At 40.0% G+C, this 69,005-nt stretch overlaps 7 protein-coding genes across 9 annotated transcripts in view; 1 reads left to right on the forward strand and 6 right to left on the reverse strand.

The window, feature by feature from the left end:
- Positions 1–6,182: 6,182 nt before the first annotated feature.
- nkx3-2 (NK3 homeobox 2) lies at positions 6,183–8,776 on the reverse strand. Its single transcript, XM_080900266.1, has 2 exons — positions 8,138–8,776; positions 6,183–7,440 (listed from the first exon to the last, which is right to left on the reverse strand). The coding sequence occupies exons 1-2, from the start codon at positions 8,508–8,510 to the stop codon at positions 7,016–7,018; spliced, it is 798 nt and encodes a 265-aa protein (XP_080756392.1). The 5' UTR covers positions 8,511–8,776; the 3' UTR covers positions 6,183–7,015.
- Positions 8,777–23,547: 14,771 nt separating this feature from the next.
- On the reverse strand, positions 23,548–38,957 carry bod1l1 (biorientation of chromosomes in cell division 1-like 1). Its single transcript, XM_080901216.1, has 30 exons — positions 38,717–38,957; positions 37,994–38,118; positions 37,727–37,917; positions 37,120–37,614; positions 36,203–36,352; positions 35,924–36,090; positions 35,662–35,758; positions 34,211–34,337; positions 34,052–34,112; positions 31,614–33,957; positions 31,469–31,539; positions 31,243–31,348; positions 30,122–30,232; positions 29,999–30,042; positions 29,833–29,884; positions 29,676–29,740; positions 29,520–29,589; positions 29,274–29,332; positions 29,096–29,171; positions 28,823–28,854; positions 28,551–28,701; positions 27,836–27,924; positions 27,557–27,668; positions 27,159–27,217; positions 26,995–27,073; positions 26,801–26,880; positions 26,578–26,674; positions 26,251–26,398; positions 25,869–25,940; positions 23,548–24,191 (listed from the first exon to the last, which is right to left on the reverse strand). The coding sequence occupies exons 1-30, from the start codon at positions 38,831–38,833 to the stop codon at positions 24,062–24,064; spliced, it is 5,577 nt and encodes a 1,858-aa protein (XP_080757342.1). The 5' UTR covers positions 38,834–38,957; the 3' UTR covers positions 23,548–24,061.
- Positions 38,958–41,823: 2,866 nt separating this feature from the next.
- Positions 41,824–47,044, reverse strand: aurkb (aurora kinase B). Of its 2 annotated transcripts, XM_080901940.1 has the most exons (10): positions 46,924–47,000; positions 45,957–46,060; positions 45,472–45,510; positions 45,139–45,217; positions 44,726–44,771; positions 44,446–44,634; positions 43,734–43,872; positions 43,486–43,634; positions 43,227–43,401; positions 41,824–42,544 (listed from the first exon to the last, which is right to left on the reverse strand). In XM_080901940.1, exons 4-10 carry the CDS (start codon positions 45,155–45,157, stop codon positions 42,371–42,373), a joined length of 891 nt encoding a protein of 296 aa, XP_080758066.1. In that variant the 5' UTR covers positions 45,158–45,217; positions 45,472–45,510; positions 45,957–46,060; positions 46,924–47,000; the 3' UTR covers positions 41,824–42,370. The 2 variants fall into 2 exon arrangements, with proteins under 2 accessions (XP_080758066.1, XP_080758065.1); XM_080901939.1 differs by lacking the exon at positions 45,957–46,060 and having other exon boundaries at positions 46,924–47,044.
- A 2,799-nt stretch (positions 47,045–49,843) lies between these two features.
- On the reverse strand, positions 49,844–53,122 carry LOC308408137 (uncharacterized protein). The gene is made up of 3 exons (XM_080900262.1): positions 52,654–53,122; positions 52,443–52,518; positions 49,844–51,086 (listed from the first exon to the last, which is right to left on the reverse strand). The coding sequence occupies exons 1-3, from the start codon at positions 52,752–52,754 to the stop codon at positions 50,043–50,045; spliced, it is 1,221 nt and encodes a 406-aa protein (XP_080756388.1). The 5' UTR covers positions 52,755–53,122; the 3' UTR covers positions 49,844–50,042.
- A 1,335-nt stretch (positions 53,123–54,457) lies between these two features.
- cops6 (COP9 signalosome subunit 6) lies at positions 54,458–59,196 on the forward strand. Its single transcript, XM_080900264.1, has 9 exons — positions 54,458–54,610; positions 54,718–54,849; positions 55,805–55,893; positions 56,150–56,212; positions 56,300–56,347; positions 56,454–56,568; positions 57,349–57,441; positions 57,658–57,758; positions 58,743–59,196. The coding sequence occupies exons 1-9, from the start codon at positions 54,499–54,501 to the stop codon at positions 58,881–58,883; spliced, it is 894 nt and encodes a 297-aa protein (XP_080756390.1). The 5' UTR covers positions 54,458–54,498; the 3' UTR covers positions 58,884–59,196.
- and4 (actinodin4) lies at positions 58,936–61,998 on the reverse strand. Its single transcript, XM_080900263.1, has 5 exons — positions 61,984–61,998; positions 61,601–61,664; positions 61,461–61,505; positions 61,204–61,364; positions 58,936–60,635 (listed from the first exon to the last, which is right to left on the reverse strand). The coding sequence occupies exons 2-5, from the start codon at positions 61,653–61,655 to the stop codon at positions 59,859–59,861; spliced, it is 1,038 nt and encodes a 345-aa protein (XP_080756389.1). The 5' UTR covers positions 61,656–61,664; positions 61,984–61,998; the 3' UTR covers positions 58,936–59,858.
- A 1,099-nt stretch (positions 61,999–63,097) lies between these two features.
- The window catches only part of mcm7 (minichromosome maintenance complex component 7), an 8,202-nt gene continuing 2,294 nt past the window's right edge, over positions 63,098–69,005 (reverse strand). For both annotated transcript variants that reach the window (XM_080900394.1, XM_080900393.1), the window contains exons 2-15: positions 68,943–69,005; positions 68,299–68,463; positions 68,071–68,195; positions 67,804–67,984; positions 67,319–67,456; positions 67,086–67,235; positions 66,879–66,993; positions 66,660–66,791; positions 66,340–66,423; positions 65,867–66,078; positions 65,483–65,748; positions 65,195–65,363; positions 64,023–64,132; positions 63,098–63,696 (exon numbers count right to left, since the gene is read on the reverse strand). The exon at positions 68,943–69,005 is cut by the window's right edge and continues 17 nt beyond it. In XM_080900394.1, coding sequence (XP_080756520.1) covers positions 63,483–63,696; positions 64,023–64,132; positions 65,195–65,363; positions 65,483–65,748; positions 65,867–66,078; positions 66,340–66,423; positions 66,660–66,791; positions 66,879–66,993; positions 67,086–67,235; positions 67,319–67,456; positions 67,804–67,984; positions 68,071–68,195; positions 68,299–68,463; positions 68,943–69,005 — 2,124 coding nt within the window. In that variant the 3' untranslated portion in view covers positions 63,098–63,482. The remainder of the gene's footprint in view (positions 63,697–64,022; positions 64,133–65,194; positions 65,364–65,482; positions 65,749–65,866; positions 66,079–66,339; positions 66,424–66,659; positions 66,792–66,878; positions 66,994–67,085; positions 67,236–67,318; positions 67,457–67,803; positions 67,985–68,070; positions 68,196–68,298; positions 68,464–68,942) is intronic.

Here is a 69,005-nt window from a genome sequence, read left to right on the forward strand (position 1 = left end):
ATGTATTTTAGGTAAAACAGTATATGATATTGTGTGAAACCTGGTGTTTTTCTCCAAAAATGAGTGCTGTAAAGCCTTAAAAAAATACTTTCTATGAGTAGTATGTAAAGATTAAACAAAGTGGCACAAGGGGAGACAAAGACTAGTCAGGAGGTGAGGGGGATTTGGGAATGCAAAAATTATATCAGTGACTAAAAGAAGCAACCCAACTTAACCTCCTAGGACCTGCGTCCACATATGTGGACATCACATTTTGGGTTATGTAGACCAAAATACTCAATTTTGCTCTGCAAGGGCCTGATATCCACTTATGAGGACCTTATATTGCAACTGTTCTATTGAAATTTTAAATGTATATGCTCATATGTGGCTCTCATTTTTCTTATAAACAAAAATTAGGTAAAAAAATAAATCTGGTAATTCTTTGTTTTTACATTCTTCAGGTCCCAATCAGCCCAAATATCAAAGAGAAATGAAAAATGCATGTCATGGAAGAGTTTGGGTCTTAGGAGGTTAAGTAAAAGTGCAAATGTATTATCTTCCCAAGACACCTAAAGTAAAATATGTTTATTATAAGGAGAGAATTATGCAAGAGTGAATATGGTAGTAGAAGTATATTTTCCAAAGGAAACATGATTTTTAAAACTATATTTTGTTGCTGTATTCATTTTTATCAGATTTTACTGGTGATTCAATTCAATGTTATTTATGTAGTGCCAATTCACAACAATAGTTGCCTCAAGGTGTTGTCTGTGTGTTTCAAGATAGCTGCCAAATGTTAGAATATACATATTATTGTCATTTTACTTCAGTCAAATGGTAAATAAGAAGAAGAAATTCATGCTTTTGAAATAATGTAGCAGAGTACAAAGTACATTATTTCCTTTTAAAAATAGAAAGTGGTACTGCAGTATTTAAATGGGACCTACAATATGAATTTCCAACTAATTTTTTTCTTTTTTTTCTGTGAGAATAGCTTTGCTTGAACCACAGTTCAAAATAAACAACGCATTTCAGCTCTCCCCTGTCCTTTATAGTTAAATTCTTCTGATTTATTGCCTCTCACAAACAGAAGGTTTGAAAACCAGGTGTGTGGAGCTCCTGTGTTTTGTGTCTGAGATGCCTGTATTATACGGATGAAAGATTAGAGTCCAGACATTTAGAGCTCCATATACTCTGCTAAGGTACTGTTTTCATGTACTTTCAGTACTTCCATTGTCAGCTTCTTTGTATGTCACATTGCCTTTCCAAATATTGGGTTATTTGTTCCACTGCTTTAACTCGATCATTAATAATAATGTTGTGCACAAACATATAATTATCTTTTGAAATATGTTACAATGCAATACGACACACCGTCAAAGGGCCTAGGTGCCTAAAAAGCTCCAGCTCAACCACTCATTGAAATGATCATACATTAGCAGTACAGTAACATGAAAGCAGCCATTCTTTGAGTATGCTGACTTTTACAGCTTATTATAGGCTTAAGTCAAGTTTTGAATGAAGACCTTGTATTTATAATGAGTTCTTCTGAAAAGCTTTGTTCTGGATTGCTTCTTTCAGTCAGTCTCAGTACTTCCACCACTAAGCTGAAGCGTCTCTTCATTCATATCTGTGTGTACTTTATGCATTGTCTGGAAATCCCCATTGACTGAGTACTGATAAAGACCTACACTTCAAACAAACAAAATAGCAGAGATTGGTCTATTGAGCACAATAATATTAGTTTTAATGGGGTAAATAAAGTGTTGGCTATAAACCAATATCTATATCATCTCTACCACAAAAGATTTAGAACAGACTTTTCATGAAGTTGCCATTTAATGCCTGATCACATCTCACATTCAGACGGTAAAGGGGATTCTTGGAGTGCAGATTGTGATGACTAATTATAACAGCTGTAACGGTACAAAGGCTCGAAAGAACTATTTAAAGTTATAGAACCACCTTACTCGCTTTTCTTTTCAATATGTATTATTTTGTTTTTGATGATAAACACTTTTGTGCACCACGTGTTAAATATCTGTATTAATAACTACATTTCAGCAGTCTGCTCTTCATAGATAGACAAATATGTCTTTTTTTTAACATTACACTATTTGAATTTTTTACCAGTTAAATATAAATTATATCTTTACTCCAATTGTTGACACTGAAAAAAAAAACAAGAAAATAGTAATTCTGTTAGGCATTAAAAGAAATATGATTCATTCATGTTTTACATGAACGCTTTAGGCTTCATTCCTAACTTTTTTTTTATTCAGTTTACAAATATGCACCATTACTTACTCAACAAAATAAACAGAAATTACAAGAATGTCTTAAACTATTGTCTGGATATTAAAGCTGAATCTGTCAACCATGGGGAGACACACAAAATATTTTATAGCCTACAACTTTACCATTGAAACCTATAATCTACAAACTATGGAATTACAGCTATGTCCCAGATATCTCACTGCATAGTTTTTTGTTTTTTCCCCCACGACTGCTGGAGCTAGATGCGCACAGTGTAACTTAATATAAACGAGCAAGTTCCATTTACTGTATGGAAGAAAAAGAAAACATTTCATGTGATTGGTCTTTGTCACAACTTACATCTTCTATCAACTGTTTTTGTATGTTTTCTTGAAAATGTCACATTGCCTTTTCAGTGCAGGGGAAGGATGGCACTGGGAATAGGGGATAACGAGGAATCTGCACCTGAGCCACTTTGAAGCAAGTGGCAGTGAATGGCAGCTCGGTATATCCCAAAGTCCTTATAAGGGTGTGATTGACAGATTCCTTGGTGAGACAGAAAGCTACAGAGAAAAATATTGTCTAATTGTTTTGTTTTTTTGTTTTGTTTTTTTAAAAAGGGTTTTGTAAGAAGAGAAGCACAATTTGAGGACGGCGAAGAAACAGCAGTTTGAAAAAAAAACATCCAGAGAGCTACTTTGAATTTCACTGTTTATTTTGCATTGCAAGTTCAGTCTGCTGTGTGTTTGATCTGCAAAGAATTTAAAGTTGCAGAGTGAATGTGCTCCAAGAAGGTCTCGGATCTTTTGTATGTCAGGATTAAAGCTCGACTCTTCAAATGCTTAAAAACACGGAAATACAAAGATCAGTATGTCTTTGGAAATTTCCGGTGATTGCTGGCTTGTGATCATTATGTGGTAAAATCATCAATGTCGTGAAAAATCTGGTGTCACAAAACTGGCATGTTGAATATAATGTTGCAGCGTTAGTCCTTAAAACATGGGGATTAAAGTTCATGCAAAAATAATAACTGTTAAAGCACTATTCAACATGCAAATTATAATAATAATCATAATAATAATAATAATGAGAACGCTACTTGGTGTCCCTCGAACCATCGGTGAAAAAAGACAAATGGAAAGAATTGTGACCGGAAAAACAGCTTAAAATATCCAAGTTCGGGCACTCGGGAAAGGTGGTTGTTCAAAGCGCTACGTTGAGTGCCTGGAATTGTGTGGTTTGAGACATTTTTCCAGTTTTTCTTTGTATGAAAAAGAATAAAAAACAAAAAAAAATAGTTGTAATAAAAAGGGGGGGGGGGGGTCCTCTAATTAATTTTTTTTTTTTAATCCAAATCCAATATGAGAGTATATTATTATTTTAAATCACACAGACACACACACATAGGCAGATTAAATATCCCTGCTGATAACCGTTATATAATGTTCTCGTATACGATGGTAAAAATATCTTGAAGTAAATGAAGCCGTGACTGATTGTTCACAGTTTGACTTGTTTCACGGGGGAAATAAGATTTGACAAAGGTGATTGTTGAAATCGCGTGTTATGGTGAGATTTAAACATTCAACGATTCGCTAAGTGACTTTGAGAATACACAGGGGGATTTTATTATCCCGTTTACTTTTTCTTCCTTCTGTACTTCACGCGGAAAAAAACTCAAAAGCAGACTAAAGTTAGATTGGGTAATATGGGATAAGTGTTCATAATCACAAACTTAAATCCACCCTTTGATGATCTTTTACTGATCCTTTATAAGATGGAAACATGTCAGTTTTCTGTCATCGGTACTGTAACTCAGTATATAATAATAGGTGCGGCGTTCCTGTGAAAATCTAATTTATTTTTGCTCTGTACAAAAATCTAGAAAGACGATGGAATTTTCCGTGACTTCCAGATCAATTAAAGCCAGGTTTGGAGAAAAAAAAGGAAATTATTTTTCACAGAACGACCAAAAATAGATTAAATAAAGTGGCTGGTTTGGACTTATCTTGGTCATAATCCGAAGTCCTGCTTTCCCAGAAGAATATTCGATTAAGCATTCGAAACTACATCTCCTTTGTTGTAGTCAAAGATATTACTTTTTCACGATAACCTTTTAAAGAAGAGAAGCTGCTGCTTGTGCGTAAAATCTAAATAAAATTTAAATTCTGATTTTAACATATTAATACATTTGTTTGTTTAGGGGAAACTGTAGAGAATATTTGCTGTAAAAGTCAAATCTTAACTGCAATACTACAAAAACAAAACAATAATATTGCAACGTACGAAGCATCAGCTATGGGGAAATAACGGGGAGTAGTTGGAATGGGTGTAATGTACACCGATGGGGGTGTTTGCATTTCAAGTCGCTGAGGTTAAAAGGAAATAGAGCCGCGATATGTCCCTCTATATCAGATATCTCCACATGCAGGTAGGAAAGGAAGCAATGTGGGACGGTCCACTCCCCAATATCCCTCTCTGTCCTTCAAGCTCCAAAGGAGCCAATGAGCATCATCACTGCTCCTGGCGATGGCCTAGGTGACAAGTATACCTGCATCAAGTAGATTAGATTTGAGGACATACAGGCGCCTTTCGTGAGTGGGCATGTCTTACTATATAGGGTGAAAAAGAATGGTGCATTGATCAACTGAGACACTACATATACCCATTTGTCCGTGCGTAAAACGCATTGCAATTGTAACTTGTGTCCCAATAAACGGAGTCTGCAGGGTTGACGGTCTTGATTCCTTTTCGCGTCCATGTGTCCCACGCGATAACTTGGATGTTCAGTGTATCTTTAATCATTCACGCTGATCTTCCTGTCCAACAGCCAACACCTCATGATACACCCCCTGATGGCTGCGTTAGGGTCCGTAAGTAATGGAAGTATTTTGAAAGGTAAGAGATGGATGTTTAATGTACGACAGCTCCCTGTTGACCCTGACTTAACACTTAGGCCGTTATTGGATACAAAATAACAGCTTGTACGACCCCCTCATATTTCAGTTGCACCATTCAGCCGGAAGTTAGCGAAGCTTCGTGTTTTGTTTCATTTTTTTCTTTTAAGATATTGTCTTCCATCTGCTAAAAGTAGCAAATGAGAACCCCCTTTTTATTCTCTGACAGCAGTGACATCGGCCTCCTTAACCCCAGAATACTCCTCTCCTCGTGCTGACATACGGCCCTAAAGGTAGCTGTCAGTTTGCCCTGTCCGGGAATTACACAGCCATTCATCACTGTCTGACAGGTGTGTTTAGGAAGAAAGCCATAGTGGCCCAGCTGACGGGGTCTCAGTGTCTGACAGTAACACCATAGTAAACAGAAGGAAAGTGAAACGAGACACAAAATTTAAGCACAATAATGTTTACAGTGGTAGGTGTATAAATAATAATTTAATTGAAATTAAATAGACTAGATTTTTTTTTAAACAACTATATTTAATTTTTGGTTTACTGCGTCTGTGTGTGTGTGTTTGTGTGCGTGTGTGTGTCCACTGTTGATTTAGTAGGATATTATCCGAGTTTCAATCGTTCAGATCTCAAAGCACAGAAAAGTCACCTTTTCAATTAATTAATGTAATTATTGGTATAAGTTAAGATCCACGTTAATCCGATTTAACGACAATTTATGATTATTGTTAAGCTTCGAGAGGACTTTTGATGATAAAAAACCAAAACAAAATAAAACACAAAAAGGAGGGGCGCGGTACAGCATTGTACCTGGACCTGTAACTATTCTGAAATTTCTAGAAAAGCTTATAATTAATATCAACAATAATTCAGGGGGGGGGGGGGGGGGGCATTTATTTTCTTTTTGGCCATTAAGTTAAAAAGAGAAAAAGAGAGCCTATTTGTATTTGTCGGACAAAAAGGGGTTAAATTGTTTTAATTATTGGTAAAAAAGTTTGATTGCTTTGTGGATATTTATATTTAATGTTCCAATACTAAACGTAACCCTTAAAAAATAAAATTGCATCCCAAATGAAAGTAATGCCTGATATGTTTTAATGTTTTTCGATCTAAACAGTCACTTAACACAAATAAAACATGTACATTTTAATAGGAGGTCGGCTTGTTTTAGCCTGCTTCCTGCTATAGGCCAGTAACTCAACAAACCGCCTCTTTTCAGTCTAACAGCGAACCACACTATAATGCATTGAAATAAAGTAACGTATATGCTCAAAAGTGCTGAATTATCTTACCTTTACAAACACAGCAAGAGAAAAAAATACACAACCTGCAACAGAGACAGCTGTTTGAGAAGTTAATGGAATATGCCTATTTCCAATCACTGCAGAGGTAGGAAGGCGCATGTAAAATATAAATCGACATTAAGGTGACATTTTCAGTCTGCTCAGGCCTCCGGTTTCCAAAACAGGTTCCGGGGGCTTCGGAAGTCCTTGAGGGAGTCCAAGCAAAGACACAAATACTTTAATATTATTGCTGTGTCACTCCTCAGAGGATAGCATAGTGACATTTTTAGGAGGTCCTGTCTCTCCGCTTATGATTTTAGGGTCTAAACCATGAGAAACTGTTTCTTTAACGGGTCCCTGGAGGGGGGAAACCTTACTACATACATGAAGGAGTCGCTTTAAAGTATTTCAGGATGTGAAAAGCCATGAAAAGTTTTTGCTGTCTTGCCTGGACAACATGGTGAGGAAATTCAATCAGAGACGTTGAGCAGTCCCCTCGGACCTCTTCCTCTTGTCAGAAGTAAAGCTATTTGGGCTTCCTGGGAGCAAAAATAATAAAAATGAATAAATACAGTCACCGAGTTTTCACTGGTTCCCCGCACACGCAGAGAGCGTCCATGCAGGGAGGCAGTAGGCGTAGGGGTAATAGTAGGACGGTTGTAGGGAGAGCAGCGGGGGCCGTAAGATCTCTCCCGGGCTGTACTGTCTCTGGTCGTCCCGCACCAAAACTTTCACTGCCACCTTCTTGGCTGCTGGGGTCGAAGCCATCAGATCGGCGGCCATCTGGCGGCGTTTCGTCTTGTACCGGCGGTTCTGGAACCAGATCTTCACCTGAGTCTCTGTGAGCTTCAGGGAGGCCGCCAGGTCCGCCCGCTCCGGCCCGGAAAGGTACCGCTGGTGGTTGAAACGGCGCTCCAGCTCGAAGACCTGTGCGTGAGAGAAGGCAGCTCTGGAGCGCTTTTTCCGCTGTTTAGGTTGATCCAGACTCTTCTCGTCCAGGTTGCTGGAATCTGGAAGAGGAGGGCACACAGATGGACGATGCATTTGAATCTCTTATTTGTCTCACATTTCGGGGCATTACGTTCATACTTGTCGATTATTTCATGGTTGCTTTGAGTTTTGAATCAGTGAAACGAAAAGGCGAAAAATTAAACTTAGAGAAATGTGCAAACTTATACGAAGGTATGTTTATTTTCACTTTTTATTAAAAACAAACTGCGTTTACCTTTCTTTTTTATTTTAGATTAAACAAAAAAGTTCGATTTTCATTTAGGCCTCATTTAAAATTATTTCATTTAAGATCATTACTCCTGACATTAAACCAGCCGTGTGTTGCTGGTCGATTATACCATCAGTCAAAACATAAACGTGTCAAATCATCAACGTTATCGTGACAAAGTCTAAAATTAAGCCAGGAATGCATATATACTCATGCGTAACGAGAGGACTTTGTGCATAAAAGCTATCAGGATGTGAAGAAGTTTTGAAAATAGGGCCTATGCCCTGCAATAACACCTGGCAGCTCTTCTTGTGATTCCACACAGCTGTAACAGCAGTGTAAACATCTAAATTAAAAGAGCACTTGGCTCTTTCAGACTGAACTCTGTATTAAAGCGAAGAGTTTTGCGGAGTCTTATTGTTGTACTTAAACCAGTCACGCTTTCCCCCCCTGAGTTATAGTTATTCTGATCTTTCTGGCCTACTTACCCGTGCCATTACCGGGCTCCGTGTCACTCTTGGAGTTTTCCGCAGCTGCAGACTCGTGGTCCGTCTCCTCTTGCAGGCTTTCCTCCGGCACATCCGACGCAGGGTCTCCGTCTTTCTCCGATTTACATGGGGCTGGAGTCTTGCTGTCGTTGTCCTCACTGAGTCCCGAATCCGAGTCGTAGCTCTTCTGGTCGGTCGGCTCACAAGCTTCACTCTCGTTTCTCCTGGATCCGCCGTCCATCTCTCCGAATATTTTCCAGCAGGCAGTCTTTGAGAAGCACATGTCCAAATCTGGCAAGTGTCGACTGTCGTCTTTTTTGTTCAGGATGGCTTGGATTGAGAAAGGCATCAGTGAGTTGCCACGAACGGCCATTTTTCAAAGAAGCGAAGATTGCTCTGACTTCAGGTTCAGTAATTACCCGGCCCAGATAGTGGAGTAACTGTCAGTTCATCCACATTTTATTTTACTCCCTCCGTCGATCGCTGCTGGCTCTTAACTTTGCCCCTCCAGTGTTGGTTTCTAGTCGCATCCCTCGGGAGAAGCCGTAAAAAGTTTCTGCTACATCCGCAGAAGCGATGCTGCTCCGCTGCATAGCTCTACCATCAACCCGGGCTCACTACAATCTCCAGCTCTTTTCACCCAATTTTTTCACCATACGCCCTCACCTGTGACTGACAGGCAGCCTTTTCGCGTCCGATTGGCCTAGAGAAGAGGAAAGTCGTTTTATGATTGGCCACTGTAAACGACGTCATGCTGCTTTTAACCAGCTGGGGGAAGAAAAAACTTTCTTTGGTCAGAGCTTGAGAAGCAAATGTCAACCAACGCATTTATTTTAACCGAAACTTCATCCAAAACAAAAGGACAGTCTTTGTGCATGTATGACTCCTGTGTATAGGATTGCTTTTTGGTAATGTTTTATTATGTAAAAAAACGTATGGTTAATTTAGCAAAAGACCAGATTTCCTTGCGTTGCTAAAGTTTTTTTTTTTTTTTAATCCTGCAGTAAGAAAAACGAGGATGGCATGCGCAAATGTCCGAGATCACAAGATAGTAGAATTCACCAGCAACATCATTCAGAACTGTATAGTAGAAAGCATTGTCTCCGGTTTTCCTCAAATCACTTAAATGCACCATCAGGACTGAATTTGTAGGAAATGTAATCATTAAAAAAAACCTTAACCCTTCATCAACCCTCAGATCTGTCTGGGAATCCTGTGCGTCCCGCGCGTTATGTGATGGTTGTTGCCTTCAGGGTTGACCAGCGAGTGACAGGCTATTCGCGCCGTCTACCTTTAATTAAGTTAACACAATGTATCGCCTTCTTTACACCCAGGATGTTGAATCGTTAAAACCTCAGCATATCCGCAAACTTCTTCAACTATATAAATAGACTACGAGTAAAAAATAAAAGGCACCACATTTCTGAAGTCTTATTAGATTCAGTAGAGGCTGTTTTTACAGATTTCAGTTCAACGCCCTTTAAACAATGAATTCCTTTTTCCCTGATGAATAAGAATCAAAACTGATTTTACTTCCATTTAAAATAACACGTGACTCTTTTAAAAATCGCCTTTTTTGCGGATAATTATTTTTTGCGTAAAATGAACGTTTGCCCTTTTTTTAAGCCAAGTTTTGTTGAAACGCTCTAAATATCAGATATACTGAATGTATGACCACTTTTAGGCACTACTATGGTGCTGGGTATAAAGTGTGATAGTCCACCCTGTCCCAAAGTTTAAGTGGACAACCATCTGAGCTGCAGGTCCGGATCTTGACCTTTGTGGCGTTTTACACGTCGCTCGCCTAAAAAACCGGATCTCAGCGCTTTTCTGCTGTTTTTATTTACCACTAACTTGGATTAAATAGTAAACATAATGACCTCGTCGTCGTCTTAACGCACAGGTCAGAGGATAACATGGACATAACATAGTTATTAGGATTAAAAAGAACTTTTTAGATGACCTAGACACCTCACACGATCCTAATGAAAAGGTATTAAAACCTTTGCTTTTAAGACATATTTGTCTATGGAACTGTTTGACGCGTTTAATTCAGTTTATTCTTATCAATGCTGGTAAGAAATCGTGTCAATTAAGATAAACAGGGACAAAACGTATTATTATTATTATTATTATTATTATTATTATTATTATTATTATTATTATTATTATTATTATTATTATAGCACGAATACCTGTTAAACTTTTTTCCTAATTTTACTACATATTTATATTTTGTTTCCTTTGCGCTTTTGAGCCTCATTTCATTTTCTGCGCTTGACTTTCGCTGCCGGCTTTAATCTACAGTTAAACGCAGAATCGATTATTTGAAAAAATACCAGATGAAAAGTTTCGTTCAAATAATCTTGAACTGTGAAATCAAGATCAAGAAAAGCTCAAGTTTCAGTCAGTGTTCTCGATCCAGATGCTTTTTGGACATATTTTCTGTTCTGAAAAATCAGAGGACCTGAATAAATATTAGCTTTAAATGCTGAGCTGGATGATAAATCTAAATATGCCCTTTCTTGCGAGCGCCTTTTTTGTGCATCCTGAAAGCAGCTGGTGCGGCTGTAATACACCCACAACTCTGCTAAACGAACCCAGCATCCTGTGAATAACAGGTAGAAAAAGTGTGAAAATTCGCCCCAGCTGAGTGGAGTTAATCACTGCTGCTGTCATCTGGTCCAAACCCTGTTGCGTGCATATATTATACCATCTAGTGGTCAGTGAAAATACCTCTTAACATTTTGACATCTGGTGTCTTTGGGGTCATCCCAGTCAGTGGAAAAGTTAAAAACACGCTTTGCTTTTTTTCAGTGAACACATCTCCACAAGAAGTTACTCTCCCCAAAAAATTCAACGACATGGGAAGCCGCACGTCTGAAGTTTCTTTTAAAAATCACTCGGTGCAACCGCATGTCCCTGCCCCGTGAAAATGAATTGAATGAAATTAAGTGGCATTGTCTCAGGCCTGGATGTGACCTTGCGGATGAAAGTCTGCATCACCGCAAGCAATGAAAACACAACTGGAAAAAAGGAAAAGCACAAAACCGCCGACACATCTGGATATTTTCACACACTCTGCCCTTGTTCTTTTAGAAACTGCTCATTCCACCCAAGGCCAACAACACACAGAGTGGTATATCACACACTTCAAAAATCTCTTGTATTGTAGAAACTTTCTCTCTCTCCCTCTTTCTCATACCACACGGTTTTCTTTAGTCCTAAACAAGCCTCGTTGACCCGTACACTGCGCTTCATCCTGGGAAAAATGGAAAATAAATAGAAAAGTCTGCCAATTCTCCAGCAGAGTCAGCCAGTGTGCAGCCTATCACTGTGATGTCGAGCAGAGCTCCGCGGGTTACTCTGTGTTTTTGGTAACCACGCTGCGGGAAACAGCAATAAGCGGCACGTAGCTGTAAGTGGCAGGAAATGTAAACAGCTGATTTGACTCACAAAAAAGGGACGATCATTTGAACAACTGGAATCAATACCTCATAACAATTTTAGGTAAATTAGGCCCTTTCCCCAGCATTCAACACCCTTTGCTACATTTAGTCTTGAAAATGTGCCATAAATCATCGAAAGGAACGATCAGAAAATTATTTTCTTATTATCGTTTCTCTTTTCTTTATACCTTTTTCTTTCAAGTGTGATGGACTCCTAAAAACAGCCATTTCAGGCCGTGATGATGAAATGTTACGTTATTACCGGTAAATGCCGATTAGAGCACTTTTTTAATGAATGATATACAGAATAATCCCATTAGCGTCATATTTTCTAATCGATTACAACAATATTTCAGTACAAATCTTTCTCCGTAGTTTATTCTGTAACGTTCTTATGTAACCCTCTTATTTTATGATTAAGTCGTTTTTAGTTTCGTTTTGTTTTTCTAATCTCTTGTTTTGTTAATAAAATAATATGTATCATAAAATACCCAGATAACGTAGTTGTCCCCAATAACTGTATTTAAATACAATACTTGGAAAATGAATTACTTACCTAATTATTTTGCTGGAGATATAACCATATGACACAGTTATAGCATTTTAATAGTTTCTAATATAAATATAATATTTTAATAGACTTGATAGATAATAGATTTTTCCCTAAATGACAACACTCTAAACATCTTCGTCCTCCTAAAATAAAAGACGTTATTGTCTTGTTGTATCCTTAGATATCTTAATAGGACAATATGGTGGTACCCGTCTAAGGTAATACCTTTGTACTCTTCACAGCTTGTGGAGACCAGTCTTTTCTGTGGTTTCTATAATAAAATAAGGTATAAACTTGATTTTAGAGGTACACATTCAATTAATTTATGTACTTTTGATTATTAATTATTCATGCACTTGAATATGGACTGGCATTTGTATGAGCACTTTTCTACTCAGGCTAACCACTTTAATCTTTTTTTGTTCATGCATGTTTCAACACCTGCACCTAAGGCAAACTCATAATCACAGATTAACCTGACAAGCACGCATTCGGGTTGTGGCAGGAAACCAGAGAAACCAAAACGCTCAAGGAGAACAAAGACCCCAGGGAAGTTCAAACCCAGAACCTTCTTACTGTCAGGTGACAATGCTAACTGCTCCACCATTATGCTTCCAATACAAATGACAGAAACTGAGTGAAACATGTCAGATTGGATTAAATTCTTATGTTTAACCCTGAAATTTTAGAGTAAAATAAAAAATGTCACCTAACATTGTTTGTATTTGCACCTTAAAACTGAAAAAGAACTGAAAAACTCCCATCTATAGATACAGAAAATGATTTTTACTGTACTTTTTTTTTTAGCATGAACTGGGGTATTATGTGTAAAACTGTGAACAACGTTAGGCAAAATGTATTTTATTTACCAAAGCATATAGGAGGATTGTGAATTTCATAAGTGAAAAAAACAACAACTTTTGGCCATTTGCACTTAAAAACAGGGGGAATAAGCCAAAAAACGAGGTACATGTACTCTGAGACAAAGATAAGAACAGTATGCTGCTTCTTTTCGTCCAGCCAGCAATTCAAAACTCAAAACTATTTAGTTTAAATCAGAAAGACAACCAATCATCGCATTTGAGAAGCTGAAACTTGTCAATTTTCTTGGTGTTTTGCTTTAATACTTAAATAATTAATAGATTTTTTAAAATTATGTTTTTGGATAACATGTGAAAAAAGATCAAACCAATTAAAAAACAAACAAAAAAAATTCAATTTTGCATTTAAAAGACGTTTCACTCTTTGCCAACACCCCACGCTTTATCTGTTCACGGTCAACATTAACCTTAAAGGGCTGCTTTTGGCACAGGATGGCCCCCTCTGCTGGTGAAAATAAGAAACTGCCTACCTTAGAAAATGCTAACGTTAAAAACATGAGATGACCATGCCTGGAAAAGGTATATTCAGTCTGTTTTTTTCTACATTGACACAGTTAATTAATGCAGCTCCCCTCCAGTGAAATTCCTGCTTTCTTTCCAGTACAGAAATAAACTTTCACAGCATATTAGGCAGTTAATTCACCACCACCATCCTGCCCGTTCTTTGAATTTAATCTCATGTTTTAAACAGAAATCCTGCACCATGCAGTAACATACCAGTTGCTGTGGTAACATCTCTGTTTCCCCTCCTCCGCAGGATGTGTTTATGACAGGTCTTGATTTTTTCTTTTTTTCCTCGTGCCCTGGTATGAAGGAGGAGGCTCGCAGCACGCCATGCCCCCACGCCCCCTCCTTAGAGCTGCCAAATTGTGTTCAGATGGAGCAATACATGAGAGGGCACTGCCAAGAGTCATTTGCAGTAAATGCTCCCAAACACCTTCTAGATTTCCCACCAAATATCAGGTCCACCGTGATAGCATCCTTAATCAACCTCAACATTGGAAAGTGGTAGGAAAGGGACAGAGAGAGGGGGGTTACTGCCAGCTTTAAGTATGCTTTTAGTCCCCTAAGTTACAACTGAACCCACTTTCCCAAAGAAAAATTATCCTTGCATGCGATGGAGCACTAAATGGAAGAGCCCTGGGGACAGAACACAGAATACAGTAAATGGAACCAAGAGACAAGAAAAAAAAGTTCCTCCACCTCTTGGAAGCTGTTCAAAACTTCTAGGCTACAATACTGCAGACACCAGGGCAGAAGTGGGGGGATAGCCCGCTGTTACACTCCAATTAATGTGTGTAGATAGTGCAGACGTGATTTATAGTTTATTTTCGGCTCTGCTGTGCTGACAAACGAGCTCCCATCCACCCCTGGCATGCAACAGATAATGCATGCAGCTCAAGCACATCATGAAAGGCTTCTCAGGTTTGAAGGGCCTTTTCGCTGCCTCCTCAGGGCTCAGTGACCGTCTCTTTTCTCCTCTGCTCACGCCTAAATAAAGATGTCCTTCAAAGCTGTGGACCCCTTTCAGTGGTTTCCTGTCACATGCAAAATACCACTTTTGAACATACAAGTTGATGTAGTTATGAAAACGTCAAGGACCATTTAGAAATTCTTGAGATATTATGGGACTTTTTCTTTTTCAGACTGCAGCTGCACCTACCGGTTCACTTATACTTTGCATTTACCTCCTCTCTGGGTGCTGTTTACAACTTAGAGAACAAAAGCGTGATAGTTATTAACGCATATATGATATATGATATTATATTAAACTGTTCAAATGTCTGAAAAGCAGTTCACAACATAAAGACAATCAGCCACGAGGATGAATAACAGCGAAATGGAGGAACTCAAAACTTTGTGGACAAGATATTGTAGAAAGCATGCCATAGAAACAAAAAAAATGTGCACTGACGCCCCCCCTCTAGAATCAGCTTTTCTTTTATACAAGAACTTGAATGTAAGAAATTTAGCACTTCAATCTTTTTCACAATTTATTTAAAGTCCAGGAGATGGACTTATGAAGGCTTGTGAAATGTTCCTGGCTAAAGAAGACAAAAAACATTAGACCCACTTTACTTGTTACCATGTAAAAGCCAAAATCATGGCATATCTCACAGCAGAAAACTGCGACAGGTTAATGTCTATAATTTAGAGCAGCAGGAACCCTGGTACACTGGATTTTTTTTTCTGTTTTCTCATAATTTGGGGTAACACTATATAAAAGGTCTAGTTTTACTTACCTTTTAGCACAAGTATAATCCAAGGTAGCATTAGTTATTTCCACTAATTTAAGTAACTAAATTGATGCAGTTTTGCTGCTGGAATCATAAAATGTTCTCTGATATTGATGCTTAAATGTGTTTTCTGCCTTGAAAATGTCACATGGTAGCTTCTGAAATAAAAAGGTTATAAGGGGATCACAGGTATAAACAGCCAGAGCCAACCTATATGTACTTAGAGGGTTATTGTACAAAAAGCCGAGCTGATCCTGAGAGAGCAAGGTTGGAGGCACTGACTGATTTTCGCATGACAAAAACTGAATCTATTTTTCTTTAACTTCAGATCCACAGAGGAAATAGTTAATCACACACAGACCTTTAGTGTGGGAAGCAAATAGCACCAACGTGTGAAAGCAAAAAGAAATTTGCTCTATTTGAGATTGAATTTAAACCGATTACAATAGTTTTCTCAATTATATGGTGACTGTGTGCACGTGAACGCATTAGCCTTGTTGCTTTAGAAATTATTGAATCATTAAATCAAACCATTGTTGGTAATTCTTTTTTTATCCACTCATTATGCAGCTTGTCATGATAGTTTTTGGATGACAGCACAAGCACGGTGGTGGTGTGGTTAGCACTGTCGCTTCACAGCAAAAAGGCTCCCTAGTGTAAGCCTGGCCTGGAGCCTTTCTAATCAAATAAGTACAATTTATTTATTATTTTTCACGACAACAACGAACAAATAAAAAGACACAAAAATAATATCTACTAGTTAAAGGCTAAATAAGTCTTGAGCTACAGGTTTTGGTCAGAAGAAATCAGTGACCTGGATGTTATAAAGGGGTGCAAGAGTCCAGTAATGAAACCACTTGTTTCATCACGCGCAGCTCTGAAAGAGATGACCTGAAACTGTCTGAACTGTTGTGTGTGGCCTGTTCTCCCTGGCACTGCATGGGTTTCCAGTCCAAAGGCATGCATGTTAGGTTAACAGGTAATTCCATATTGTCCGTGCAGAAAGGTAAAGTGTGTGTATAACACTGCTAAATTGAGACTTGCAGTCTAAAGGGCTTTGGGGTGATATGAATGCAAATACATTACAGGAATGAGAGGTGCAATGCAAAGTTCTGAATGTGCAGAAAATATGTTGGAATCAAGCTCAGTTAATTGTGTGGCTTTTTTATGAGCTTTCTTGGTGGTCAAACAAATGTAGAATATCAACAAGATCATAGTTTAAAAGTTCTGCTTCGTAGCATCAGCAGAAATGTAATTTCTAATCTGATTAAACCAAACCCACACAGTGAGGGATGGAACTGCAGTAACTGTGGTAGGGGGAAAATAGTCAGAAAAACAGTTTTCACTGGAGGAAATTCCCGTGAATATTAGATAAAATGCTCGTTCAGGACTTGCCAAATTGTTGACGTCAAAGACAAAGCACGGGAGGAGAAGCTAACGTTTTATTAAAGGTGTGAATTCACATACTGATGATTTATTTTTTGCTGACACTTTATTTGTAAGACCGAGATTAGTAGAAACAGTTTGAATAAACAGTGCCCCTGATAAGTCCGGTAAAGCATTTACATACTGGAAACAGGTATCAGCTACAATCTGATAAATAAAGTAGGCTACAACACATCCCCCGTCATTATTAATTAATCTGCTGAATATTCTTTCATACAATGCATAGTGGCTTTTCATGTTGCTTGACATACACTGTATTGCCAAAAGTATTCACTCACCCATCAAAACCATTGAATTCAGGTGTTCCAATCACTTCCATGGCCACCTAGGCATGCCGACTGCCTCTACAAACATTTGTGAAAGAATGGATTGCTGACAGAAGCGCCGTGAATTCCAGCGCAGTACCGTGATAGGTTGATACCTGTGCAACAAGTCCAGTCCTGAAATTTCCTCACTACTACCTCAACCCGACAGAACACCTCTGGGATAAATTAAAGCAGCGACTGCGAGGCCTTCTCGTCCAACATCAGTGTCTGACCTCACAAATGTGCTTCTGGAAGAATGGTCAACAATTCCCATAAACACACTCCTAAAACTTCTGTAAAGCATTACAACCCCAAATAACATAGAACAAGCACATTATAATTTGTTATAAGGATTAGCAGGCAAAGCTGTGCCTCACCTGGACCATGTGCAGAAGTAGTGTGGCGAGGTTACGGAGGGGAGGAATTAAACTAGTTACTATCTGTGTTTATTTTTCCTTGATTTCCAACCTGAGCAGCTGGAATCAGGAAAAATAAACACAAGTTAGTAACTAGTTAATTTCCTCCCATCCGTACTCGCACACCTACTCTGCACATGGTCCAGGTGAGGCACAGCTTTGCCTGCTAACATCTTATAAACAAATATAATGTGCTTGTTCTATGTTATTTGGGGGAATTGTAATGCTTTAACATACACAGTGTAACAATGTAGCATCTTCTCTGAGGTTTTTCAGCTTGTAGCAGAGTTTTTGTTTTCTTCTGCCAGCGCACAGGAGCAGTATGTTTTCAGCTGCCAGCAAGAAGAAAAAAAAAATGCAAGGACTGGATTTCAGGAAACCAAAAAGAGAGATGGAGAATGGGCAAATTAAGAACCTATTAAATTATAGTGTAGATCCAGATACTGATAGGGCATAAACCTCAGAGTAGGACAAGCTCCCGAGTGCCTGAGTGACCTTCTTGTTTTCCTTTCTTAATGTACTCTGGAAGCAAACCCCAGTCATCACAGCACTACAGAAAAAAAGACCTACAATCTATCTACTTGTCACAGTAAAGCTAAGCGTCAGTTAGTTTAGTAAAAACATGTGGTGTTTTTTTAAACTTCACACAGTGCTGACATACTGCAAACAATCCTTTGGACCCCAAAATGTAGGAAAGAAAACAAAATATTAGTAACATTTCTGCACTCCAGTGTGTATTTGTTGCAGCTTCAGATGCCAAAACTGATCCAAATTTCTGCTCAGCCACAGGGGCAATTTAAATACTGCAAAAGCATTTAAAAAAAAAAACCCCATAAAGACTGTAAGCCACCACCCCTCCCTGCTGTCTGTCACAGACTATTTCTATGACTCTTGTATGAAACACTTCTGACATTAAACACCTGTTAACTTTTATGTCTTGTGAGAGGAGTGGCTGAATGGGAGAGCATTATATTCAGTACCAGTCGGCCTGGCCTAATCCCCAGTAGAGGAAAGACCACTCCCAGTGCGGAGAGGCAGCAGTGGGAGTGAGTGAGCCCCCTTACCTCTGCCACAGCCTGAGAGGATCCCCTCTGCTCAAACCCAGTAGTTACTTCTATTCCATTTGACAGCTGTGTGAAACCGCCATCTTTCCACAGCTCTCTGCTCCACAAACTGAACAGCTACCCACCAGCAGGCACGCGTAGGGGGGAACGAAGGGAGACGTGAGGCAGTTTACGTTGTTGTTGTTGTCCTGGATCGAGTTTTCTGTTCTACCTGTCAGATTCAGATGCCAGCGCTGAGGTCAAGGTGGTGCAGCGTGTCCTGCCAGAGCCCAGAGGTCCTGTACCACCCAGTGTGAAAAATCCCAAACTGCTTTAAAGAAAGTCAAAAACACATTGTGCAACCTTTTTCCAGCACACCGAGCTTCATTCACAAAACCAGAAAACTGTTTTGGCTTTTTAACCTTTTGCAGGGTCAGTCTTCTCTGTGCATCACTAAAGTAGGTAAATCCCTTTTTGTTGTACTTCCTCATGCTTTACTCTACATTTTGGAGTAAATCTACACCTTACTCCTCCACCTTTATCCACAGCTTTGGACGCCTCATATACGATTAATATTGGAAACAATAATTGTGTCCACTGCTAATTTTACACACCGTCTCTCATAATTTTTAAATTAAGTTTTAATGCAAGATTTACTACTTGGGATTTCTGCTTTGTTTTTACTGTTATAGTAAAAGATGAGTACAGATCAGCACCAGTTCTAACATCACCCTTTTCAAAAACTATACAGTCATGGCCACTTTATTGGGTACATGTGTTAAGCTTTTTATTGCTGCAAATATCTCATTAGCCAATCATGTGGCAGCGACTCAGTGCATTTAGCCAGGTAGACATGGTCAAGATGACCTGGTGAAGTTAAATGAGAAAGAAAGGCATTTTTTTCCATCACAACCATCTTTAGGGTTTTTAGAGAATGGTCCAAAAAAGAGAATCTGGTGAGCAGCAGTTCTCTGGCTGAAAAAGTCTCACTGATGGCAGAGGTCAGAGGTGAATGGCTAGGCTGTTTTGAGCTGATAGGAAAACAATACTGACTCAAATAACCACTCTTTACAGCCAAGGTGCAGAAGAGCATGAATGCACAGCATGTCAAACCTTAAAGCAGATGGGCTACAGCAGCAGGAAACCACACCAGGTGCTGTCAGCTAAGAACAGGAAACCGAGGCTACAGTTCACACGGGCTCACCAAAATTGGACAACAGTAATTGGAAAAATGTTGATTTTTTTTTTTTTTTTTTTTGTTCAATTTCTGATGGGACATTCAGGTGGTAGAGTCAGAGTTTTCCATGGATCCATCCTGTCCTGTTCAGGCTGCCAGTGTAATGCTGTGGAAGATATTTTATAGTCAGAGTTTTAGAATAGAATAGAATAGAATAGAATAGAATAGAATAGAATAGAATAGAATAGCCTTTATTGTCATTGTACAGAGTACAACGAAATTGGAGTGCCACTCCCTTGGTGCAAGTTTCAATAATAAATATAAATGTAAAATATAAAAAGTACAAAAAAAACAATCGTAAGTACTCAAACAATAGTATGTACAATATATACAGGATAGCAGCATTAATATAATGACAGTATGAATAGCAGCATAATATAATGACAGTGACGGTATGGAATAGGTTCACTTGTTTTTGTCCTTATTTACTACGGTGATAGCTCTGGGAAAGAAGCTATCCCTGAATCTGTTTGTCCTGGTTTTATGTGACCTGTACCGTCGGCCTGACGGTAATAGTTCAAACAGTTGGTTGCTGGGGTGAGAGTGGTCCTTGATGATATTGCCAGCTCTGCTGAGGTACCGAGAGTTTGCAGTGACCTCCAGGCTGGGCAGAGAGCAGCCAGTGATCTTCTGGGCTGTGTTGATGACCCTCTGCAGTACTTTCCTGTCTGCAGCTGAGCACCCTGCATACCATGATGTTATGCCGTACGTTAGGATGCTCTCTATGGTGGCTCTGTAAAATGTCACCAGCAGCCTCTCCTCCAGGTTGTTCCTCCTGAGCACTCTCAGAAAGTGGAGACGCTGCTGGGCCTTTTTAACCACCGCTGTAGTATTTGCAGTCCAGGAGAGGTCATCAGAGATCTGCACGCCCAGAAACCTCATGGAGTGTACCCTCTCCACACAGCTCCCGTGAATGTAAAGTGGGGCCGGGTCTGCTCTGCCCTTCCTGAAGTCCAAGATAAGTTCTTTAGTTTTCGTGGTGTTCAGTTGGAGGTTGTTAACTGAACACCACTCAGTCAGTCTGTTGACCTCATCTCTGTAGTCCGACTCATCCCCCCTTGAGATGAGTCCAACCACTGTGGTGTCATCCGCGAACTTTATGATGGTGTTTGAGAGATGGGTAGGGGAGCAGTCGGATGTGTAGAGCGTAAACAGTGAGACAGTTTCTGGACCAGGATCTCCGGGATGATATGATTGAATGCTGAGCTGAAGTCCAGAAAGAGCATTCTCACATAGCTTCCTCGGTGCTCCAGGTGACTCAGCGCAGTGTGGAGCGCTATGGTGATAGCGTCCTCGGTGGAACGATTTGTCCTGTAGGCAAATTGGTGGGGGTCCAGAGTGGGAGGCAGACCGGCCCTGATGTGCTGACAGACCAGTCTCTCAAAGCACTTCATCACTACAGGCGTAAGTGCAACAGGCCTGTAGTCATTTGGGCTGGCCACAGCTGTCTTCTTGGCGATGGGGATGATGGTGGAGGTTTTGAGGCAGGGCGGGACGGTGTTTGATGACAAGGAAAGGTTGAAGATTTTAGTGAAGACTCCGGTCAGTTCGTCAGCACATGCTCTGAGAACCTTTCCATGTATTCCATCAGGACCTGCCGCCTTCCTGGGATTCACTGACCTTAGAACACAGTTTTAGTACCCAGTGGGCATTGTTTAAAGCCCAAAGACTACCTGAGCATTGTTGCTGACCGTGTCCACATGGTCTGATGTCTGCTTCCAGCAGGACAATGAGTCATGTCACAAAGCTCAAACTAGTTTCTTCACTGGACTTAGTTGGCCTCCCAAGTAACCAGATCTCAATCAAACGGAGCACCTTTGGGATGTGGTGGAACGAGAGATTCACATCACGGATGTGCAGCCGACAAATCTGCACAAACTGTGTGATGCTATCAAGTCAGCATGGATCAAAATCTGAGGAATGGCCAGTGAGTGTATATAGTAGAAATAAAATGGAGATTCACGTTAAATCTTAATTAATACAATACTTTGTTTTTTAACCCTCTGTTATAACTAATTAATATAATTAATTTCTGTTTTTTTAACAGCTGGATGTTAAAAACTGGTTTGTGTGCGTTTGTCTTTTTTATCCAGTGATAAATTTAAGATAAAAAAAAAACTTTTTAAAATAAATTCATTTAACTACCCTCTATAGTAAAGAAAAAAAGAGAACAAATATACATTATTGAACTATTTGTTTTCAGGTTCATTTTTATTTTATGGTTTGTTTAATATTGTGTGTACCTGTCCCAACTAAGTCGCTTAATCTGGTACATATAAAGGGGAGCTTTTCTTCTATGTGATCAATATTTTGTGCATGGTCCTGGACAATAAATGATGAAACTAAAACTGACTAATTATACAATCTTTTGCAAAAGCGACTATTAGAAAAATGGGAATATCCGTTCTTACTTTTGATGTACGGTAACACATCATGTCAGTGGATTGCATATAAGAAAAGTGGAAACATGTCACACTTTCCTGATGACAGCAACATCTTAAATGTTTAATTATTTCAGATATCACACTGGCTGCCACCTCACAGTGGACCCGTAACAGGCGCCAACCATCTGCTGCAGTTATGGATTCATTTTGGAAAACATTACTTGCGATTATGAACTGAGACCCCTGTTCACCCAGGATGTGGAAAAGTACTGCAGGTACAGCACACTGAAAACATCTAAAAGCAGGTCAACATCGGCTCAGATTTATGCAGCAGGAGCTCAGTGAGTAGATCTAGACGATTATTTTCTATAAAAAAAAATAAAATCGAGGTCAGCTGAAAGTATTCCTCCCCTCTCATCCATAAAACCTGATGCTAATAAATCTGCCTCAAATATTTAGCTGATAGTCAGCAACTGCAAAGCAAATGCAAAAATTACTTTGGACTACAATGCAAACGACTATAATAAAATGACATCTCAAGTTGCTCCAGCGGCATCGGAAAGTGAAAGGAGCGCTGTTTGTCTGCCAGACCTGGTGGCTAAATGAAAGCTGATCCAAACCTTTAAAGCAGAGTCGTTGGGCTAATATGTTAATGCTTGGATTGCAGCACCAGGAAATACCTGAGAGAGGTACACCTTTGGCCATCCACAGGAATGGGTGGAAAACTTCAACCTGAGAGCTCCGACTTTCTGTAACCTTCTTCTTCTCTGTGTCTGTGCTTTGTGGATCACAAAGGTTCAGGTGCGGCGAATAGAGCCCCCTAACATGTTAATGATGGTGGAATATTTCACTCCGAGTTTGTCAGTTTTATCCCCCATTAGCAGGCAGGAATGTCCTCTCCTCTTCTCCGCTCTGAGGCGATTGGTTCTCGTCTTCGGCTATTTACACATCACAGACAGCACATCTATTTAGGAAACAGCAGAGATAACGTCCGAGACATAATATGGGTGAATCAATAAAAATCTGTATATTCTGCCGTGTGTAATCTTTTCATAAACACAGACTGCAGCGGCGTGGTTGAGTTTCCTTTTGCGGATATTTCTTCACTAAGCTTCAGTGAAACAATCAGGTGAGCATTTTTGGTTTTAATCAGCTCCGGTGTGGATCAGTTGCAAGCTTGAGAAGAAAAAGATTAGATCATATAACATTGATTTGTGGTGCTTTTAATGTAGCAAGGGAACAACAAATATGTTATTTGTGGGTTTTTTAATATATATTTAAAAAAGAAACTTGTTGAAATTCCGGCTTTACATTAATACATACTGATGGCTAACTGTGTAACAATAAAAATAACTAGATGGTCTTCATTTAGTGAGTAAAAACCAGGAGTAAACTATGTAATGAAAGACTCTTCAAGTTTTGCCCCGTCTTTGAGGTCTTAAATCAATTTAAAATGTGGAATAAAAAAACAAAAAAAACAAACCAAAATCCTTTCTTTAACTTCTGACTATTACATAAAAAAAAAAAACTAGGAGTAAAACATCTTGTTTCATTCACAGAATGAAAATGCACTTATAAAATTCACAAATTGCTGATTTCTACGTACAAGTGTGTATATGAGACACAATCTGCAGACTTCACCCTCTTTATCACAAAGCACAACTTGGCTGCACATTAGGCTTCTGATTGGGCTGAAATACTCACTGGGCATTACTGAATAAATGGTGAAATATGAAGTCTGATCCAAACCATATGTGTGCAGAGCTGCAGAAGGTATTCTGGGGGATTCTTACACAGATCCTCAGGTTTACACTCAACCATCAGAGGAGAGTGTATAATACTATCCAGAGCTCTTCGATATCTGCAGCCAGCGAAGCAGAAACAGCTTCACGTGCCTGACTGCAGAGGCTCTTCAAATATGGAGTGTAAAAACAACACCGCTGGGGCAAACCGTTGTGCCGCTGTCAGGCATCCTAGCGTTTGGCTCTTTTGGAAGGGGGCTCCTCTGATTTCTGTCCTCCCCGCGTTCGCACAGCAGGAGGGCTGGTCTCCCGCTTACGGCCCCCTTTCGCTGCAGCTGCTGCCGCCTGGCCCCTCGTCCCGCTGCGGGAGGGAAACAAGGAGCAAGTGTCAATCCATTTGTTCAAGAGTCGTGTTCATGTTAAATATACGGTTATTTGGGGAAAGTAATGCAATAACTAATACGTGTAGAAACAGTGGAGCTTGTTCACATAATCTCTGGATTTGAAAAACGGTGCTGGAGACAGAGTTGAAAATAGAAGGGGAAAAAAAAGCCAGCTAGAATTTAACAAAGAGGAAAGTATTGTTTCCTTAAAAAAAATAAGTATGGAGAATAAGTAGAGAGAGAGAGGGGGGTCTTCGTTCTGTATCCATAAACTCTAGAGTCTAGAAGTTTAAAATAGAAACAAGACTTGAAGTCCTTATTTTGGGGCCTACTAGATTAATTTTATTTTGAAGGAATCAAAAAAGTGTACAAGCTAAAGTTAAACGCAGGCTGGTTTAGACACCATAGATGCTGAGAAACAGTTTTTAAATTATTGTCTTAAAACTAAATTTTGATAAAGTATTAAATGTACTACTTTGTAATAAAGAAAAATAAAAAATATATATTCAACTGTTTTTTTCCACCAATGAGCGATTTTAGTTGTACAAAGTTTAAGTTTTATTTTAAATTCATAATCTAGAGATAAAATAATTAGCTGATCTAAAAATTTAGTGATTAAAAATTTTTTTAAATAATTTTCTTTTTCCACCAAAAACCCACATTTCTTACTCCTAATGTAGCTAATTTAGTTAAATGATTATTTGACCTTCTTCTTGTTTGTTTATGTTAGTGGTATTGGGACACCTTTGATTTATAAATTAAAAAATAAATAAATAGAAATCACACAAGGTGAAGCACTGCAAGCAAAAATGTGTTTTTCTTTGAATCTCTGGTCAGTTTTTGATATTTTTCGCTATGTTGTTTCCTTGGAAGTTAACGGTCAAAATACAGATTCTGTTGTGTCTGTTTGCCATTTCTACAAATCTAAGCATATGTCATTAAAAATGAGTCATACTTATAATTTGGTGACTATTTTTAACTAGTTGCCAAAATATCTAACGCTTTCAAGTAAATACTACTTTCCATTAAATAAGCGACGACTACGATACAAACACATTTACCGAATTTTCCAATTTATAATCTGGATTTTTATTTATTTATTTATTTTTTTACACAAAGGTCATCTTGGAACATTTTATTCCGCAAAACAAGAAAAAATAAAAATAAATCAGACTTTTTGTGGCTGCTGATCCTACGTTTAGATTAAGAAGAGATTCAAAATCCCTGCCTTAAAAACCATCAACGACAATTTACAAAAAAAAAAAAAAAAAAAAAAAAGAAGAAGAATTTGCATCTGGTTTTATGCAGTTTCAGATTTCTATTCTGGAAAAGCACACGTTTACATAAATAATGGCTCATTTGCAAATTTAAACAAAAGATTTCAGCGCAACCGTTACACTATTTACATGAAGAGGCCAAATGACCCAAATTAGTATCATCATCATCATCATCATCATATTAATCAATTACATACTGAAGTCCTATTGCCGCTGTTTGATTTACCTTTCTTAAACACAGCTCAGGTTCTACAGAAGACTTATTTTTATTTTAGGAGCTAATAAGTGAAAAACATCTTGAAATTCCAGGAAATCTTTTGGCAAAATGTTTTCTTTCACAGAGCAGCGACTGAGCTCGCTCGTGCTGCTGAAGCTCACCGTGTGCCAGCTGCGGTCTCCTCTTTACCGTTCTGTCTGCTTGCCCGGGTGGATGGTTTACTTGGCTTGTTTCTGGGGAACAGTAAAAAGAAAAATACAAAACAACAGTTGTTGCTTTAGTACTAAATCGCCCTTGATTTTATTTAATATGATTTGACAGCGACGATGCCTTCGAGGTGCAAATATTCAGCTCCAAAACAATCAAACACTCATTCGTTAACACTGGAGAAACTTTGCAGTTTCACAGTTCAGGTGAATTTTATTGCTCAGCATTCAATAAAAAAATATGTTGTTTTAACCCATCTGCAGGTTTTTGGCAATTTCTCTGTTTTGGTGTTACTGGAAATCTGAAATTTGAACCATCAGATAACGTTTAAATTACCTTTCAGCTTCCCGGCGAGAAGCCAACCGTGTTGTGGCTCTAGTTGCAGTTTCTTTTTCTTCCTCTCCTTCTTTCTCACCTTCATCTTCCTCCTCTTCCTCCTCATTCTGCTCACTGTCCTTCTCCTCTGCTTTTTTGACCTTTTTATCTGAGGGAAAGATGACAAAGTGTTGCAGGAGTTATTGGTTAAATATATAAAAGGTCTGTCAGATGGAGCTATAGAATCACTGAAGCACTCATCCACAGCAAATAATCTTATATCCTACCATCGTGTTAGCTTCACATTGACTGCTACAGCCTGTTGACTCCATTTTAATCACATTTTACCTGAATCCTCTGTAGCTGCTGCCTTTGATGGCCGTCCCCTCCGACCAGTCCGCTTTGGAGTCGTCTCTTGGTCCTCTTGCTGTTGCTCTTCCCCGCCCTTGGAAGAGTTTAAAAAGGTCAGTGAACATACACTGGGAACTGTGACTGAGGTAAAAAGTCCTTACACAAACATCAGCCTCATTATAAAAAGTAAAGTATGCAGATACATCATTTTTAAACATACGTCTTGTGTCTTCTTCTCGCTGCAGCTCTGCTCTTTTACATCCTCGTGAGCCTCTGACTGACTCGCAGAAGGGGAACAGTCTGAAAAAAATAAATAAACCTGAGATACAAAGACTGCAAACTCACAACTGAAGATGTTTTTAAAACACATGAACCACTGTGGTAATTACACAGCTAGCCTGAGTGCTGTCTCACCACTGTCTTTATCAGGCTGTCGCTCATTTTGTTCCTGTCCACTGTTGTCCTGCACCACCTCCTCCGGAGCTCGAGCTTCCTGCAGGACAAAACAAGAAGAAATTCAGATGGAGGGTGCTGAATGCGTACTGGAAGGAGAGCAGTTACAGATAAAGAAATCTCACCTCCACACATTCACACACCTCCATTTCCTCCGATTCTTTGGTCTCCACTGTTTGTTCACCTGCAATGATGATTAATCAAAACATTTAATTTTTTTTAAGTATCTTAAAGCTCACTTATTTCCAGACTTTCTTTAAGCCGCTAGTTTTCAAACCTTTCCTTCATGGCCCAATTCAGAAACCAGATAAGTTCACACCAAACATTTACTATCAATCATTCACAGTACAAAGTCAAGTTACATTTAAATTACTTAAAGTTCCTGTTTGTTTTTCCCTTGTCAAAAAAACCAAACAAGCTCATATTCATCGACACACTTGCATAATTTGAAAATTCTTAATATGAGAAGCTGTTGAGGTTTGGCCCACTTGTTATCGATATAACATTTAAAAACCAGACTCACTGGTGTCAGCAGGATCGCTGCATTTGGCACTTGCTGCTCCTTCGCCGTCCTCTGGAACAGACGGCAGCAGACTGACCTCACTTTTGATTGGTTCATTTTTCTCTTCAGTTCTCTAAGAATAGGAAAAAACAACAACAAAAGAAACACTTAATGTACTCACTCTTACAAGGATAAAACATCAAAGTAAACCAACAATGTCACATGAGAAACAAAGGCAAAGAAGCTGTAACGACACGTGTTATTAAATATTACGGACATGCTGAGATTTTCTTAACACACCTCTTCCACTGCTTCCGTCTCTGCAACTTTCTCCGATGAGGTTTGTTCGGGACTTTCAACAACTTTATTTTCGTCTTCTTTCTGCTTATCTGAGGTTCAAAAAAAAGATGTATTTTATAAAAAAAAAAAAGAGCAAAACTCAAAGAAAAAAAAAAACTAACAGCTTGTGTTGTACATTATTTTATACTCAGCAACCACTTTATAGTGCAAAAAACTACAATCTAGAGAAAAAACAAATCTTATACTTATTCAACATGTTGTTAAAGGGAACCTACTACGCTCATTTCCTATTAGGCTGCACATTTTTTTATCACTGAACTCTTCTAAGTTAGATTGGCACAAATCACAGTACTGAATAAACATTATTTCTCTTATACTAGGAGCAGGCGCTCGGTTCATTTGCCTGAATCAAGTCATTTCACTTCTCCTGCCGCTCGCTTTTAAGCCTGTTTTCTTCTTCTCAGCAGGAAAAAGAATAACAGATCCCAGTACCCAAGAAGCTAAAGAAGCATTAATTATCTAATAACACAAATAATATATTCATTTAAAGAAGCAGATATAGCCCTCCATAAAGTGCATCAGCTTTTTCGCCTGTGTTCAGTTTGTGTGTCCAAAGCCAAATCCATTTCTACATAATACAACTGTTCTTCTTATTTTCAGGTCATTTCCTTTTCGCACATTAACAGTGAACACTAATTTAAAGTGAGCAGCTTACCAGCTGCGGCTTCTTTGGGTGCTGATCGTCTCCGCCTGCGGCTCGGAGTCTCCTCCAACTTCTCCACTTGTGTTGGTTCGTCTTTCGTCTCCTCCTCTGTGGGTTTGGACGATCGTCCCCTGCGAGGGGTTTTTACCTCCACTGGCTTCTCCTGCTCAGCGTCCCGGAGATAAAAATAACAGCAAACGTGTATTTTTAAACACAAGCAGAGATTGTTTTTGTATTCTTAACAGTATTTGTGATAAAGGTGAAGTGAATGAAGCGTTATTTACCTCAGCAGGCAGCTGCTCATTCGCCTCCTCACCTGATGTGTTAAAGAAACAGAGTCAATGCATTAGTTAACTAGACTCTACCTGGTGAAGGACACTTTTCAGTGGTCATAACTGGTTAACATGTTGTTTACTGACTTTATTGGAAGGGTTGTGATGAAGCCATTGCCTTCAGCTAACCAATTAATAAAAATCATTTTTTACCAATCACCCTTTTGTCTTTTAATTTCTTTGTATTTTGAAATTAGGTGAAGAAATAAATCTCAGCTGCCATACCAGACTCTTTCTCTGCTGCAGCTTTCTGATTGGACAGCTTTCGTTTCCGCCTTCCTCTTCCCTCCGTTTTCTCCTCCTACAGAACAGAAAAGTGTTTGCATGCAGACTATTGTTCTATATTTCTGCACATCCATTTGAATGAATTTAAAAAAAAAAAAAAAAAACTTCTGAGAGTTACCTTTTCTGAGAGATCTGAGCCTTTCTCATCATCTTGGCTATCTGCGCTGGAGACATTACCTGGAAATTTCAAACAAGCAGGACCAGCTGAGACTAACTGTAAAAGGACCAGCTGACAAGTACCGAGCATGTAGAAACAAAATGTAATCCTCTTAAAAGCATTACTCTGGCAACATGTTTCAAACCAGATACAGCAGTGTAAACTCAACAAGTGTGAGTAATTTTCCAAAGGAGCCACTTGACTCACTGATTTGTTTGACTAGCTTAGACTCAGATTCTCTGGCCTCCTCAGTCTTGTCTGGGACACTGGTTTCCATCTAAACCAAACAGGAGAAACTGATCAGATTAAACAGTTAAGGATGAGTAACATGTAAGTGAGCAGGGGTAAAAGCTAAACACTTACAGTCTGTGGATCGCTTTTCTCTGCTGAGACATTTCCTTCCTCCACTGACTTACTCTCAGCTTCACCTAGTGGTGAAAACAAGGAGGTTAAAACGGCGGCCTTTGAAAGTGTTTTTATGAATTTATCTGAAATATTCACCATCTGCAGACAAACTTACTGTTAATTATGTCCGTCTTGGTCCCATCCTCGTCACCTGCCGCCTCCTCTGCCTGTTGTTGAAATAAGATGACTGAGTTTGAGTTGTAAAAAACATACAAATACAAACAAATGTATGAAAATAAACAGTTCTAATTTGTTTCAGGGTATTGTGGATCACTACTCACCTCGAGGTTTTCCTTTGTGACGACATCATCTGGCTCTGGTTGTTCTTTATGATGAGATGTAGTTATTTGTCAGTCAAACACACCATTGTATTTTTCTCTGCAGTAACTTATTTCAGCGCTCACCTTGTTCACCAGGAGTTTCAGTAAATTCTTCAGTGGTGTTGGGAACACCAGCCACCGTGTTTTCCTCTGTGCTTCCTGTGGGCTGTTCGGTTTCACACACAGCAACAGCAGCTGGAAAATGTATTATGTTAATATAAAGCTATGACACTGATGTAAAAGGAAATAAGTTACCGCTGTATTATCACGAGAAAAGAAAAAGATGTGAGGTCTGTGTTCAAACTGTTCACTCTCTCTCCCACTGAGACAGTGGGTATTTGCAAAATAATGGACTCAGTAGCTACTGAGGTATTTTGCACAACGTTTGGATGTAATGTTACTAATTTTACATGAACAAATAACAGAACCCTGGCCAGTGCATTTGGATAAACACATATGCAAACACGTGCAATTGCAAATACTTCAGCTGAACTCTATCCACCTACACGAGGATGAATGGGACTGTCACTACTAGTACCAACAGCAGTAACCATTACATTTGAACCCAAACATGATCTTTTTCTAACCATAGCCATATGATTTTTAAAGCCTTAACTTAAACAACTAATGTATTTACAATGAATAACTCCTTTAAAAATAAAATATTAAAAACAAATGATGTGGAAAAATCTGTAACATGTGTCACTGGAACTTTTTTGAATTTTTTTTCCAAACCACCAACTCCTCTAACTCCCAAAATGCAGATTTCGTGGAAAATATTGATTTTGTGTATATGAATGCCAATCAATACACATGAGAAAAGAAATGTGAAAAATCATGTTCGGGGACACTATTGATGCTATTCGGAAATCATCAAACAGTCTCTGACCTGCTGAGCTGCCAGGAGACTAATCACTAATCTTTCAAGTCATTCAAAACCATTAAAATAACAACTTAATGAATCGCTAAACAAGCAGCTAAATTATTAAATATGCTTCTGGTTTGGATTTCGGGGAGACATCTATACATTAAGTCTATCTCTAATGGATTTATTTTCTGACCATACACATACATCACCTCTGACGTACTCAGTGCACTACAAATGGCTCCCCGCTACACTGTGCACTACAGAGTGAGCGATTCAACAGCTGGAACTCAGCTATGCAGATCTGGATTTAATGAACATGACAGATCAGAAAGTATACCCTCTTCAGGTGGTACTGCTGGTTTCTCATCCGACTGCATTTCAGGAAATATTTCAGTATTTTCAGCTTCTTTTGAAGGAATTTCATCTGCAGTAGCTTCATCCTCCTATGATAGAGAAAACATCAGACAATAGAAACTCAGAAAATACCACTGACAAAATATTCAGATTAAGTATAAGTATAGTTAAACTACATATTTTTGATTTGTTGGAGCTGTGACATTTACCTTTAGAGCCAAAGTCTTAGAGGTTTCAACATCTGAAATGACCATGTTTACCTCTGTGCTTTCTGACTCATCTGTAAAGAGACACATGTTTAGCTCTGGTTTATTCTTACTTGTTTTACAGCCAATAATACACAATGGCACAAACCTGCAATGTCTGATTTTACATCAGCAAGCTCATCGGGTTCTTGAGATGCAACTGGTGATGGCTCAGCAGCCGGGGACTCAGTTTCAGCAGCCGGGGACTCAGTTTCAGCAGCCGGGGACTCAGTTTCAGCAGCCGGGGACTCAGTTTCAGCAGCCGGGGACTCAGTTTCAGCAGCCGGGGACTCAGTTTCAGCAGCCGGGGACTCAGTTTCAGCAGCCGGGGACTCAGTTTCAGCAGCCGGGGACTCAGTTTCAGCAGCCGGGGACTCAGTTTCAGCAGCCGGGGACTCAGTTTCAGCAGCCGGGGACTCAGTTTCAGCAGCCGGGGACTCAGTTTCAGCAGCCGGGGACTCAGTTTCAGCAGCCGGGGACTCAGTTTCAGCAGCCGGGGACTCAGTTTCAGCAGCCGGGGACTCAGTTTCAGCAGCCGGGGACTCAGTTTCAGCAGCCGGGGACTCAGTTTCAGCAGCCGGGGACTCAGTTTCAGCAGCCGGGGACTCAGTTTCAGCAGCCGGGGACTCAGTTTCAGCAGCCGGGGACTCAGTTTCAGCAGCCGGGGACTCAGTTTCAGCAGCCGGGGACTCAGTTTCAGCAGCCGGGGACTCAGTTTCAGCAGCCGTGTGCACTTCCATAGGAGGAAGCTGCTCCTCTTCAGCTGTAGTTGTCTCCATTGGTTGTGGGGCGGGCGGATTGACCGCCGACTCTTCTCTTGCTTCTTGGCACAGTAAGCTGGTGGACACTGTGCTGTCGGGATCCATGGAGAGCAGAGTCAGAGCTGCCTCTTTCATCTTCATATCAGCATCCTGAAGCTCCATCTCGGATGTCACATCCTCTCGGGTGTTCTCAGGTGGAAGTCTCGCCTCTGCTGACGTGCAGACGTCCATAAGAGTCAGCAGGGCGTCGGCCTCTGCAGGCACAGCTGGCATCTCGCACAGGCGTGACTCCGTCTCTCCCTCGGGCGGCTCGGGGGTGATGTCGCTCAAGGCGTCACAGGTATCGTCTGAGAACAACGTGGTGACGGTGGTGGTGACGGGATCGGAGTCTGTGCTTGTGTCTTGGAGAAGAGGTCGTTTCTTTGGCGGATCATCCGTCTCAAGACTCAGAGAGGAAACCGAAGGGGATTTATCCAACTTTTCCAGTTTCTCCTCTCTTGGTGCTTTCTCTTCTTGACTCTCATCTTTCTTTTCTGAAACTTTATCCTTCTTCTCCAGCTTTTTCTTTGCACTTTTACTGTCAGATCTCTCCTGTGAAGATTCTTCAGAGACTTTGCTCTGGTCTTTTGCATTTCCCTCTTTCTTCTTCTCTTTTGTTGCTTCAGGTTTGCTGACGCATGAAATTCCTGCACTTTTGACATCCGGACTGTGAACTCTCTTCTCCGTCTTTGGCAGCACTGGAGTCTTCGCCTCCTCTTTGGATTTTGATTTTGATTTTTCTAAAATTCTTCCTTTTTCCGATGATTTGACCCTTTTTGGATCTTTGTCACTTTCCGAGCTTGACCTGTGTAATTTCTGTCCATCTTGATCTGCTTTTGTTTTTTCCTTCTCGCTGTCTTTACTGTCAGTTTTAGATTTGAGTTTATCTCCAGGCCTGTCCTCACTGTGGCTCTTTGGCTTTTTCATGACGTCCTTGGAGTGTTTATCTTTCTTCTTGCTGCTGTTTGACTCAGGCTCCATGTCGGATCGATCCTCAGAGGAACCTGCAGAATCAGGGCGAAGCAGCTGCTTGAAATCACTTTTAACCGAGGTTCTCTCCCCTTTGGCCTTTTCCTTTTCTTTGATCTTATCTTTGTCCTTATTCTTGTCCTTCTCCGTTTTGATAGCCTCCACAGATGAAGTCTTCACCTTCTTTGGATCTTTAGAACCTCCGTCTTCAGAAACATTTTCAGACACCTTGCCTTCTTTTGTACTTCCTGTGATCTTCTTCTCACTTTTGATCTTGGGCTTCTTCTCAGCTTTCTCTTCAGAGGATACTTTAACAGCACTGCCTTCCTTCTGCTGAGATTCATCCGCCTGATGTTCAGATTTTTTCTCCTGCTTCTGTTTGAGCTTGGCACGTTCATCGGACAAGCTGCGTTCTTTCTCTTTGCGTTCTTTGGAGTGAAGCTCTTTGTGAGACAGACGGTCAAATTTTCCAACCGATCGTTGTCTGAGAGCCTCTTGGGAGCCTAGCTCCAGCTCCAAGATGAAGGAGTGTGTCCTTCCTTTGTCAGCTATCTTCTTTGCATCGCTGGAATCTTCTGAGATGCTGCCGCTTGTCCCTCTGTATCGCTCATCAGAATATGAAGGTTCGGACAGATTTTTCATCAGCTTATGTTGTGGTGTCTTTGAGGTGGTAGATTTCACTTCCTATTTTCAAAAATAAATGAAAAACACAGAGTTACAACTCATGATGAAAACCTGATGCCTGAAATCTGTTTCATCAACGTTAGCTTTTACATACCGTTTTCTTTACAGCGTCTCTCGTGTCTCCTTTCTTTTTGCCTGAAACATCTCCCTCTTTCCTTAAAAAGTAAAATTAATATGTTCATTTTTACGGTGTATATTAAGAAAAAAAAAAAAAAGCATCTACTGTACAAATTGTGTCCAAGCCTTTACACACCTTGAGTCTAGTTTTCTCTTCCTGTTGAGAGCCATTTTTTTCTCCAGAACTTTCCTCTCTTTGCGGGCTTCTTTGGCTCCGGGGCCTTCGAGGGCAGCGGAGTCGCTGCTCTTTTGTTTTTTGTTATCTGTGGAAGACATTGAGCCTTTTACGTCATGCAGATGTTACAAGTACACAAAGTTATTTCCAGGAGAAAATAAAGGACAAATATGCAACCTGGCCAAGGGAATACAATTTACGGAGTTTGTGATGTGAAGTTTGAACTAAATATGAGTATAAATTTTCTATTTTTGGACAACATCCAGACAACTCGACTGAAAGAAAAAAAAAAAAGAAAAAAAAAGAAAAAAAAAAAACATGTGATCATCCCAAATAGATCAAAGGAAAACACAAAATTTGTAGGCACAAACAACTCTTTATTAAACTAATCTTTTAGGGGGGGGGGTTGTGCTGTAAAAATGTAGCACATCCCAAGTGTTATGTACACACAAAATGGTTTTCTCAGGACTCCATGCTGTCCTATAAATAGTTAAGTAGACCCTGTCATTCAGTAGCTTGTAGAACCACCTTTAGCAGCAATAAGTTGATATTCTAATTTTTGGAAGACTTTATCAGTCTCACATTTATCAAGTTTATTTATATAGCACTTTATACTGTACGGTAGAAACCCTACTGTATTATTCTAGAGGAATGCTGTCTCACTGTTCTCTGCAGCATTGCTTCAGTTCATTGCGGTTTGCAGGCATTCATTCAGATCCCGCCACAGTCTTCCAGTGAGGCTCAAGTTTGCACTTTGACATTGCAACCTTGATTCTTTTCCAGTCATTCTTTTTTAGATTTGCTGCGGTGATTAGGATCATTGTCCTGTTGCATGAAATAGTGTCAGCTAAGTTTCAGCTGTCGGACAGATGGCCTAACATTTTAAATCTTGAACACTTTGGTATACAGAGGAGTTCATGCTGAACTCAATGACTGCAAGGCAGCCCAAATCGTCACCTCTCCATCGCCTTGTTTGACAGCTAATATGATGCATTTAGTTTTTGCAGGAATGGCACAATGCATTAGGGCTGAACACCTCCACCTCAGTCTTGTGGTTTAGGGGCAAGAGGCTTTCTCTTGAAAACCGTTCCTCCACAAGAGCCAAACTTGTGCAGCCTTTTTCTAAATGCACTGTCATTAATTTTAATGTTTAACATGCTAATTGAGGCCCGAAGAGTCTAGTTTTTGCATTTCCTCTGAACTTTGACCGCAGGGTGAAATTCTGGCACTGGCATTGAATCCTCCAGGCCAGCAATTTGGTAAGTCCTCTGCTATTTTATATGTGGGTGGACTCTTTGCAGTCCCGTGAAAGCATGGGGCAGGGAGTATATAACTAAACTAAAACAGTGGAATACACAAGATGAGGAAAATGAAGAAACACTGAAGGCCACAAGTGTGTATGACATAAAAACCTTGCTCTTCAGCCTGTGCTGCTTTCTGTTTGCGCTTCTCTTCCATTCGCTCTCTGTTCTGTTGTCTCTTGAGCAGCCGTTCTTCTTTGTCCTTCGCCTGGAAGGACCCCAGTTTGTTAAATAAATGTACTTAAAAGACAGCAGATGACACCATAAGACATAATGTGTTCAGTCTATAACCGTCCATTGATCTAAGCTTTTCATTTAACTAGAAAAAGTTTTAAATCTCTGCACGTAACATGTTAACATTTAAATAGCTCACCGCAGAACGACGGCGTTCCTCCACAGTGATCTCATCATCTGAGTCGCTATAGTAACGGGAGTAGAGGAAGGGCTTGTGAACATAGGCCTTGCGGCGAGGTTTACGCTCTTTGTCTTCATCTCCTGTGTCTCCAGTGCTGTGTTTTTTTTCTTCCCTCTCACCTTCATCTGGGAGAAAAAGAAGCAAGTACATACAGAAAAAATATTTAAAAATATTTTCAAAGTGCTCCAACTAATGGTGATGTTATTCAAAAATAGAAAGCCTGCTGCCGGCAGAGACCATCAGGTGGAAGCTCGCCCTCTTCAGAAGAATCAGACAGCTGCTGCTCATCTTCACTTTCCCCCTCGAATGAGGACAGGTCGCTGGTGTGGACAGAGCTCACTGTGATGTCACTCAGGCCTTCCAGGTCAGAGTCCTCCAAAGAATACTCTGCAGGAAAAAGGTACTTAGAGATTTTAAACTTCTTTTAAGTGTAAGTGTAAGATAAGATAAGGTAACGAAGTGAAAACCTGAATATCTTTTAAATTCTTCACTTGTCCAAATAAGCACAGAATCATGGCATCATCACATTTTTGTTGTGTAAAGTAAATTTGCATTAAAGCCATGTCCACCATAAGAAAATGCATATAAATCCCTTCCCTGTGACAAATGTACAAAGTAATGTGAAGTAGGGAATGTAAATGCTGTATAGACAATCATACAATACAATAATTATGGTCTTAAAACTGTTTATTAATACTCACAACTGTATATCTATAATCTGCTATAGATTTTCATATTTATAACCATACATATAACCTGTTCATAGCTTGTACATTCACTTCAGTTATAGCCTGTACATACTTATAGTCCTCTGTCAGTGCGCCCCAGGGTGGCTGTGGCTACAATGTAGCTGCCATCACCAATGTGTGAATGTATGGGTGGATGACTGGATGTGTAAAGCGCTTTGGGGTCCTTAGGGACTAGTAAAAGCGCTATACAAATACAGGCCATTTACCATTTATAGTTATAGTATATTCATAACACATCATATTATTGCTAAAGCACTTTCTGGATGGATGCAAACTGCATTTTGTTGCCTTGTACTTGTGACGTGTGCAATGACAATAAAGTTGAATTCTATTCTGTTCTATTCAATTCTATTCTATTCTAATGCTAAATAAATATAAAAACAAACAAAGGATGCTGCAGCTCACCTTCTTTTATCCTCTCTCTGGCCTTCTGTTTAGCCTTGCTTGTAGATTTCAATAGATCATCATCCTGTTTTTCTTCTGAGGGTTTTCCACTGACTTTGCTTGCTGTTTTATCCTTCTCATCCTCTGTCTGCTCCTGAGCCACAGACTCCTCATCTTCCATTTTCACATCCTCCTTTAACGGCTCTTTTCCCAGTTCCACCTCTTCCTGTGTTTCCTCTGTCTTTACCTCTAATGCCTGAACCTCAGCTGACAGTTTTGCTTCCTCTTCTTCTTCCAGTGGCTTTACCACTTGGTGACTGTCACCTTCCTCAACAATACTCATGTCCTGCTCGCTATCCTCCACCATCACCTGCATGAAGTCATCTGCCGATTGACTTTTACGTGCTTTTTCGGGTGCCGAGCTGGCTCTGACGCTAGCTTCTTGGTTTAGAGAAGTTATAGTGTCCAGGATGGACATGGCGTCGCTGGCAGTGGTAGTTGGAGTCGATGTTGAGGCTGTAAACATGAAATGACACTTGTTCAAATATTAAAATATTTGAGAGTAATCAAAGATATAAATCCACACGTGACATTTGCAAGCTGATAAAAATCATAAAATGTTGTGTACCCTGCTCAGGAATGCTGCTGTCTGGTTTGACCTCTGTTGAAAGCAGAGGGGCTGGTGGCTCCTCAGAGCAGCTGCCAGGGGACAGAAATTCACGGACAACCCTCTCCACCTGCGGCCTAAAGATATGGTTGATTTTAGGATCCACCACCTGGGCCACAATCCTGTCCACTCCCTGCTCCAGCATCCCAGATCTAAGAGACACAGATTGCGGTAAGTTTAGTTAATGTCGACAAGCCAGAACGAGAAGGAATACTATGTCTCACTTACTGCAGGACAAGCTGTCTGATGTTGTTTCTCAGTTGGTTTTTGTTCAAATGAGGGCTCCATGTGTGATTGGAGAGGTGATTGGAGACAAAGTTGTCCACTCGTTGTTTCAGATTCAAGTAGGCTGGCTGTAAAAGATTTGAATGTTTCCATTACAAATATCACTCCCAGGCACACAAAGGAGAACATCACTGCAAATGGACATTACATGCTGAAATGAGACTTCAGACCTGACTAAAAACAGTTGAAATTGATAGGTTTTTAGGAATGGCTTGGAGATGAACAAAAAAAGCAGGAGTCCTGAGCTGGAGGTGGCGGAACCGTAGATGGGAGTGACAAGGACGGACAAGCAGAAATGAGTATATTAGAGAGATATTTCAGGTTGAGTGTATTGGAGAGAAAGTTACAGAGATGGTTTGGACATGCACAGAGGGATAGTGGATACACTGGACAAAGGATGTTGAATTTTTAACTGCCAGGCAGGGGGGGAAAGGAGAAACCACAGAGAAGTTTAATGGATGTAGCGAAAGTGGACATACAGTAGTACACACATTTAGTAGCCTCAATTAAAAGGTAGCTTCTGTAGCCAAGCTGAGACCCCAGTGTCAAAACAGCTTCAACAAAAATACAGATAACGCACAACAGATAGTCCCCTAAACTGAATTTTACACTCATTAAGTAAAACACCGTCAAATAATGTGTTATGAGCATGCTTTTAGTGCTTACCTTTGTGTCAACGTCTGCCAAACAGTCCCTCCGGAACTGGTCAAAGAGTCCCTGGGTTTTTAAATGATTTACGATCATTGAGACCAGCTGCGGATCTCCCGGTGGTAAACCAGCCATGTCTCAATTTAGTTGGCTTAGAATTTGGTGACTAAAGGCGATAAGGCTGTCAATACATCAGGTAAATTCCGATCACAGAGCACCAGCCTTCTGTTTATGGTTTGTGAAGTTCGAAGCAAGGGTGACCCGGAAACACTGCCTGTCCTGTCAAAAGAAAACCTTAGCCGCTTCAGTTGAACCGGAAGAGTTATGAAAGCATTCTTCTATATCAAAATAAAAGCGCCACGGTTAAAAAAAATAGACATTAGGCGAATTAGTTATTATTTTAGCCAGGTTTAAAATCTCGAGTTCTCAGTTTTTCATGAACCTTGTAATATTTAGCGGGGCATACAGCTACTGAAATGTATTGAGCTAACTCTTGGTTATCTGACATGTTTTGTGCATCTCTGCCGATATAACTAGGCACTGAACACTTTGTGTGGCACTGTCTAGCGGTTTGAAACTGCAAGGTGTATTCAAACCCAGACGTTTTGCAGGTTATATGTGTAATTTGTGATTCCGAGTGACAAATATAGCAACGAAACTGATGGTTTCCAAACATAATAATTTCTGCGGTAACGGTTAACTATCAGTGAGATTATTTTGTGTTACTTTTAATTAACATTTGCAGTTTAAGTTAGAGCGCTCATTTTACAAAATTTGACACACGAGAGAAAAAAAATTAAAGTCCAGCTGTTATTGCGGACTGTTCTTTCGAAGTGAGAGAATTGTGTGAGAGCAAAAGTAATGGCAGCGGTGGGATTCGAACCCACGCCCCCGAAGAGACTGGAGCCTTAATCCAGCGCCTTAGACCGCTCGGCCACGCTACCGTGTGAATTTAGGTTTTGAAATTAGCATATACCTACGACAATACTACTGAAATTAACTATTTTTTAACCATTTTTTCTTCTGCCGTTTCATTCTTCTTAGGACAGGCTGGAATACTCCTTTTAGGATTTTAACCATTTTTGTATATTATATTGGTACTGATAGCTACCTCATTTTCTGCAATTTGGTAATGCACTTGAACATTTTACAGGGAAAAGGACAAATCAGATATGTTAAGTGTTTTCTCCAACTCATTTCATTTTTTAAACATAAGTTGATGCCTGCAAAACATTCAAAAGGAGCTGGGGCAGAGGCAAAATAACCCTTTAAACCAGGGGTCCCCAATACCAGTCCATGAGGTCCGGTGTCCCTGCTGGTTTTAGATCTCACCCTGGGTCAACACACCTGAATCACATAATTAGTTTATTACCAGGCCTCTGGAGAACTTCAAGAGATGTTAAGGTAATTTATCCATTTAAATCAGCTGTGATGGATCAAGGACACATTTAAAACCTGCAGGGACATCGGCCCTCGTGGACTTGGATTGGGGACCCCTGCTTTAAATGTAGTAACAAGTAACAATCTGTAACATTCTCAATTAGCAAGTTAATCTAGAACAGGTGTGGGTATCAAGATTGGGTATTAAATGGGTATGCACCAGAAGTTCAGCCTTTATAAGAAAAGATGGGTTGTGTTTCACCACTGTGATATTGTGAGAAAATAAATCAATCTTTCACCATAAAAACAATGTTTCTTAGTGCAAGGTAACATTGTGTGGGAGACCTGAGAAATCATTGGGCGTAAAGGCCAAGGGAAGAAACTCCTGCTGAATGTGTGTGATTTTCAAAAGGTTTGAAGGTATTGCATTCAAAATCATCATGCTACTCTGACTGACATAGCCAAGTGGGCTCAGAAGTACTTCAGAAAATCAGTGTCACTGAACACAATCTGCTGCTATATCAAGCTCATCTGAGATGGAACGAGTGACAATAGAAATGTGTTTTGTGGTCAAATAACTCCACGCTGGGGAGAGGATTAGCGTCGAATTCTACATTCCAAAGATGAAAAAGAAAGGTTGGATGGTATGGTTTGTGCAACACTGCCCATGGCATGGGGGGGGGGGGGGTTGAAGGCGTAATTGATGCAGACTTCATAGGACTTCTAGAGGGACATATGCTTCCATTAAGACAATCTCTTCCCAGGAACTCCATGTGTATTCCAGGAGAATATCAGTCTGACTTCATAAACAGTCTGTGTGCTTGACTGGCCTGTCTGCAGTCCAGAGCAGTCTCCCACTGAAATTGTCTGGTGCATCATTAAAGAAAATCAGATAGCCGACCACAGGCTGTTACTTACTTACAGCAGGAATTGCAAAGATTCTGTGTGTAAAATTGCAACAATTTCTTCAGTTCCAGAAGATTGGTGTGTAATTAAAAGAAAATGTGATGCGACCCAGTGGTAAAGTTCCCCCTGTCCCAACGGAGTGTGTTGCATCAAGGATCAGCTACCCTGCCATGAACTGTAAACTTTCCAGTGAAGCTGAATCTTGGACACGATTAAGTGTTCCAACAGAACAGTGAACCCAAACACATATCAAAGCTGGTTTTGAACATATAAAACAAGTCAACTTGAAGCTCCTGGAATAGCCTTCCCCACCTCAACCCTGTTGAAAATTTGTGGATTACGCTTTTTAAAAAAAAAAAAAAAAAAAACAACCCACACAGGTCTGTACCAGGACACCAACACATTTAACCCTGGAGAACCCATGGGGTCAGCTCTGACCCCATGGGTTCTCCAGGGTTAAATGAACTCTACTCATAATCCTGCCAAGACTGTTCAAATATCCAGCCAGAATTATGCCAGAAGCTTGATGATAACTACCAATAGCCCCTTTCAGGGTGCACCTTCAACCAAATATTAGAGGGTGTATATATACACTTTTGCTCTTGCGGTTTACACAAAAAAAAAAAAAAAAACAACAACAAAAAAACCCAAATTACTTACCCTTACTTGATAGAAGTCTGTGACTACAAATCAATATATATTTTTTTTAAATGTTGTATAAGCAACTTAATATAACCCTTAGCAAAGGTAGGACTTATAGTTGCATTACACTAACCAGGTTTGCCAAGCAGCTAGATATAAACTCTGTGATCAATTACTCATTTGATGCAAACAAATCCTTTTACAATATTTATTAGAAAGTTAAAGTACATCTTGAAGGAAATTAAAACATGCTTTCCTGCACAAGCCCCAAACCCCTCGGCACAAACTATTCAAGAATATAAATGAGGCAGTCTAACAGTAGTATTTTGATGTCAACACCATCTGAGGCAGCAATCCAAAACAAAGCTGTGTCAATTTTGAAAAGTAAAGAAATCACAATTACCAAAAACAAAACACACTTCTAGAGAAGGCACTATACATAGATAAGGACATACATAAGGACTGTACATTTGGGGGGAAAAAAAAAAGGGTATGCGAGAATAGACAAACAGCAAAAACTGATTAACCGAAGTCATTTTAAAGCAAAAGAAGTGAAAGATTTTCTGCATTTGCAGGTTCTCAGAATGTGTTGTTCATCTTTGTCATGCATGACATAATACTCTGAACCCTTTTCATGTATAAAGTTGCCAGTATAATGGCAGTTTGAAGCCCATGGCAGTGAAACCAAAAAAATATTGGGCCACAGTCTCTTGCGGAAGGAAAAAGACCCATCATAGGGCAGGCTCAGGATTTCTTGACAGGGCAGGTTGGAGGCAAGAGCCTGTGAGAGTTGGCACGCACCCACTGGTGGTCGATGACACTCTGTAGTGGGAGGCGATCGATGGGGTTGTGGCGAAGCAGCTTGGAGATCAAGTCTCGGGCACCATCAGAGACAACTTTAGGGAACTTCAAGTCCACCTGCAAATGGAAGATTTGATTCATGCATTTATCAGCAAAGGGGAATGCTGGGATTCTTAAAGTCTTAGCCAACTCACAAACTGCCAGGTACAGTCGAGTTTGATAATCATTTCCTGATACATGAGATGTAATGTCAAGTTTGAAAAAACGATGCAAGATGTGTCATTTTAAGAATTTATAACCAGAAAATTAAACATATAGATAAAAGTATTTTTATGCATTTTCTAAAACTTGTGAAAGGAATAAGCAGTCAAATGTTGTGCCCTTCAGAGTCATCCACATCTGCCAGTCAGCTACTGTTCTTATGCACATTTCAGAAAATGCATAAGTTCAAAACAAGCGGAGCTTAAATTAAACCTTTGCTTGTGACTTATTTTGTTCATAATAATTGTTAAGATCTGGGAACATTTGAGTGTCAAGAAAGTCCGCTCAGCGTAACACTTTAATCGGAGCTATCTTGTGTACTACATTACATTCCCAGAAGAAATAATGAAAAACCTACAAGAATTTTCCTTTTTTAGTATAAAGTAAGAGCTAAAGGGAAACAAGTGCTCGACTAGAGTGATACCTAAATGGCTTCTCTCACTACAGTAAAATCAGCTTCTTCTCTATGACTGAAACTTGTAACTTAATCATGAGATTTGACTGACCAAGTGCATTACACATGCAGATAAACACCAACCTTCATAATCCTTTTGTACGTTTCTGAGTGGCTTGCTGTTTCAAACGGTGGGTTGCCAACTAAACACTCGTAGCAGAGGACGCCAATGCACCACAAGTCCACCTTCTCACTATGGGTGTGTCCCTCAATCATCTCAGGAGGAAGGTAGTCCAGTGTCCCGCACATTGTGCGACGTCTGAGAAGGTTTAAAAAAAGGTGAGCAGGGCAGGGTGAACAGGCATCGTAAAGAAAGTGAAGTAGTGACAGTGTGGTTCCTCACCTTAGAGAAGGTGCATGGACTGACCAACCAAAATCAGCAATTTTCAGCTCTCCACGATAACCGAGAAGAAGATTCTCAGGCTTGATGTCACGATGAATTACTTTCTTCTCATGGCAATACATTAGTGCATCAGATATCTCCTCCATGTACTAGAATTTTAAAGAGGTTGGCATTAGGTTATAACTTCACTATTTTTGCAGTTCAGAGTAAAGAATTTTTTGTCATTACAATTCTGGTTGAGTTCTTACCGTGGCAGTACGCCGATCATCAAATCTGCCACATCTCTGAAGCTCTTTGTACATTTCACCACGTGGGGCGTACTCAAGCACTAAAAACACCCTCTTACGGTCATGGAAGTAATTGTAGAAGCGCAGGATGTTTGGATGCCTGAGGAAATGAAGCAGAAGAGATTTAAATCAGCATGCTAAATGCACCAAATATAAGCAGCCATTATATAGTATGCATTTATACAATATCAGCCTAATCTATAAGAGACAAATAAACCACTGAGAACACACCATTTCTTTGTATATCTTGTCCCCAGAGGCATTATACATGTAAATTATTGGTTAACAGACATTAACTACATTTCTCAGTGTATAGCAATGGCACAGTTAAAGATTTTTTTTGAAATTACCCAAATTATTGAAATGTTTAGATATAGAAGTACACAGCTCTCAGCATTGTTCGACCATTTGAATGTCCCTGCAGGAGACAGTGGAGGGTAGCACATAGCCTGCCAAACGTGTGTGAATTATAGGACGGTTGTTATAATCGCCCTAAAACGGGACAGTCCTACAAAAGGTTATTTTGTACATTTCAATGAATGTATCACCACACTTATTATTTGAACACATATTGTGTAACAAATTAAACTTGTGTTTGTAAACTCAGTGTGCCTAAGATGACAAAAGGGAGTAGAGCCAAAAAAAAAAAAAAACAAAGAAGCAGGATACTAACTTGAGATGGGCCTGAATCTCAATCTCTCTCCTGAGTTGATGCTCCACACCTTCTTTCTCCATCTGAGACTTGAACAACACCTTCAGTGCCACAATTGCTTGGAGTTTCTTCACTCTCGCAAGATAGACATTTCCAAATTTTCCCTTTCCAAGTGGCCGACCAATGTCAAAGTCATCAATGGAAATTTTCCTGAAATAAAAACAAATAAAAGTTATTTTAAATATTCAGGACAAAGACAACATATCAGGAATATAGAACTAGCCTTAGGTAGTACACTTACTTTGAAGCTGAGCTGGAGGACGAGCCAATGCATTCTCTCGCAGGACCTAAAAATAACACCACAATTAAAACTTAGCAATTAAAAATTTCCTGAGGGGTCTCAATCAGTTATCATAGGTTTGTGTTTTGCGATTAGTTTTTAAATTTCATTTTTACTTTGTTTCAAATTCAATTTCAGTCAGTTTCCAGAGTGGATATGAACACTTCAGTTTACCTTTTAATTTTCTGTCTTTTAATTTTAATTTAGTTATGTTTTCGTTTTTTCTCTAAATGTAGTTTTCCAGGTATATGGATTTTTTTAAACTTTAGTTTTCATTTCTATTTTAATCAGTTTCCCCCCCAATATCCAGTTTTAGTTTAGTTAACTACAATAACCTTGGTCTTATCAGCATCTGCACAGAAGGAAAGACTTACCTGTGACAGTATTTTTCATTGTGTCTGCTCGTTGCTTCACCACAACTCGCTGAGGGCCTGACAGGTTCGGTGTGGCAAACTGACATCAAGAGCAAACACAAAAACACAGCTATAAGTGATTTATTCATTGCACTATGGCTAAATCACTCATTTATTAATATTACAACTACTACTACAAAATTTTACCTACATATATTCTTTGATTTGCTCAAAGTGACTTTCGGTATTTTAATAACACCTCAGTCCAAGCTGAATCAGATGTGCTTGCTAGATTTAAGCACAGTTAACAGTAATGGGCCAAGCAACATAATCTTTTACAATTTCCATACTTACTGGTCTTTGAAGACCTCTGGGCTCGTAATTTTCCTTATTCTGTAAAGAAATAAATACAACTCACTAAAACAGTACATTTGAGCTATTTTGTGCCCCCCTTGCTTTTAGCTTTATACTTATTTTAGACAACCAACAAAGGGAAGCAAGCAAGAGATTAAGGCACACTTTGTAACTCATAACCTAGGATGTTGTGTCAAGGCTCAGTGCTTTCCCTGTTTATCATTAATGGTGACTTTAACCAAGAGTTTGGAATTAACTCAATGTCTGAATAGATTACTTATAAAATATGGTCTGAAGTTCATCCAAGTCACAATTACATTCTGATTTCAATCATTAAGCACAACCAGATGTTCTTTTCATTTCTTAGCGTGCACACACACACACTGAGCTGTAGTGAATTTATGTAAATTGTAGAAACTTTCCTCATGTATAACTTATGATGCATGCACAATGACAAACATGAATGGTGGAATATTTCTCCTTACCAAACTGTTTCAGTTCATCAGTATTTCTTGGAGATCTTTATTTAACAGCTCTCTTCACTTAATGCAACAGCATCTAAACTAGGTTCAGGTCGCCAATAATCTTTCTAGAGGCAAAACAGAATTTGTATGCTTTTACTTACTGGAAGGGCCACCTCTACAATCACTGTCACTTCCTGTTTTACGCCAAAATAGCACAGGGTGTAACACGTTCCTAAAGTTGGAGAGCCACCCTCCACTTCAAGTTAATACTTAGTGTGTAAAATAAAGTAATATAATGGAGAGCACACACGGCTATTACTGCGACCTAACCGATGGTTAGATTATTTCTAGATTCCATCCCCTCTCGTTTTTTTTAAATTGTGCACACATCTAAAGCGTTTTCTAGTGCCAGAGACAGTAATATATTTGATTTCAGCTGGTTTTCATTATCATATACAAAACCGAGAAGGAAACACTGTCTGTGGGTGGCTGAATTACCCACCACAACTCTTTACCCGGTTTGAGAGGTAAAGACGCCTTGTTTTATCATGACTTGATCGCCACACTGACCTTAGATATGCTGGTTCAATGCTTTATATAGTGTTCATAAATTACACTTACTGGATTGAAGATCAACGAGTTAAACATTTAAATTAATCGTTAAACAAAGAAAAAGGTTTACCGGGCCTCTGTCATTTAAAGTCAGCGTTCAAACAATTGCAGTACAAGTCACTGTACTGATCACCTTTAAGGAAAACATTAACTTAACTCGAAGTAGAAAACACTGCCTCGTTCATAGAATATACTACCTGTGATCTTTTTACCTCGAGTTAACGTTACACGTTAGTCTGCTGAGCTAGCTTGCAAGCACAAGGTTAGCTAAATTAAGCTAAAATTTACGTCTACGTAAACATTATATACGGAGTTTAAATTGATATCAACTGTTACTCGGTAACGCTTGGACATAAATGTATAAATATCGAATTACCTGCATCGTAGTGAAGGAAAAACAGTATTAAATTTACAGCGTGAAAACCTCAATCTTGTAACCCAGAACTTCCTCGGCCGCCAGCGTTTTCAAAAAGCTAATCTTCACGAACGTGATTGGTGAGCTTCGCACACTTAGAGAACAGTCATTGGATAAAAGCGCTGCAAGGGGCAGCGTGTCATTGGTGAGCGGTGGATGTGGTCCCGCCCACATGCTGTACATTATTTTTAAAAAGCAGGAGTAACGTCCACGGTATGTGATGTATGTAGGCTGTATACAGCATTTATATCCTTTGTCTGCGTCCATAAAGGCCTAATTTTTCATTGGCTAAAATCTACAAAATTCAAGCACGTGACAGAAAACCAACAGTACCTGATACACCTGGTACGGTTTGAATGTATTTTACTTCATTTCTATGTTATGCTACTTTCAAATCTTACTTCACAAATGCAAATATTTTACTTTATACGTCATTTACTTTATACTTATTATTTCATACTGAAGATTTAATGCCTTCACGGTATGGTTCTAGTCTATATTGGCCCAAAAATTCCCTCATAAATAACTCCATACATTTTAACCATTTTTTAAACCACTGATCTAATTATTATTATTATTAACCTTTATTTTACCAGGAAAAGTCCCATTGAGATTAAAAACCTCTTTTTCAAGGGAGTCCTGGCCAAGAGGCGACAACATGTTAAAATTACAAAGTTACATACATGTTATAAGTAACAATTACATTTTAAAAAACATTTTTCTCTGGCTCTCTCAATTAAAATGTATGCGGTAAATAGCCTACCTGACAATAATAATAAATGATTGATTAGTCCTTAATAAAGAGTATGGGAAGTGTATTTTCAAATTTACAACATTTATTTTGCAGAAAATCATCATACAGTAACACAACAGCCATAAAAGCTATTTTGATTTAGCTATACTTATTAATTTACTGAAAGTGAAAATGGCAAGAAATTTCAGTTGTTTAATAGTGTCCTCACTGCTATTGCAGACAATCCCTCATAACTATTATATATAATTAGCAACATTACTTCAACATTAATCGACACTTGGAGCACATAAAAAGCTAATTGCAAATAGTTTGTGCATTCAGGGCAGTGGTAGGAAACTTTGTATGTAGGACTTGAATGTTTTTCCCACTCACCTGTTCTGAAATGGGTAAAACAGGTGCACCATATATGATCACATCTATGCTGTTTTACTAACAGTACATGTTTAGTTTCAAGAGTCTCTAAAACCAATGTCTTCCTTGATTTGACCTATTGACCTATGGTGGATCTAAAATGTATCCAAATAGCTGCGGCTCAAATTTGACCAGTAAGAGCCGTAATGTACAAAAATTCATAGCACCCTTACAAGAGTATAACATTTTTAACCATTTTAATCTATGTGTATATTGGGTCACTTTCAATGTGAAATGTTCACACTGGACAAATTTGAACTCAACGGTATGTAGGTGTTAAATTCTTTGTTGTGTAGAATATAAAAAATTATAACAATTTCCAGCTCCAAAATATACTGCATATCATATATAAATTCATGAATCCAAACTTTTAATCCCATAATTACTTTTAATTAAGATGCTTTTAATTTTGATTATACGGTTTGTGTACCATTAAGCTACTTGTGTAGGATTAATACTTACTCATTTAAATTCTTGTCTTTCCACTTTTCAAAAACCGTTACTGGCCACTCCAACACTCAAAACAAGAGAAATGACCCGTGACAATTTTCTGAAGCTGACAAGAAATCACCTATGTAAAAGAAGATAAAATGTAGTATTTGACCTTGAAAAATGATACATGCAGTTTCATGACAAACTGATCAGTCATCTTTAAAGGTGCAGTCGACATACCGTATTTGTATTCAAGCACAAATTCTGGGTTTACTTAATCAAAATAGCTTTATTCAGAACAATTTGTTCTTCACAAGATGAACCTTCATTGAATGGTTGCTTTAAATGCAACACACTTCGGTATGATGACACAAATCTTCCATGTTTTTTCCTAAAACTGAGACAATATACACACATTCAGGATAAGCGGTTGCTTTTTGTTCTCAGTTTCTGCAAAACACATATGCAACACCCAACAATATCCTGTGCATCACCCAACCAAACAGAGTAAAATATATGTTTTCTGACAGTATACGCTGTTGATAAGTGGTAAAGAACAGGAAACAGGTGGATCATGACTTATTTGTCTTTGTAGCTTACACCTGCTTATCTGTTTACAGTCCAACAGCAACTGTTCTGCATTTTATTTCATACCGTTAGAGTTTCTAAGCACTAAAAAGGAGAGACTTCCCACTGACTTACCTCAAAGAAACTGAGTATTGTAGGAGATCATGACATATCCCTTAAGACAATATAATTTGTGTCTTTGACGACAGATGTTTTTTCTTAACTTTCATAATGTAGTAACCTCAGCTTATGAGGCAACCTTGCAAACTGACGAGAAAGATGTTTTTCATGATGTTTTCATCAATGTGATGAAGTAATCTGATTTGTCAACGACAGACAATTCAGTTTGGAAGTTTTATGCAACTGTTACCAATCAGATTTTTCAGAAAACACCATATCACAATATATCTCTTACTTCTAAGTCAGTTTTAATCAAGACAAGTAACATTTTGAACATAATACTGTAAAAAGCTAAATAAAGGGCCAAAACATTTATTGTTGTTCTTGCACTGCTGAAAACTGCAATCCTCCTCTAAAGCACTCAAAGGTAATTCTGTCGAGGAAGTCATTTATTTTTATACATACTATTTTTTTTTTTAATTTAATCGCTCAATAAACCCTTAATACATTTGAATACATTACTGTGTACAGCTATTCAGTTTTTGTTACTTCATTCTAAAAGCCTAAAAATACTATAAACATGGATCATTGTGAGCAGACTTTTAAAATTATTTATTTATTTATTTATGGACTTATTGTGGCATTGTCAGAAAAAGTTGACAGAGCATTCTGAATCGGGTTCTACTTATATCAACATGATCTAAAAGCCTATGTAACAGTTTTTTGTTGTTATTGTTTTATTTATTTATTTTTAATCCCATGTGGGTTGCTTGTATATAGCAGCATATAGCTTCATTCAATCTTCATTATTCTGAACAGAGCAGTTGGTAAGCACCAGTGTGCAGGATGGCAGCAGGACAGCCAGTGTGCGACGCAGACCTGGAATAGGATCATTCATATCTGCCATCTTGTTCTCGTCGCTGCTGCCATCTGCACCTGCAGCTTCTTCTCTGTCCTGCTCTTCTTCCTCACCGCCCTCCCCCTCTTCTGCTGGTGGATTCTGACGAGGCTGGAACCTGACGTCCACAAATTCCAGCTGGCGAAGTCCACGGAGCATCCTGCAGCTCCGGGCTATCTGCAGCTCGCTGAGTGTGCAGTCCCACAGGCGCAGACGTTTCAGGTCTTTCAAGCGGCTGGCGCAGAGCAAACCTGGACCCACCTCTTTTCCACCAAGACTTAGCTCCTCCAGCCCAAGCCAGCCAGCCCCCAAGCCAAGGGAGGCCATATGTAACTGGTAGCCCTGCCGCCCTGTAATGCCTATTTCCAGAAACTTGAGCCTGGAAAGCCCTTCTACACCACAGACACCATCTTTGGCAGCACAGCTTCTAAGCCCATTAGCTGTTACACGAAAGGTGTCACGTAGCTCTAGATGACAGAGCCTCTCCCATGATGTCAGACCCTGCAGGTGCTGGTCTGTAAAAGAGGGCACATTGTTAAGGACTAACCTCTCAATACCAATCCCTGAAGGAGAGCCAGCCCCTTTTCCTTTCTGGATCCTTCCTTTCAGTTGAGCACCAACACTAGATGTGGGTTCTGCTCTTTCTTGGGGACTAGCTGATGGCAGGGTCTGATTGAAGAAGCCACGAGGCAGCTCACAACCCCGCAGCTCCAGCACCTGCAAAGATGGAGGTAGGATCTGGCAACTGGGCAGGCTTCTCAGGTCTGCATGCAGAAGATAGAGCTTACTCAGTCGAGGGCATTTTGTGGACAAAGCTTTAAGCCAAGACTCAGAGAGAAAGGTTCCGCCACGTGCGGACAGCAGCAAACCACGCAAGCGAAGGCACCTTAGTCCGCAACCCAGGTACTGACGCAGCAGGACCCAAAGGATGCGGGATGTCACCTAACACACAGTGGACAGTCCATGAATATGTGTGTGTTGAGAGAGAGAAACAATAACAGTCAATAACTGCACAAACACACAACCCATGTGTTATTAAATGATGCTCATTGTTTATTTTTAGAGCATATTTTACACACAAAAGCATTTCAAAATGCTTTACAAGGGGCTTTAAAAAGTAATACACAATTTTATTCACTATCAAAGAAACTAAAATACACATACAATAGAAAAACACATACCAGCCAAGAGAAAATATTAGTGGATGGCTGTTAAGAATGACTAGTAACAGCTCAGAAACTGCCAATAGATGGCCTAAGACTCAAATCAGCAACTAGGTTGTTGAAACAAAGATATGTCAAAACTGGCTTTGGGATGGATAAACCAGGCTAAGCTCCTGGAATGGCTTTCCCAAAGCTCCAACGTCAATTGTACTGAAAACTTGTAGACTATGTTTAAAAGCTGGCTCCATGTGGAAACCAACCAATTTAACTAAACTCAACCAATTCTGCAAAGAAGAGTGGTTAAATACCCAGCTACTGTTGCACCAAAAGCTTGTTGATGGCTACCGAAAGTGTTTAACTGAAGTGCAACCAATATTTATATTAACCAAATATTAGTTGGGGTTGTATGTGTGGATTTGATTCAAACTTGTGCATCTACTTTTTCCTCTTTAAAGCCATTAAAGCTGTGTTCTGTACTATTCTATTCCACCCTGGACAAAGAACAGTTCAAAGAAATTATGAAAAGCCCCAAATTCCTATGTAAAGAGCTTAGAAAGAAAAATGGCTGGACTTCTTTAAGTTTCTTCAAGACATTTCACCTCTCACCCCAGAAGCTTCTTCAGTTCTAAGACCAAATGGTGGAAAGCCCCAGGTATTTCAGCTCTAGTGGGAGTTGTCCCTTAAGAGGGTCGTTTGGTCTTAGAACTGAGAGGTGAAATGTCTTCAAGAAACTTAAAGCAGTCCAGTCGTTTTTCTTTCCAAGCGCCTTGGATTACCATGACCTGGATGACTGAGAACCTACACAGACCCAAATTCCTGTGGCATTCATGCCCATGATGCATCTATAAATATCTCAGGACAACTGTATAAGTGGGCCCGTTTTGAGACAGGAAAATCACGGTGTTGTATTTTTATTTGATGATACAGTTAAAACCAGTGCTTTAATGTGAGAGGATAAATTAAAACATGAGTCAACAGCTCCCAGTCGTTCATCTTTATCAAAAAAAAAAAGTTATCGCTATGGGTTTGTTTCTATTATTATCCCCAAGTAACAGACTAGATTACTAAAATGCCTGGCCTGCATTAACAGAAGAAACGAAAAATGATGAAGCCACACTGGCAACAGCATCCTTACCCCTTTCCATGAAGTCAGGTCGACATTTCTCCACAGTCTTTGGTCTTTAACAAGGCGTTTCCACCTCTTACATACCCTAAAACCACAATTTAAAATATATAAACATATGCACAAATCACATAACAAAAGACAAAACAAACGAAAACCTGAGTTTTGTTTTAAACGACGATTAACTAGTAAATCATTGAGAGCAAAGTTGAAATCCCCTTACCTCCCGGCTTTGACGACCTCTCGTACGTTCAGGTAGGACAACACATCGATTAAAATGTTTTCGGGAAAGTAGTCCAGATTGCAGCCCCTAAATTCTTCCATTTTGTAAACAAAACTCTCAAACCTCACACACGGAATGGTACATGAACGCACACGGGTTGCGCCCGAATCAGAAATCCCCCGGAAACACCGGTCCACTGACTGTGTGACCGAGCGGCCGCTGGGCAGTTAAATCAAATCAGCGGCTTTAAGCTCAACACAACGTTCCCCGACCCAAAGAGCCTATGTTTCTATAAACTCCCATCAGGTTTATGACCGTGAATATGCGGCATGGTTTGTTTTAAAAAAGAGCCCCGCGAAGAGCCACTTAACGTCCTTTGCATCAACAGTCCACTGCGCCTGCGCGGATTACCGGACAAGATGGCGACCAGCAATGGTGGAGGAATGGAAGTGGATGGGGCAGGCGAGTATTTATCCCTCATCTCATCGTTTCTGTCCACACCAACCAAAACCTGCGCGCAGGTTGCCGTATATGTTGTTTTGTGTGTTATAAGTGAGCGGAAGTGGCGACTCCGTGGTGTTAAAGGGTCGTAAGGAGCTTGCTCGCTGACATAGCAGGTTAACGTACTCAGCTCTGTGAAGCTGTCAGTACATTCATCACTGTGTGGATATTTCAGGCAGTTCCCTCTGCTTTGCCACAGGAGTTTGCATCAGAAATTTGAAGTAAAAGCTAACATCATGTGCAGTTGATTAAAATGCTGTGGCAGTGCTGCAACACCAAACACGTCAACATTAGCTATACATAAGAGAAACCGACATGCAGGCCTATATCTGTGTGAATAGTTACATATACATTAAAATGACTGTATGTAGCGAGCATAGGGCGACCGCTCAGAGTCGCGTTTTATTAACTTTATAAACTGTCATTGGGCACCTCGCTGACTCATCTACCTGTCCAGGTGTCCTGTTGGGAAACTGTGGAACTCGTTTTATGATTGTATATGCTATTTAACCTTTTAGGAACGATCCTGAGAATGATCGTTTGTGCCAAACTAAACAGATGATTAATGCCAAAAGGATATATCCAGTCACTTATTTTGAATGGAAAGAAAACTGTGTACTGTTGCTTGGCTCTGGAGCTCAGTGATTATTGTCATCAGCTACAATCCGAGTGTAAATAATCTCTCTTATTATTTTGTCTGTTATGCATTGGTCAAACGTTATTGATTGTTTTGGGTCCATACTGATTTACCGCTATTGATGTGTCTCTGCTTATTTTCTTGTGTTCCACATATACATGCAGTTTGATTAGACGTATACCGAAACAGGGCTGATCCATTGTTGATTAACTTTCCAGTTAATCTGATTGGACCATATTAATCACTTTTGGTTCATCACTGTTGCTTTTTTCCTAATTTTCCAGTAATTATTTGGATTTGAAGAAGTATTTCCGTTTGTACCTGGGTCACTGTTGCCCTTTTGCACAACTATCTCAGATTTGCCTAAAAAGGCTATGGTCCACAGATTGGATACATATATATTGGTTGCTGTGAATTTGTAGCTTCATATATCAAACATTTTTCAAGATGTATTCTTTTCAAAAATGGTCCATCGACACATTTTCATTGATATCATACGAAGGTAAAATTTTACAGTTTGTGACGATAAAATTCTGCGATGGTTGATTTGAGATGGAAACTCTTTGTCTGGCTTTCCGGTAATTGTTTGAATTTGACAAAGTGCTTCCAGTTAACAAGTTTTTTGACTTTTTTATATATTGTCATTGACATACTGTTAATCCCAATCATGTTTGTGTCTTTGTGTGATTGTAGCCAGCCCCAGTGTTATGGCCTCAGGGGTCACTGGGAGTGTTTCTGTGGCCTTACACCCTCTGGTTATCCTAAACATATCCGATCACTGGATACGCATCCGCTCGCAGGAGGGCCGACCGATGCAGGGTATGTGTGAAAAAACAACACATTATCCTATCACATATATATTGGGCTTATGGAATAAAAGTCTAAGTTAAAGATAAACATATGCTGTTGTGTTTGTCTCTGCTCAGTGATAGGAGCTCTGATTGGGAAACAGGAGGGTCGAAACATCGAGGTGATGAACTCCTTTGAGCTGCTGTCTCACACCATAGACGACAAAGTGCACATTGACAAGGAGTACTACTACACCAAGGAGGAACAGTGTAAGCTTTGTTCAAGTGTTAAGGACAATAATGCACATATTTGTGTGTGCATCTTCTTTGATGACTCAGTTGTTCGGTAGCTGGAGTTGTGCTAAAATTAGTAACACTGGCGTAATCATCATTCAGGAAAATCAGTTCACACGTCAGTTTGTCGTGATTTGTTTTTCTAGACTTAGACTCTAGTTTTGTCCTTGCCTCCTTTATTAAATTGAGACATTTTCTATCTGTGTTCTGACCTTCCCACACGAAGAACAATAAACAGTACAACAATTGATAAGTCTTGAACGCCAGAATGGGACTCTGTAGTTTTGGAGTTTCAGTTCCCAAAGAGTACAGATACATTGTTAATATGTTTGGATGTGCAAGGAGTAAAACACGTGAAGGGAGATTCCTGACACTTGACCAAAAGATGGCAGCATTGGATCCAGTTGTTGAGCCATAAGTAAATGATTTACACACAAGTCTTTTGGTCAAAATGACATAAAAACTACCAAAACTCTCGATCTCTGCCTCTTGCTTTGGATTTTGTAATTTTTTTTTTCAAGTCAGTTCCTGTTAATTTCCAGAAAATCAGAACAGTGATTATAACAAAAACACAACTCTTTATGAAGGCAGTTGACTCACAGTCGTGGAGACATCCCGAGCCTCTGTAAGCATTTGCAACAAAGCCTCATCAAGCAGGGTTTTTTTTTAATTTGTATTTTTTAACACATTTTATTAAAATGACAAAGACTTAAACCTGTAGTTTGTTTCGTAAGTTCACTATATTGTTTAGTTAACTGCTGTAACCTTGAAAAAAGCGGAGCATGAGAAAAAAAAAATCTCTTCAGTTTTCATGTCACTGTGAGAGAGTTCGTTGATGACTATGTTCTCCAAGCCCCTCTCAGATATTTATTTATCAGTAAGTCAAGTCATCAGATCATTTTGTTTTTACATTTGTCCTCTGGTCTCTCAGTCAAACAGGTCTTCAAAGACATGGAGTTTCTGGGCTGGTACACCACAGGTGGTCCTCCAGACCAGTCAGATATCCACATTCACAAGCAGGTAGGCAGACACTGAAGCCCACTGACAGGTGGCAGGATGTCGATGTTTTGACACGTGTACTGTGACCATGAATGTTTCAGAAGCAAAATGTATCACTTTTAAGCTTTTAAATATCTTAAAACCCCATACACACCTGCTCCACTTGTGTTGTACGTTAACACATGCCTTTATACTGCTATAGAGTCTACACACAAGTACATGATGCTGGATATTTCAGATCGTTTGCTTTTACCCTCATTTCTCTACTTCCTGGCAGGTGTGCGAGATCATTGAGAGCCCTCTTTTCCTGAAGCTTAACCCAATGACCAAACACACGGACGTGAGTTCATTTGCATTGTTTCAGCAACGATGTCACTGGTACAAACACAAACGCCTCTGCTCTAAACAGTGTTCTTTTGTCCCACAGCTTCCTGTTAGCGTTTATGAATCTGTCATTGACATCATCAGTGGCGAGGTATAGTTTACTTCCACTTTTATCTAGTGCACGTCTAATCTTGATTGCCACAGATGCTTCAGTTTCATCTGATATGTATTGTTTTTGTTTGTTTGTTTGTTTTCAGGCCACCATGTTATTTGCTGAGCTGACGTACACTCTGGCCACAGAGGAAGCGGAGAGAATTGGCGTTGACCACGTAGCTCGTATGACGGCCACCGGCACTGGAGAAAACTCAACAGGCAAGACAAGCTGTTGCCTCAAGAATTACTTGTACATGTTCTACTAGCTACACACTGATCATAGTCATGAATTGTTGCCAATTAAGCATTCTTTATTTAACAATAAGCCACAAAAGGTGGTAAATCAGAGCTTTTCTCCAGCTTCAAATCCAAAGGAAATGGCTTTTGTAGCTTTGTTGAGTTTCTAGGCTTAGAAACGGTTAGAGGCGCTGTTGTCAAAGATTAAAGGCAGACTTGACTACTTTTTATGAAAATGTGTTTCCTTTAAAAAATGCAATATACAAATGATTTGTGATACGAGGTATGACTAAAAAAAATACAACAACAGCAAAAACACCTTCTACAATTTCAGTTTGGCCGTTCTCTAGTTTTGTCTTTCTGCACTCATGCCTCTGTGATGCATACTAGAGCTTCTCAAGTGTTAAAGTCATGTTAGGAAGGGGGCAAAGTCAAAAAAGAGGTGAACCTAGGCCATGGGCTGCCACATGCATGGTGGCAGGATCCACGGATTAGATGCTTTCAGCTGAATTTTCTCCCTCAGGGTTTTACAGTAGCTCTCCAAACTTTCTGCCTCACACTGGGGGGAAATTTTTACATTGTACAACCATGTAAACCCAGAAATAAATGATTTAAATGAGGTGTAACAAGCTGTCAGTTAGGGCATGGTGTCACATGGTGTCTCCTCCATCAGTCAGCTGTCCTGTGACCTGCGTCTTATTGGTCACCATCAAAATGAATCGGGGTTTAACTGTGTTGTTTGGTGTCTTTCTTCTGTGTTAGTTGCTGAACACCTTATAGCCCAGCACAGTGCGATAAAGATGCTCCACAGCCGAGTGAAGATCATTCTAGAGTACGTCAAAGCCGTGGAAGCAGGTGAGAGGATGAGGGGGTCGTTTAATGACTGAGTGAGAGCGAAGAATGTGAAAATAAATCTGAAAAGCAGATGTTTTTAAATGAGATGTTTCCTCTCCTTCATTTTTTTTTAAAGGAGGCCCCTCAAACATGCCCCTCTGTAATTACAAGCTTCTGTTTGACAGTTTCTTGACAAACTCAACATTTTCCAGCGTGCTGTTTATTTGTTTCTCACAGGCGAGGTGCCATTTAATCATGAGATCCTTCGAGAAGCAAACGCCCTGTGCCACAGACTGCCAGTCCTCAGCACCATAAAATTCAAAACTGACTTCTATGATGTAAGTAATCTTTGTTGCTCCTTCACACACACACAGATGGACCAAGGCAGGTCAAAATCCCGGGAAAAATGAGAAAAGGAATAATCTAACTTGCCTCTCTTTGGTAACAGTTTTTAAATATAGCTAATATTTAGCAGCATTGTAACAGTTAACAGGCAGGGAAACACGCGATTCAGGGATCAGTGTATTCAAATGTGATGTGTTTACATGTAATTATAAAGATGGAACTACAGTGTTTCAGTGGACAGTTTAGAGCCAAATAAATTTTCGTTGCGTATCGAGACACATAAAATGCTCAAAGTACTTTTCAAGCATTTGCTGTAGTTGGTAAAGATGTAAAGACAAATGCGTCAGTTTATAAACTGACCCCATTGCTGCACCAGCCACATAAAGCATGTGGATCATTTTTGATGAGATAGAAAATAAATGAAAAGCAGCTCCTAAATCGTGCAACTGTATTGCAAAAAGTCACCAATCTTCAGTTTGATAAGTTCTATGCAAGACGCGTGAAGTCATTTTAGGTATTTTTCCATTGTTTTTTTTTAATAATCTGCCAGTGTACAAGAAATTAACGGAGCAGTGGGATGTATTTTTACAGCTGGTGATTATTTAGTCACTTTTACACAGTGTACTCCACTCTCTATTTGTTTACTTTTACCCACATTACATAAATCTTTCCCAGTGTTCCCAAGTACTGGGTCCAAAAACAGAAGACAAACACAATCCTAAAATCAAAGCTCACATCTCATTTTATCAAAGTGTAGCTGCACCCTTTTTGCTGCACGTTTTGCTGTCATCGACATCGAATACTACAATAATAAAATGAAAGCAGCAATAAAAGATGGTCAGTTAGATAAGATAAGAAGTCTGAGTCACAAGGAAAAATTAATTTATGATTAAATATCTCTTGTTGTGATGATGTTACTGTTCATTGTGCTGTAAAAGTGAGAACTCCCTGACGCCGTTCTTCTGTTTACCCTGCAGCAATGTAATGACGTCGGCCTCATGGCCTACTTAGGCACTATCACCAAGACTTGCAACAGTATGAATCAGTTCATCAACAAGTTCAACGTCCTGTACGACAGACAGGGCATCGGCCGGAGGATGAGAGGACTCTTCTTTTGAGCAAAGCAGAGAATCAAAACGAGCACCGCAGTTTATTATTCTCTGTTCTGTCTTTTTCTTTTCTTTGTTTTTTTTTTGTCTGTTTCTACTTTGATTAGCTAAAAAGCAGTTCTTAAACCAACCGTAGCTTTTCAGAGCAGTTAAAAAATTCCAACCACAAGTGTATCTAAAAGCACCGATCATTAAAAGCTATGTACAAAGTCACTCATCTGTTTGGTGGGTCTGCACAGCAATGAGTCCACTGTACATGAACGTTCTGTTATTTTACCCAGTTTGTTTTACTGTTTCATGTTCCTGTATGTAATAAATGATCTGCTGATTTTTCGTTTTTTTCCCCATGAGACTTTGAATCTTCTGTCAACGAAGCACATTAAAAAAAGTCAGAGCTGCACTTTTAAATGAGCACATGAAAGTCTGCTACGTGGAGCTCGCCTAGCTGGAGGTTTATTGGCAGTAGCAGCACGTTTGCAGATCACCCACTGAAGTTGTGTTCCTGCTGTTTGATTGCCCTTATAGGTTTTGGACAGAGAGGCAGGAAAAAGACTGCAGGGTGACTTATTGCTCCAGAGTGTATGGAAAATAACAGGAGTCAGCATTTATTTGGCTATTAAATGTACAGCAGAACAGACATAATGGCCTCCCAGCATGCATGCTGGTACTTCACAAGTGATTTTTACCTGCCATGTGGCAATGGGTGGAGCAAAGCTTTCCCTTTGAGGCTACTTTGCACCTTTCAAAAAGGATATTCCAACTCAAAATGCTACTCGCTGGTGAAAAACTGATTTGTTACAATTTATTCTTGTCAAAAAGAAAATTGGTTTTTCACATACTGGCAGTTACACATTGAGTCATCGATGTAATTACACTGCATCTAAAAATGCGCTAAGACATTGGTTTTATTGACATTACATATAAAAGATGTGAAAGTGTGCAACTTGGATGTTTTCATAGTCTGTTTTGCTCCCTCTGGATGTTTTACTGGCTCTCCTCTGCAGGCTCATCAGCAGCATCAGCAGGCCGTGGGTACTGGAAGCGGGCTGGATCGTACAGATCATCCCTGGGGTTGTAGGGTAGAGGGTGCTGGTAGTAGTAAGGGTGAGGGTAGTAGGTTACTTTCTTAATGGGTGCAGGAGGTGCTGGCTCCTCCACATGTTCCTCCTCTTCTTCCTCCTCGACCGGAGGGGGTGGCGGGACCACAACCTTTCCTTTGATGGGCCTGGGTGGGTTGTCAATCAGGCAGTCGGGATCCCAGTAGGGGTCACAATCGTACTCCATGCCCTTAAAGGTGCGGATGTGAGCTGGGGGAGACTTCTTGACAAAGACTGGGGGAGGTGGGCCAGATTTCTTAGGAGGAGGTGGTTGAGGCACTGCCACGGGAGCTGGTGCAACCTTCTGGGGAGTGCAGTGGGGGTGGTACCGAGGGTCACAGAGCACAGGTACTGCACCTGTAGGCATGTAGACAATGTGAGGCTTGCAGAGGGGGTCCTTTTGGTTACACAGGTAGAGCACATCGGCCTGTGAAATGGCTGGAGCAATAGGAAGAGCAGGAGGCTCTGTGGGTCTTGGGACCCCTTTCATTGGCGGTGGAGGAGGAGGAGGAGCAACAACTTTGCACTTCTTGTCTGTGGCTGGGTCACACATGATCATAGGCACTCCCAGTTTGCTCTGGAAATAGGAAGCATCAGGGCCGTAGGTGTGCTCCAGGTACCTCATCTGCTGGTAGAGCATTCGCAGCTTGTCGATCTCATAGAGCTGAGAGGCGGAAAAAGAGTAAAGGAAAGACAAACTCAGGTTTATTTATGTAGCATCAAACTGCAAAAAAAAAAAAAAAGCTGCCACAAGTAGATTTATAATCTTCAGTTGGTTAAGAAAGAAACCCTGAGACACATTTAAAATCTGAAATCGTTCATGATTATATGTGTTTTTAAATTAAAAAGCTCAGTTGTAATCGCACTTCTCGACTAAGCCGAGAGGTGATGTGTTTTGAATCCCAAAATCCCGACCCTCTGAGATCAAAATGAAAAATCTTTTTTCTTCCTGCTTTTTTTTAAACTATGAAGGTTTAGATTTAAAATCTTCCACATCCAGATACAACATGTTGGTGCTGATTTTAAACAACCAGAACCTGGACTGAATTCAAAATTTAACATCCTTATTAGCTAAAATCTTACATTTGCTGGTCTGCAAAGGTGACTTGTCACAGTTTTCTGTTACTACAAAGAATGTTTAAAATAAAGAACACCTACAGTGACACATTCTGAGGTGCTTATATAGACGGTGAATATTTGGGCTACCCCAGGAAGCCCAAAGTGTTTCTTACCCCCTCAGTGTGTCCGATGCTGCTGTAGTATTTGTAGTAAGCCTGGAAGTCTGGGTTTCCTCTGTACCACCGAGGGTCCGCATTACGCTTTGGTCTGGAGTGAGTCAGAAAATCATTTGCTTTCTCTGCATCAATGCTAACATCGCCTACAGGGACCATCTCTGTAAAAAGAGGAGATGAAGCTGAGTCTTTCAAAAACAGTTGGAAAAACAGCACCGCTGCATAAAGCCTCAGAAAATTGTTCTTTTTTAACTTACGTTCCTGCTTTATGACATTCAACAAAGATTTGGCCTCCAGCAGGCCTGAAAGAGGATGAAAAATAATTTGTGGATGTTGATTTTGATTGTTTTTGAGAGGTGAACCTGTGACATTGTGAAGTAAAAGAAGCAGAGCAGACCTGGGAGAAACACAAGACAGAAGAGTGCCCCCACCAAGCACGATGAAGAAATCATCTTGAACCTCTGTGATCATGAAGAAAAGGAAATGATCATTTTGAGGAAAACTGTTAGTTCGTACAAAATAACTCTGAATCAATTACATTTCACATCTACACATTTAACAAAGGTATGTGTCTAATACCAAAATTCAATTGTAAGACATAAAAATATGTCTTCAGGTAAAACTGTTCTGCAATCTGATGCTCTAAATGCAAAGATTAATATAGACTGTAGAATATAAATGTGGCTTGCAATTAATAACTTTATTAATTCAAATTATATTTTTGCTTCTTATTGCACGACCCAATATTGTAAAGAAAACACATCTGCCCGTTTTACTCACCTGACTCGGGAGGCAGTCTTCACTGGTCTGAACAAGGCTGAGTGGGTTAAATACACATCTCTGCGTCGGTTACCCTGTAACATTATCTTCTATCCAATCGGACTCTACCGACTTTGAGACCGAAATCTTGTCTCCACCTTCCTTTTAATACACTTTAATGTGGGGCCTTTGGCGCCAATTAAGAACAGAAAGCCTCAGGACCTTTGCAGCAAAGCCATAAAACAAAACAGACTTCAAATGGAAACTCCCCATTAAGTGTGGAAGTGAAGCATCACCTGCTGGGGCAACTGCAACCGTAGTGAAAATGCTGCCTACTAACACAATATCCATGCCAGAAAAGCTTACAAAAAACATAGATGACAACCCATGTTGCCTTAAACATACATTCATAATGAGACTTCACAGATTTCTGAAACACCACCGGTTTCTAAAGGTTATTTTTACCCAGTGAACACCTGCTTTTTGAACACAGGACAGCTATCTACAGAAAAAGCCGCCTTTGTCTCGGCATGTTCAATACTCAGACTGCATTCTTACTGAAGGCCGTCATACTAAACATACATGCAATAACACACACTGGTCAGTTTAATGTTATTCTCCCACATTCCCCAATCATAACGATGTCAAATGTGATAAATAGATTGTGAATAATGTCCATGATGAAAATATAATTTCCAAGTTTACATTGTTTTAGCTTCTTGCTGTATTAGATGCAATTATTTAGATACATGTCATCAGTAGACCAAAACATTTAGGTGACACATGATTACTAGTTACTCTACCGAGACAGTGCATACAATGTGTTAGTGGGTTACAGGATCATTCATCATACAGCTGGAAGCTTGCGGTTTTGAAAGCTAGATTTGGCAGCATTAAACATTTGTTGCCTTTTCTGAATATCCAAGCCTTTTGAAATCTTTGGTTCAGTGACTCACAAACCCAAAGTCATGCGGGTTTTGTCTTTCAACATGAAAATTGTGACTTGCAGACCTGTATGTTCTGTGGGCAGGCGTTACTCAAAGGATTAGCGAGGCGTCCCCACTGTGAAACCAGGTGTTCATACACATTTCTTCATCCCACATTATGTGCACAGAAGACTCGGCACCAGGCAGAGTATTGAACCATCATTTTATTTTAACTCTCACAATACAAGGCTCAATATAAATTTGTCTGATTTGCATCATCAAGTATAAAATGTACAGAAATGCTCAATGTTAAACGGATGCTTGCAGCCAAACCACAGGAAATACTTCACAATACTAACTTCTGACGTACATATTTACAAGCAAGGTACTGTTAACAGGATTCTTCGGGAGTTCTGGGTTTCCATTAGCTGGAATTCTCGCAATAAGAGTCATATTTAAAAAGAATCTTCCATCTGCTGGACTTACAAAATGCTTAACCTCATTACAAGTCTGTAGAAAACCCACAACAAAGAGTCCCCCACCCTCCCTCAGGTGACTGAAACAAAATGTGCATGAAGGCGTGTCCCGGGTTGTTCAGACGAAAGTGATGCGCGTGCGGGCCTGGTTGACCTGCCACACGTTCAGCTCTTCGTACTCCTCCAAGGCCTCCTGGAACTGGGCGGGCGTGAAGCCACGAGAGACGCAACGTTGCTCTGCTTCAGCCATGCGAACCAACCCACCGGCTCCACGGCCCTCTGCGGCGAGCTCGCGCACCAGAGAGAAGATGACGTCGGCCGGTCGCTGCGTCCTGCAGATGAGAAAGCAGATATTAAAAAAAAAAAGTTAACTTTAAAGCCTCAAGGAATTTTGAATAAACCTACTCAGAAATGGCACAAAGTAAGGCATGTAAACATACTACATGTACACGTACGAATGCACAAACTACATTTCCTGCTCGTTTTGAACATGCTGTCGTGTGAACAGAGCTCCATAAAAATCAAGCAAGTTTTACAGCTTCCTTCAGGACATGCAAGAAACTCATAAAACAGCTCTGAATCAGATGACATCCAGTCATGTTAGTCTGAGCTCACTGAAAGCCATATTTAAAAAACAGGCCTGGTTTTTAGCTCTAACCTTGTGGTGCTGGATTTGTCAGCCTGTAATGAATCCTTGGACATCTCCATCAGCCTCATGGCCTCGTTTACATCTTCCTTCTCTACGGTGTCCATCATGCGAAGTCGAGCCTGAAGTAGGGAGTTAAAGGTGAAGATAATGCTAAGACTGTAGTTTGAGTGAATGCACGAATAAGAGTTAAAAATAATCCTACAATATCCATCTCAACTTAGGCTGCGCTGTGCCGGCACTGTCAGACCGAGACAAGTGCAATGCCCTCTGGGATGCCCGGCAATTGCCCAAGTCTCCGCCTCTCAACACCAGCTAGTCTCTCTATAGCATGAAATCAAAACAGCACACAAAAGATCCCATCTGAATACTGTTATGATCAATTTGGGATTTTTGTAGAATACACTGATGACAGTCCTGGCCATGGTCAGTTTTGCATGGGTTTGCACAGCTGGTCCTTATGCACACAGGCTGACTGCCCACCCTGCAAAGCTGGCCAGGATCAGCAAAGACATTAAAGCAGCTCCCTCGTGGTCATGAAGAGGAAAATACCAAATGAGTCATCTGAAAACACACAAATAAGCTGATGTGCAGCTGTGGCACCAATACTGCTTGTGGCTGTGTTTTGCCCCCTTGTGGACATCTGTGTGCAGCATATTGCCTACCTGTTAACCTGAAGTGCTGGTTTTGCAGTAGGTGGATGACTGCTACCTGCACAAACAGCACTTTTGACAACCAGAGGCAGAGATGATACAAGACAGACTTAATTCAAGCTTTTTTAATAATATTCATGTTGTGAGTGGGTGTAGCGTTTTTGCTACTGGGACTGGTTTTGGCAGTCAGAGATTTTTGTCCAGCGTGGGAAAGAAGTGCTCACAATGCAGTAGGCCAGATTATCATCACTACCTGCACTGTAAGCACTTTATCCCACACTGGACGATCGATCAAGACAATTTAATTCCATTAAAAGCTCCACAAAAGTTGTGCAACCGAACCCCATACGACACTTGTCTGCAAATGTAAGTTCCACTGAAGTTTGATGAAAAACAATTGTAACCCTGTTTCACTTCTTAAAACAAATGTCTGACAAAATTATAACCCTCCTGCAGGAGTTCAATCAGTGAGATTGGCCTCTAAATGTTTCCAGCCACCCACTACTACTCAAGTGGATGTGGAATTCTTACCAGTGCAGTGGAGAGGCGCAGGATGGAGAGGAGCGTACGAGCAGAGGTGAAGGTGGTGTCTTTGCTGACCCGAGCCTCTTTTCTCATTTCCACGTAAGCAGCAGTGATGTAATCGGCCAGTGACTCGGGCACCATAGGCTGCCGCTTCTTGCACAGAGATATATAACGCCTGATGGAAATTACATTTGTCATTAGTTAATATTGCCTATTACGCAGACCTATTTGAAGTAAATTCTGAGCTACAACAATAACCTTCATGTGTTCATTTTTAAACATGCAAATTCTCACCTCATCAGTTTCATGTCAATAGGGGTGAAGTGTGAGGGCGGTTGACGGGAGTGCTGGTGCACGTAGGTGATGTGCTGGGCCAGACGCAGGTCAGCATCAGCATCTGGTTTGTCCTGGATGAGCCACAGCAAGTCGAAACGGGAGAGCAGAGCAGCTGGCAGCTGAATGTTCTGCTCGATGCTCTTCCGGGGATTGTAGCGGCCATAGGCGGGGTTAGCTGCTGCTAGAATAGAGCAACGGGCGTTGAGGGAGGTCATGATGCCAGCCTGGTAGGGAGATTAAATAAACTTGAGTGTGGATGTTAAACAGGCATTGAATGTTTCCAGATACTTCCCCTAATACTCTTTCTCCCCCCCCCCGAGTACTGGCAGTAATTAAGGATACCTTAGCAATGGAGATGGTCTGTTGTTCCATGACTTCATGGATGGCGGTTCGATCTGCATCCGCCATCTTATCAAACTCATCAATGCAGCAGATGCCCAGGTCAGCCAGAACTAAGGCTCCTCCTTCTAGAGTCATCTCACCGGTTAGGGGGTCACGCATCACTGCCGCAGTCAGACCGACCCCAGATGAACCACGACCTGTTGTGTACTGGCCTGAACAGCAGACAGGGAACAAGAAAAAGCTACAATTAGCTGTTGATCAAACGGTTAATACTTCAAGCTTCACTCAGAATAAAACTTCCAATTATATGACAGGCTGTTGGCATTCAAAACTTTGCATTAAAACAAAAAGCGAGTGCTCTAATCAAACTATCCCACCAGAAGTTAAGCCGTCACAGTGTAGGACCTAATGGAAAGTAAACGCCATACTAGATAAAGCATTAAACCAGATAGGGGACAACAAACAGGACTCACTTCGAGGAGCCAGACGATCAATGTAGGACAGCAGCTGGGACTTGGCGACTCCTGGATCTCCCATCAGGCAGATATTAATGTTGCCTTGAGGAAGAAGAGACAACGGAGTAAGAGCACTGCAGTGATTACAACATTTAATGAGGAAAAACAACTTCAAAGAAATGTACCTATGGAATAAAAAAGTTTGGTCTTGTGCCAGCGTGATAAAGGAGCATAAATTATATTAAAATTATACATTCAAATTAGTATTAGAAAGCTATGTTACAATATGATGAAACAGAAGAAAAGGATTCTGCCGTTATAATCTTGTTTGTCCTCACCTCTGATTTTCATGCCTTTGGGAGCCTGTTCCACTCCTCCAACCAGCAACAGCAGCAAAGCCTTCTTCACATCTTCGTGTCCATAGATCTCTGGCGCTATGGAGCCAGCTAGCTTCTCATAAAATCCTTCATCTATAAAGAAAAAAAATTCACCTCAGACACTAAAGACCAAGGTCTCAGTTTATGTGTTCCTATTGTAGTGATGTCCAACAAACAGACCTGTGATGCTTCGCAACTCCTCATCGGTCAGCTCCTCGTTACCTAGTTCATCATCCTCAGTCTTGTTCATGAGTGTAATGCTGTGACACTCCAGATAGGTTTCTGACAGGAGACCCTGAAAAGAGCAAAACCACAATACATTTCAGTTTCTTTCTGGAGATGAGATTATTGCAGTAGCCCATGTGTACTTTGACAAGCAGATTATACCTGAACAGCCTGACTGAAGCCTGTGCGCAGCAGAGGGAGGAAGATTCCTGTGATGGCTACGTGGTCTCCTGGCTGGGCAAGACGTGTGTTTTCGCCACGCACGTACACCGTCATGCTCCTTGGGATGTTTCCAACAGGTACTTGGTCACTCTGTGTAATACCAGACAAAACTTGTGAGCTAATGTTAACCAAAACAACTGAATACAAACATAACAAGTTTGGGAGTTTCTTACGTGTTCCTGAATACGCAGTTCCTGGAACTTGATGAATTTGGAGCCTCTCGTCTGCAAATACAGTCGCCCTCCAGATTTGTTGGTGACACACTCTTGGCTGGGACACATAACAAGCGGCATGAAGGAAGGAGACTGGATCTGAAGGAAAACGAGAGGATACGATGAAAAACTTTGTTCCTGTGAAAGCATATAGATGTATAGATCAGGGGTGTCAAACTCAAACACACAGTGGGCCAAAATTCAAAACTGGAACAAAGTCGCGGGCTAACGTTAATATTTATTGAAATATATTTATTCCTCCAGATATAAGAATGAATCTTTTCTTATGGACTCAAACACGTTTTGCTGAAAAACTGAATATGGAACAAGCAAAGCTTAATACTAAACAATATATATATTAGCTGTGTAATACCAGTAGGCCAGCTCTAATAGTAATTTGGTATGGATTCGACACCTATGGTATAGATGATTAAAAACCGTCTTACTGGTTGGTAGGTCTCAGCGCCACACTGGTCACATGTGTATGTAGCCACGGCCATCATCGGTTTGACCTCAGTCGCTCGAGTCACAATACCCCGAACTGCAACCAGGTGACCGATGCTGTCGGCTCGAATATCACGCACCACTTTGGGTTTAGAGGTGCTTGGAGCTTTAAAGTAAAGCTCGCTGTGGGAAGAAGTTCACAGTTGTATAATCAAAGGACAAATAAAGACATGCAGTAAAAGCTCAGCTCTGAATCCGATTCAACTTACAATCTCCTCATGAGTTCAGGCGGGTATTGATTACGAGGGTCTCTTGTATCTGCAGGGTCACGACCCCTTTGTTCCATCATCAGCCTGTGCTCAATGTACACATCCAGAGAATCTTTGGCAATAATCTATGTATTTAAAAAAAAATAAAATAAAAAATAGACGCATTAATCCTGGCCAAAAATCACAATAGCAATTCATTTTTGGCACTTCTTAAACTGATCAACATACATCTCTTTCCTTGTACTCTGGCAGCAGCTCGTGGACAGCATCAGCAAACAGCGCTGTGTAACGTTTAGCATTCTCACAGATGCTCTCGACCAGCTCGGGGTCTTCTTCAGCCACATCATCCAGATCCACAAAAAGAGCCACCCGCTCCCTGTGGGCCAGCGCCACCTGCAATTAATTAGATGATCACCCAACAATTACACAACCATCTTTGCAGCTACTACTAACGCCAAACACACCTTCATCTACATTTAGAAGCAAAAAGGGAATTATGCATTTCGTAAATAGGTAAGAGCCTTTTTCCATCTTTCACATGGAAGCTTGATTAAGAGCCATTTAGTTTTGCTTTCACTTTTACATTTTAATGCAATCCACCCAAAACTATTCTACTTATAACAAAAATAACTAGTTCAAATAAACATTTACATTTATGATTTTGTCAAATCATAAATGTCTGCTTGTAAAGACAACAAATGGTGTCAAAGAACAGTGTAGCTAAAATGTTTTATTCACTGACCAGTGAAGCATCAGCGCTCATTAGCACACCAGATTTGTACTTTTTCTTTTAAGTGCAATAATATCAAAAATCTGCAATGAACCAACTCTGAAAACTAAATCTATACTCATTATTTCTGTAGTATACTCACAAGTTGGGCTCCATACTTGAACAGCTTCTTCCCGTTGTCATCCTCTGTGTAAAATTCCTGCAG

Source organism: Rhamphochromis sp. 'chilingali' (genome assembly GCF_963969265.1).
Source record: "Rhamphochromis sp. 'chilingali' genome assembly, chromosome: 13".
Taxonomy (NCBI): Eukaryota; Metazoa; Chordata; class Actinopteri; order Cichliformes; family Cichlidae; genus Rhamphochromis; species Rhamphochromis sp. 'chilingali'.

Coding starts and splice junctions, on each gene's coding strand:
- cops6 (XM_080900264.1), top strand. CDS start 54,499: ATGGCCTCAGGGGTCACTGGGAGTGTTTCTGTGGCCTTACACCCTCTG. Junction 55,894..56,149: donor ATATCCACATTCACAAGCAG/GTAGGCAGACAC, acceptor ACTTCCTGGCAG/GTGTGCGAGATCATTGAGAG. Junction 56,348..56,453: donor TTGACATCATCAGTGGCGAG/GTATAGTTTACT, acceptor GTTTGTTTTCAG/GCCACCATGTTATTTGCTGA.
- bod1l1 (XM_080901216.1), bottom strand. CDS start 38,833: ATGGCTGGTTTACCACCGGGAGATCCGCAGCTGGTCTCAATGATCGTA. Junction 31,349..31,468: donor CTAAGACTTTGGCTCTAAAG/GTAAATGTCACA, acceptor TCTCTATCATAG/GAGGATGAAGCTACTGCAGA. Junction 29,590..29,675: donor AGAAAAGCGATCCACAGACT/GTAAGTGTTTAG, acceptor TGTTTGGTTTAG/ATGGAAACCAGTGTCCCAGA.
- LOC308408137 (XM_080900262.1), bottom strand. CDS start 52,754: ATGGAAGAATTTAGGGGCTGCAATCTGGACTACTTTCCCGAAAACATT. Junction 52,519..52,653: donor GAGGTCGTCAAAGCCGGGAG/GTAAGGGGATTT, acceptor TTGTGGTTTTAG/GGTATGTAAGAGGTGGAAAC. Junction 51,087..52,442: donor ACCTGACTTCATGGAAAGGG/GTAAGGATGCTG, acceptor ACTGTGTGTTAG/GTGACATCCCGCATCCTTTG.
- aurkb (XM_080901939.1), bottom strand. Junction 43,402..43,485: donor GTCCATGCACCTTCTCTAAG/GTGAGGAACCAC, acceptor AAACCTTCTCAG/ACGTCGCACAATGTGCGGGA. Junction 42,545..43,226: donor CGTACAAAAGGATTATGAAG/GTTGGTGTTTAT, acceptor TTCCATTTGCAG/GTGGACTTGAAGTTCCCTAA.
- nkx3-2 (XM_080900266.1), bottom strand. CDS start 8,510: ATGGCCGTTCGTGGCAACTCACTGATGCCTTTCTCAATCCAAGCCATC. Junction 7,441..8,137: donor GGAGCCCGGTAATGGCACGG/GTAAGTAGGCCA, acceptor CTCCTCTTCCAG/ATTCCAGCAACCTGGACGAG.
- and4 (XM_080900263.1), bottom strand. CDS start 61,655: ATGATTTCTTCATCGTGCTTGGTGGGGGCACTCTTCTGTCTTGTGTTT. Junction 61,365..61,460: donor GAATGTCATAAAGCAGGAAC/GTAAGTTAAAAA, acceptor CTCTTTTTACAG/AGATGGTCCCTGTAGGCGAT. Junction 60,636..61,203: donor GCATCGGACACACTGAGGGG/GTAAGAAACACT, acceptor TCCGCCTCTCAG/CTCTATGAGATCGACAAGCT.